Consider the following 59,470-nt stretch of genomic DNA (forward strand, 5'->3'; position numbering starts at 1 on the left):
GGGTCATGGTAAGCGTCAGGCCGGTGAGAGTGGCAGCTGCACACAAATAGCTATTTATTCCTCTGGGTCTTCCCAGGTGCCTGCTGCAAGTACCTTCCTTTTCAATGATTTTCCCTCTTTTGTTCTGCTCCAGCTGTTTGTGGTATGAGCAGTTCAGTCAAGTCTATCTAATATGTCACAGAAGGAAAACATCTCCCAAAGGAGAACACATATCGAAAGTATGATTCTGAGAGATTTTTTTTCCAAGACAGTGTTTCTCTATGCAACATCCCTAGCTGTCCTGGAACTCGCTCTGTAGACCAGGCTGGCCTCGAACTCACAGAGATCTGCCTGCCTCTGCCTCCCAAGTGCTGGGACTAAAGGCGTGTGCCACCATTGCCCGGCTGATTCTGGGAGATTCTTAAGAATTTTTCCCTCCTGCCTAGCCTATGAAAAAAGGAAAATAGGTCTTGTTATGGTTCCCTCCATCAAATACTCTCCTGAAGTTCACCTGTATACTTGTCTAGAGTGAGACCTGGGCAATTTTATCTTCTCCTTTTAGGAAGCCACCGTCTTAGAAAACCCAAGTCGAAGGAGAAGTTCAAATGTAAACAGAAAGAGAGAATGACAGGTATAGTTTAGGGAACATGTAGTTTAAGTTGACGTAGAGTTCAGAAAGTCCAGTTGAGGCAGAATATAAAGAAAAGGAATTGTAAGGGGACAATGGAGGAAAGGACATCTTCTCCAGTCTGGGAAAAGTCTGTCACCATCTGAGAGTTAAGAATTCCAGCACAAAACACAAAATGTCCTGCTAACGTTGTCTATGCAGAGACTATATTTTACATAGAGGTGTTTTCAAATGAGAATGTTTAAATAGGAACGAATCATGGTTAGACCTGAGCACATACTACTCCTGAGTTTGGCCTTACTCCTCCCCCAGACATGAGCCTGCAATTTTCTGTTAACTGTGCAAACAGGACTGTAAACCTTTGTTTACAGTAAAAACCTTTTACCTTCTGTGAAACTCTTGTGACCTAGGGTTTACTCTTATCAGTTGTTTACAAGCAAGTCTTATTTTTCTATTGCTATAGCAAAATACCATGGCCAAAGCAAACTTATAAAAGAGAAAGTTTCATTGGCCCTCATGGTTCCATAGGGTTAGAGTCCTTGTTGGGGGGGGGGGTGGTGGCAGCTGGCAGCCAACTGGAACAAGCTGAGAGCTTGAGGCAGAACAAGAGAGACACTGGGAAAGGTTTGGACTTTGAAACCTCAAATACCATTCATTCCCAGTAGCCTGCAATAAGACCTCAATCTCCTATTCCTTTCCAAACTCATCCACCAACTGGTGACCGAGCATTCAACCACGTGAGTCTATGGGGGAGGGGTCTGGTTCTCATGGAAACTGCCACAAACACCCTAACTTGCGTTGCCACTGGTTCCTTTCTTCATTCTTTTGGGTGTGTGAGTGTGGGCTCGCCTGTGCCATCACACGTGCTTAGGGGTTAGAGGACAGTTTGGGGGAGTGTATTCTCACCTTACACTTTGTTGAGGCAGGTCTCTTGTTCCTGTACTTGCAGTGTGAACTCCAGGTTATCAAGCCCGTGAGCTTCTGGTGCTTTGTCTTTCCTCTTCCCACCTCACTGTGGGAATACCGCTATCATATATGTGTGCCACTGTATTGGACTCCCCCCCCCCTTTATTTAAATATGGTTCTGGGACTGGAACTCATCATCAGGTTTGCATGCAAACACCTTTCCCCCACTGAACCATCATGCATCCCATTCAGTTGTTTTTGAACCACTGACTCACTATGCAGCTTCGGCTCACCTACACCTTGCTATACTGACCAGGCTGGCCTCCAACTCAAAGACATCCACCCGCCTCTGCCTCCCAAGTGTGGGATTAAAGACAGGTCAGTGTGTTTTGAATACAGCTCTATAACCACCGGCAGAACCAACATAGAATACTTCCGTAACCCTAAAAAGTTCCTTTGTAGCAAATCTGTCTTCCCATTCACTGCTCTGATCTGCTTTTCATTGGTATTGTTTTGTTGGGTGTTTTCAAGGGGGAATTACTATTAACAAAATGGGTATGAGCCATTTTGAATATGAGCAACACCATCCCTTGGGCTGGGAGCCCAGACAAAATCAAAGAAAACAGCAAAACAAAACAAAACAAAACAAACAAAACAAAAGCCAAAGCCAACTAAGAGTGCCAGCATTTCCTTTTCTCTGTGTCCTAGCCTGAGATTCAGCGAACTGTTTCTTTCCACCACATTCTCCCTGCCGCACGGGACTGCACACACCTTCTGAAATAAGGGACCAAAATAATCTCGTGTCCTCTGAGGTACTATGTCAGGTAAATGGGAAGAGTGATACATTTTCTCACTGACTACACAGAGCTGGGCAAATTCGAGAACAACCAAACATCAATAGGGATCATACTTAGCATGGTGGTTGTCTTACTTTTCTACTGCTGTGAAGAGACAGCGTGATCAAAGCAACTTATAAAACAAAGCATTTAACTTGAGGCTTGCTCCACTTTGAGAGCAATAGTTCGTTATCACCGTGGCAGGGAGCTTGGCAGAAGGCAGGTGGGCGTGGGACTGGAGAAATAACTGGGAGCTTACATTTGATCCATAAGAAGCGAGAGCAACTAGTAACGAAAAGACTTTAAACCTCTAAACTCACCTCTAGTGACACACCTCCAAGGCCTCACTTTCTAATGATCCCGAAACAGTTCCCGCAAATAGGGACCAGATATTCAAATACATGTGCCTATGGTGGCCATTGTTATTCAGAAGACCACAGTGGTGCATGTCTGTAATTCCAGCACTAGGGATGAAGCTATAGGAAAATCACTTGAAGTTTGAGGCCAGACTTAGGGACATGAGACCCAATTACAAACGAAAGCCCACCACCCTAAAATAACTAACACTACATTTTTGATCTGTATCTTATAGAAGTATGGTTCAGGCTTTTTGAAGGTCTAATGATTCTCTACATTCTGACAAGTGCTGGGATCACAGGCATGCTTCACTATGCCACCTTGAATTTTTTTTATCAGAATTCTGTACATAAACATAAAATCAAGGGCACTTATTTCCTTTCAATATAGTTATTGCTGATTTCTAGCTACTGATGAAAAACAAACGCGTTTGCTAATTATCTAGAACCTTTAACTGTTCTCTTAATTGTTTTTTAAGATGTAGCCTGGGCCTGGAGAGATAGAGATTGCAAGAGAGATGGGGAGAGGGGGAGGGAGGGAGGTTAAGAGCATTTACTGTTCTTCCATAAGAATGGGGGTCAATTCTCCACACCCACATGGTGACTCCAGTCCCAGGGGGTATGGCACCTTTTTCTGCTATATATGCAAAACACCCATACACATAAAATTTTAAAAAATAGCTTATTTCCACCTATGATTGAAATTAAATAGTTGTGTTTGACTGAATGTTAGCGTTTTTACCTTTAAATTTACCCTTTTGTCGAATTGTGCAGTAAATAAAGTTCTACAACAAAATAACATCGGGAGAACTCGGGGAGACTGTCTTGTACCCACGAGCTAGCCCTCTCAAAAGGCAGAAGCTTGAGAGAGTGAGCATCCATGAGTCCTCAAGCACTTGGTTATAACTATGTAAGCAAAGGTGAAGAAACGTTTCTTCCTGATCGCAAGGCCATGGGTGACAGGCACTGGACGTCTGTGTCTGCCTGCAGCAAGGACCAATAAAGAGCAAAAAAACACAACTGTCAGGGTCAGTCGGACCTTTGGGCGCACGCGCACCCCGGGATCGGAATGTGCGCATGCGCGGTCCCCGCGGCCATGGCTGCTGCCGAGCGACAACAGTGAGTCCTCCTGCGCCCCCAGCTTCCCCGAGGAGTGTTGTGCGGGTGGGGATCGAGGGTCGCTGGCGGGGTGGCGTGCAGGGCGTCTGCGTCGGGGATGCTGCTGCCCTGGCGGTGTGCACGCCCCCGGGGCGGAGCGGTCCTTTTCTGGCTGCAGGGAACGCTCCTCCGAGGGGCTTCGGGGTGAGGTTGCCCCGGCCCTTTCCCCTGTCACTCACGGGCCCGGTGCCCCTGTCTCGAGCTCGGTCCTTCAAGGAGCTTTTGCCGGAATCCTTTGGGCGCTCGGGCCCTCCGGATGTGTCGATCTCGATCTAAGTGGGCTGCCAGGTTCCAATGGGCGGGGCTGTTCTCCGTGGAATCTTCTAGGTAGCTTCTCCTTCCCTCTACGGATACTTGAAAAATCGTGTGTGTGTGTGTGTGTGTGTGTGTGTGTGTGTGTGTGTGTGTGTTCAGTTTTATTTACCTTTAAAAACACGCTTTTGTCCATCTCCCTGCAATAACTTCCTCCCTTCTCCCTCTACCCTCTCCCTCCAGTTTTTGTAATTTGAAAGATTTCACACAGCTAAGTTGCAGGCATAGTTTAGTAGATCGTGACTAAACCATCCAAATTGTCGGGTTAACGTTTTGCTACATTAGCTTTTCCTTTCTCTTAAAACACATGCTGCCCATTGTATTTTACTCACAGGAGTGTGACACGGGCAGGTGTGATGCAGGCATATATCAATATAGTGTGTGCCTGTGGCTGGATTACTACAAATACAGTAGATATTTTTAGCTACATTGAAACTTTTTAGTGAAGATTCTCTTTAAAATGTGAACTTTTTTTTCCCCCTCTTCCATGAGCAAAGGAGCATAGGTATCCTACCAACCTCCCAGCGGCTACACCACTTAAAAAAATGTTACTCTTGTGTGCAGTTGTGTGTGTGTGTGTGGGGGGGGTGTTGGAGAAACTTGGTGATTAAGAGCACTTACTGCTCTTTCAGAGATCACGAATTTGGTTTTCAGCACCCAGGTATTGAGACATACAGCCACCTGTAATTACAGCTCCAAGGTACCCAATGATTGTTCTGGCTTCAGAGAGCATCCCAAACATAGATGGCATTGACTCACATGGACACACACACACATAATAAAAATAAATTTTACAAAAAAAGAAGAAACTGTCTCTATCTCTGCCGACAACTCTTAACTGCCCATAATGACATAAAAGTTTTATTTTTTAAAAATAATTTTGTTTCAATATTCATTTCAGAGTCATGTATGACATGTTGTCTTTTCAGTCACCTTCAACTATTGCTGCTATTTCTCTTCTATGATGGTTCTTAAAAGACATAGCTGGTTATCTTGTAAGGTGTGCCCCTGTTCAGTTCATACTGACATTACATCCTTTTCTTGCCTTGCAAATAATAACCTAAGTAAAACATGTCTTTGGAGTCATGTAAAGTTGGTAGTGGTTAGTCTCTGATCATGTAATTAAAGTGCTTGCCGTCATGAGTAAATCATTCTTGGGGATGCTACTTTGAATTCTGCTACCCTTTTGATTTTCAAAAGCCCAAGCAAGATTCATGGTGTATTTCTTGTTTTCACATAGCCAGACATCTCAGTTTTTTTGGGGTATGTGTTGTGCCCTTTGTTATTTAGAGAAACTCTTCTTTATTGTATTAACTTGGATACCTGTTTATTTAGTTTGTGTTAGGTTAAAGCTCGAAGGGGGACCCTTGGGTGGGGGACCATGGTGGGCGAGGGTGACCGATGCAGAGGGACAAACATACCAGGCAGACAGAGCTTAAGTGAGAAGTTCTATTAGAAAGGGGAGGGGGAGGGAAGGAGAGAGAAAAGAGGTAAAGAGAGAGAGAGAGAGAGAGAGAGAGAGGGGGAGGGAGGGAGGGAGGGAGGGAGGGGCCGGAAAGAGAGCAAAAGAGCATAAGTGGGCGGAGGTCTTTCTTTTAAAGGGGTCCTTTGCACCTGCATCAAGACTAGTACTCATGGACCCCTGGGCTGACCAGAATGCTGCCTGAGTGCATTCTGCCAGGTGACAGGGGCAGGGCAGCACAATGCCTGAATCTACAGCTTGTATTTTGCTTAGCTCTGTGTTTTACCGTAAGTGTGTGTGTTTGGCTTTGAACCAAGCACTTGGTATGTGCTAGGCAATCACTGTCATTGAGCTATACCTTTGATGCTTGTTTGAGCCATTCGGAGGTTTATGGAGATCCCTCTTCCGCTCTCCATCATCTTACAAACGTGAGTGAGCACTTGTATGAATTGGGACTTAGAATATTTTCCCATCTGAAAAAGCAGTAAGAGAAATTTGCACTCTTGTCAGGCATGGCGACACAGGCCTGCAGTCCCAGCACTTGACAGCAGTAGTTCTGCACAAGCTAGCGCAGCCTCTGTTAATTCTCTCCTGAGTTTTTAATGTACCATTAATGTGCCAGCTGGTGAGTTGGCCAATAGGTCTGATCCTGGTGGGCTCAACACATTTAAAACCAATAACAGCAAATGGGCTATATGGGCATACCACATAGTTTATCTTAAGCTGCACAGTTGCTGTTTTTGCTTGATACAGGGTCTCTCTATGTAGTCTTAGCTGGCCTGGAATTTGCTATATATACCAGGCTGGTCTTAAACAACCTTTGCCTCCTATGTGATGGGATTAAAGGCTAGTGCCACCTTGCCAGACAGTTTTAGAACCTTTTTATCAGTCCCCCTCCCCCCAAGAAAACTCATACTTAATATCACTTTTATCTCCTTTATCTCTCCTTGCTGTAGCTTTTTTTTTTCATCTGTTTTGGAGATTCCATATAACTAGTCATAGAATCTATGGTCCTTTGTGTCTGGCTTCTTTGATTTAGAAAATGTCTTCAAAATTCATCCATGTTAAAAAAAATAAAAAAAATTCATCCATGTTATAGAATATATATGTACTTTGTTCAGTTTTGCAGTTATATTCTATTTATGGATTTGTATTTATTCAGTGAATTTTGTTTTGAATGTCACAAATAATGCTATGAACCTTTAGAAAAGAGATGTATGTTTTTCTGCCTTGTGGAATAACTACATAGACATGGAAATGATTATAGCATCCTAGTGACTACGAAGTGATATCTCATTGTTGCTTTGATTTGAATTTTTCTCATGTCTAGTGATATTGAGCATCTGTTCTTTTGCTTATTGTTCATTTGCAAGTTGGAAGTGACCCCTTATCCAAACTTCACCACGGTTTTGGATTTCCCAGACTCCAGGAGTTTCTTTTGTTTTTATTTTTTTCAAGACAGGGTTTCTCTGTAGCTTTGGAGACTGTCTTGGCCTCGAACTCACAGAGATCTATCCATGACTGCCTCCTGAGTGCTGGGATTAAAGGTGTATACCACCACTGCCATTGTAGATTCCAGGACTGTGACATATAAATTTCTATCATTTATGCCATGATGCTATTGTATACTTGAGTTCAGAAAGCAATCTAAAGTAAGACAAGATCTTTTCTTTGTTCATTTAAGAAATGTGGGTGGTCATATTTATTTATTTATTGAGGGGCAGGGGTAGGGTCTTCTTTCAAATGCAGGCGTTATATTACGTGCCTGTGTCATTCTTTTATTGACTTCTGAGTTTTATATATTTTAGATACATTACCTCCCCTCTGGAGGGTGTCTTTTGACTTTGTTGGTTGTGTTAAGTCTTAGGCTTTGATAAAATATGTATTATTTATAGTTGAAATAAAATTTATTTTTATTTATTTGCTTAAAAAAATTCTCAAGGTAAGTTACCCACTCTATTCACAAGACAGTCACAATCTGAGCTTAGATAGAATTAGTTAGACCTTAAATTTTTTTCCTTTTAGTTTTATGTGTATGGGTGTTTTATCTATGTGTATACATGTGCACCACATGCATGCAGTACTGAGACCAGAAGAAGGTATTTAATTCTTGTCGGAGCCTGCTCCAACTTGTCAGGTTACCTGGGTAGGGGTGTGAGGACTGAAAAATGGCAGATAAAGAAACAGACAGAAACACCGGATAGGTTAGGGAGGACTGCCTGGTCAATGCCTTACAGCACACCTACAGCCCCAAGTTTAATTTAGGCCCTGCTTATATACAGACCAGAGGTAAAGCAGAACAAAGAGCAGCCTAGTCAGTTAACCAGCTCCCTGCACTGTTCTTGATTCAAGGAGCAGCCAGATTCACTGTCTATCATGTCAGTCCTGTGAGCAGCAAGCAGCTTCCTTCCCTATCTCTATGTGCCACCACTCGGTGGGAATTCATGATTCATGCAAATGAATTTGGGAGCAGTAGATAATTGTGTTTTAGCCAACAGAAAGCTGCAGATGTGGTTTTGTTATTTACATTAGTAGTATATACAATTCATCAATCATGACAGCTTGGAGAAAATCTATAACTAGCCATGGAAGTCCTCGTGACTATTAACCTGCTACAATGTATATTTTAGGATACCCAGGAATTCATCACTGTTACTGTTTTTGATGCTGGGACTGGAATACAGGGTATTACACAGGCTAGGTCAGCACTCTTCCAAGATACACGCCTAGCTCTGTGGTCTTCTTTTTTCACTATAAGTGTTAAAGAATAATACTTAGTCCAAGGACTAAGTTCACTACAGCTTCATTTGTCACGCATTTTGTAATACTAGCATTGTTTACTTTATTTATTTTTCATTTTTCAAGACAAGGTTTCTCTTTCGCGTTGGAGGCTGTTTTGTAACTCACTCAGTAGATCAGGCAGGCCTGTAACTCATAGAGATCCATCTGTCTCTGCCTCGAAAGTGCTAGGATTAAAGGTTTGCGCCACAGTTGCCTAATTTATTCTTACTTACATGTTTCTTCTCCTCCTCCTCTTCCTTCTTCTTTTTCTATCAAGGTTTTAGTTCTATCCATCACTGAAAAATAGGTTATCACATTAACATTTTACCAAAAAAATACAGGTTTGTTTTATGAATTGCTTTATTGTATTTGGTATTTTATTGTTTTGTTGTATTTTCTTGTGTTGATTGGTTGTTAGCTTGACTGCATTGTATCCAATAGACTAGTCTTTTTTATGCTGTTGCCTGGTTTTTGCTCGGTATGTTCTTTGGTCTGGTTTATGGTTATGTTAAACAACTATTTCAGATGTGCTTAGAAAACATTTGGCTTTCAGTGTACATGGCTTTTCATCTAGCTTTAGGCTAGCTACTAAATTTTTTTGCTGCTTGTCTTTGTCCAGCAGTTTTTCTGAATTTACAATTCTGAAAGAAAATAAGTCTTTTGCCATGTTTGGATATGTTGATTTCTTCTTCCATTTGAGGATTCCTTATCTGTGTTTTGTTGCATATTCCTACTGTTGTATTACATTGATTCTTAATCTGGCCAATACTGATTTTTTTCCTCTTTAGCTTTGGATTGGATTTATCCATATATCATTTCCTTTTCTTTCTGTTCCCCCCTTTCTTCAGTCTCCCCTGTTGAAGAATTGTCTTTGCTTTTCTGAATTTTTTTTATTTTACTCTCATTCCCGAATCTTGGTGAAACTGGTAGCTTTTCCCTGCAGTACTTTGAAAGAAACTTTCCATCACTCTTGGTTTTCTACATTGCTATTAAGTAATTGTGACCAATCATATTAAGTTCCATCTTCATTACTAGTCTGTCGTTTTTCCTTCTTTTCTTTTAAGATCATTCTGTGGAGGGCTGGATAGATAGCTCAGTGGTTAAGAACATTAACTGCTTTTCCAGAGGACCTAGGTATAATTCCCAGTCTTTATATGGTGGCTCACAACCATCTAAACTCCAGTTCTGGGATATCCCATATCTTCTTTTGGCCTGTGTAGGCACTAGACATATATGTGGTACATAGATATACTGGCACAGAAAACACCCATGCATGTTAAATAAAATAAAATTAGGAAAAAAGATCATTTCATAAGTGTGTATTGATATTCATTTGTTCATATTTTCTGAGGTAACTATGATTATATTTGCATGATGGAAGGGGAAATAAACAGTTTTTTATGTTTTAATAGCAGATACCAAACTATTCAGCCATGCTGATTGAATAATTTACAATGTTTAATGAACATGTTGTGTGTAATTCTTAGCTTTATGTTATTATAGTTCTATAGGGCTTTACTGTGTGACCCTGGCTGATGTGGGACTTGCTATCTAGAGTAGACTAGCCTCATTCTTGTGGTGGTCCTTCTGGTTTTACCTCCCAAGTGCTGCATTTATAGCTCTGCTTTACAGTTCTAGGTTTTCTTTTTCTTTTTCCCCATCTGATATGTGTTGACTTCTGATGAGGGACATTGGTGATGGGGCCAAGGAGGCAGTGGGCAAGATGGTATTTGAGAATGAGCAGAGATGTCTGGTTTACCATCTCCTATGTACCACCAAGTTACTTATTTTTGTTTTATTTATCCTTACACAGTATTCCTTTGACGTGTTCTGTGAGAGTATTGCAATGTAATGCCATTTCTTTTGCACTTGCTCTTGGCTTCAGCCTTTGGTGTTCATTTGAAATCCCTATTTTACAGATATGAATTTGAAAAAGAAAGCATTGTCATTTTTCATTTTTCTCCCAAATATATCTGTACTTACCTAATATGTCTTTTCCTTTCTTTTCAGTATGGAACATGAGGCTGAGAATAATAGCTCAGAATGTTTCTGAAAAAAAAGTTTCCTTTGAGGTAGAAATGGAAGGATTTAAAATAGAAGGACCCTGCTTCCCCATTTCAGGTGACGCTTGGGACTGTGAGAACAAGGAAAGAAATTTGAGGCAGTCTCCCTTAATTGATGAGAAAACAGGGGCTCAGGAAGCAAATTGTGACCATGTTGGTTTGGGGGAGCATTTGAGTACAAACCCAGCCCTCCTTGCATCCCAGAGAGTTCCTACAACAAATGGCTTTCATGTTCATAACTCAGATATTGAAACTTTTGATTGTGATCAAACCTTACATAGTTGTTCCCAGAGTTATACATCTAAGGGAACTAGTGATGGTGATGCTTGTGGAAAAGCTGTCCGTCCTGCCATGGAAGTCACTCACCTTGTAAGAAACAAAATGAGAGACAAACCCTATAAACATACAGAAAGTATTACATCTTTAAACCACTTGACCACTCCCCTTTGTGACAAAAAAATTAAGAAAAGAAGCAAGAAATTTTATAAAGGTAAGGACTTTGGGGATGTCTTGTCCCTGAGCTCATCTCTTCATGAAAAAAGAAGTCATTCCATTGAGAAACCCTATAAATGTACTGAATGTGGCAAATGCTTCAAACGGAATTCTTCTCTTGTTTTACACCATCGAACTCATACTGGTGAGAAACCTTATACCTGTAATGATTGTGGAAAATCATTCTCCAAGAACTACAACTTGATTGTACATAGAAGGATTCATACAGGAGAGAAACCTTATAAATGCAATAAATGTGGGAAAGCTTTTAGTGATGGATCAGCTCTGACACAACACCAGAGGATTCACACAGGTGAGAAGCCTTATGCGTGTCTAGAATGTGGAAAAACTTTCAACAGAAATTCATCCCTGATTTTGCATCAAAGAACTCATACAGGGGAAAAACCATATAGATGTAATGAATGTGGGAAACCCTTCACTGACATCTCTCACCTTACCGTACATCTCAGAATCCACACTGGTGAGAAGCCTTATGAGTGTAGCAGATGTGGAAAGGCTTTCCGAGATGGTTCCTACCTCACTCAGCATGAGAGGACACACACTGGAGAAAAGCCTTTTGAATGTGTAGAGTGTGGGAAATCCTTCAATCGCAACTCTCATCTCATTGTGCATCAAAAAATTCATTCTGGTGAGAAACCCTATGAATGTAAAGAGTGTGGGAAAACTTTCATTGAGAGTGCATACCTCATCAGGCATCAGAGAATTCACACTGGTGAGAAGCCCTACGGTTGTAACCAGTGTCGTAAACTCTTCAGGAACATCGCTGGACTTATCCGGCATCAAAGGATTCATACTGGTGAAAGACCTTATGAGTGTAATCAGTGTGGTAAAGCTTTTAGGGATAGTTCCTGTCTGACCAAGCACCAGAGGATCCACACTAAGGAGACTCCATACCAGTGTCTGAAATGTGGAAAGTCCTTCAGACAGAACACTCACCTGGTAGTACACCAGCGACTTCATAACAGGGAGGGTCCCAGCCAGTGTCCTCAGTGTGGAAAAATATTTAGAAGGAGCTGGTGTCTAGTCCGACATCAGAGAACACACCTTGAAGAGCAGCCTGTGGAAGCATAATGAACGTGGGCCATACTCTCCTTGAGTGAATAAAGGAGATATGTCTTCGGGTGTGATTTCCTATGTTAACAGAAAAAAAAAAATCTGAATATGAGCTATTCTATAATCCTATTAATTCTGTTAATAGGGCACTCCTGAAGAGAGGATTGGATGGTAATCAGTGTAGAGAAGGCTTCAGGGATGATTCAGCCTATACCAAACATGTAGTGCATACACTGAAATAAAGCACCTGCAAGTGAGGATGATATTTCTCTAAAGATAACCATCTACCTTTACATAAGGATTCTTAAATTGGGAAGAACCTGTGAATGCATTCAGTAGGTAATTGGTAGGAGGCATCTATAATAGTGATTATCACCTTGTTGCATATAAGCAAATGGCTTATTAAACTCAAAGCTTACAAGAAGTGTAATTAGGAAGAGAAGCTTTTATCAGGAGTTTTTACTGTGTTTCCTGTATCACCAAAGGCATAGCCGTAATAGGTCTCACACAATGCCCCTCAACAACCACAGGATTTAGTTGAGTTTGCTGTTTGAGTGCACTTCTGTTTTATGGTGCTGCCAGAACACTTAAGACTGGGAAGAAACTGGATGTAGGAGTTGCTTGTGATTGTAATGAAGTTGTCCCTCTTAAGACTAAAGACCTGTCAATGATGGAAAGGACTGCTTCTAAGAAATAGAATCCATTGCTTTAGTTGTTGACAATAAAATATTGAATTGTATTTCATTTATCACCTGCCTTCATTGTTATCATTTAGGACACTAATTTGTTCAGAGTTCAGTTCCTTTGAAGAAAAATCCAAAGGTTTTGTTACCATACTAAAAATACTTAGATGATTGCAAAAGAAGGCATGAAATAGATTATTATTACAATCATATTAAGTGTGTTCATATTTGGTTGTAGGTTAGCAGTGGATGTTGGAAAACTTTAGTGGCTTTCTTAGGAGACTATAATTGTGTACCTTTTATGTTTTTATATAATATTTTGATAAAGTATATAAATGTGAAGCTAAAAGGAAATGAATTTGTTTTCTTGGACCTCTGCCAGTAGATGTCAAACATTTTATTAGACATCCTATAAGGCTAGATCATTGATACAGGAAGTTGTGAGCATCTACAGAAGCTTCTCCAGAATCAGAGCATCCTGAGCCAAGAATCATTTCTTTTGGAACTTGGATTAAAGCTTATGGCATCATGAAGGGAGAGGCTTAACAGTCAGGATGGGGAGGAGAAAGTTACAGAAAAATCTAGAATTATCCTAGCATGTCCTTTCTCAGTGCAAGGTTGGCTGAATGAAAGCTAGACAGTTTGGTTGACAGCTTCAAAGGCCTGTGAGTAGATCTGGTAATTTACTTAATCCTGTCTTCTATCTTCTGGTTCCTATGGAGGGAGAATCATAAGTCTATTTTGAGATGATTAAGGCTATTCAGTAGATTCATAAGGAAGTCAGACATCTCAGTCTTCTGTATAGATGCCCTTCTTTGACAGGAAGAACTATCATATGATGGAGATGGAGAGATAGTGGTTAAGAGCACTTGTTATTCTTGCAGAGGACCTGGGTTTGGTTCCCTGCACCCACATGGTGGAAAAGCTATCAGTGCCTAAAAATAGAGGCCAAAGATATTGTTAGATTCTTATAAAGATAGCTTTTGGGAGAGTTATTCATCTCAGATTATTAAGAGTGCTGAGATTATATATATATATATATATATATATATATTCAGCCTCATCATTAAAAAGATTAGTCTCATGCTCCCATGATATACACAATTATACCATAACTTATAGATTATCTCTATAGCTGTGGTTCTCAACCTTCCTAATGCTGTGACTCTTTAATACAGGAATTCCTGTTGTGTTGACCCCCCAACCATAAAATTATTTTTGGTGCTACCTCATAACTATAATTTTGCTAGTTATGAATTGTAATGTAAATGTCTGTGTTTTCTAGTGGTCTTAGGTAAGCCTTGTGAAAGCATCATTAACCCCAAAGGGGTCACAGCATACATGTTGTGAATTGCTGTTGTTTCATGTTATATGCATTAGTAAGACATATGTAAACCCCTAGTGGACTGTCACTTAAGGGCTGGACACTTTGTGTCTGTTATTCTCCAGTAAAGCATGATTGTACCACAGTGTTAATGTTAGCAGTATCCCTGCTTCTTGGTTCTATATTCTAGATCTCGGAACAGGAAATTAGTATCAGACCAGTGGTCGAGGGTAAACACCCCAAGGAAGAGTGTCAGCTACGGAATTGGAATTCCGAGTCCACATGGGGTTTGTACGATGTGTGAATTGTTTTCCTTTATTCTTTTCTAAAATTAGTTTTCTCAAATGAGCAAGAATAGTTGTTATAATGAAATAACTACTCTATAGAAGATGGATACTTCTGACTAAAGAGTGTTAGGCCTGAGTGACTGGGGCGTAGGACAGAGGAGACTATCCTGGACTATCAAGATGAGTCCCATTTAATCATACAAACCCTTAGTAGGCAAAGTTGGCTGGAATCAGATGCAGAAAGTGAAGTAGAGTATTTCAAGGAATGGACATTTAGTTTATTTTCCCTGTCTTTGATGAGCATTTAATTTACCCGTTCCTGGCTTTAAGGCTGGAGTGTCCACAATGTGAATGGTTTCTGAAAGTCAGAGGCAAGAAAATGGATTCTCCCCCATGTCTCCCTAGAACAAACTGTTCCAATTATTAGTCCAGTGTAAGTGAATCAATGCCAGTCTTAAATGGAGAGAACTGATGTGTGGTTTTAAGGCACAGATTTTGTGATAATTTGTTGTATTATCTATAGTTGATATCCTTCAATAGCTCTTTTAGACTGTTGACTGAATTATTTTGTGTGTGTTCTCTTACCCAGCAAGTTAGTAAAGCAACCCTTTCCATGCCCATTTAAAAAAATAAATAAATAAATAAATAAAAAGGAAAAAAATTCTATTGGCTCTGACTTCTGTCCTTTCAGCATTTTAACAGTCCTGGATTTTAGTACTAGTTTAGAGAATTAAACCCTATGAATGTATCTGGGTGTGATGGCACATACCTTTTATCCTAGTACTTGGGAAGCAGAGACAGGCAGATATCTTGTGAATTAGAGGTCAGCCCGGTATACCTATTGAGTTCCAGAACAGTCAAATCTACATAGTGAGAACCTGACTCAAACAACTGAAATTAATAATACATGAGTAGTTATTAGTGAAAAGAAATCTCTGAAAAGATAGTATTTCCCTTAAGTTTGCTCCCAACCCCTCTCACTTGGGTAGCCAGGAAGGCACAGTTTGGCATCTTAACACATGTCTAGTGCCCAGGAATGCGATGTCCAGAGCAGGGTTTCACATCCAACAAGGAAACTGTGGGAACTTTTATAATTATGGCCACTGTCTTCATAGTTTCTAAATCCACATCCTTTTGTTATCAGTGCTCATCAGTGCTCAAGTATGGCTGAAGAGTGTTCATTAGATGGGTCCAACTTCATGTCTCTTATAATTCAGCAACTGTGTAGAGTCCCTGCAGTGCTCTGAGAGTTGGTACTATAGCAGAAAGTAGAAGAAGGTGTCTACAATTCATCAGGGGAGAAAATCAGGTACACACCATGTATCAGATGGTGGTTGATGCCTGGGAGAAATAAAGCTGAGAAAGGGGCATGGAGTGTGTGTGTTGGATAGAATCGATTACAACTTTAAAACAGGTTAGGGAATTCTTCACCAAGATGATTCATAATGACATATGAAATAGGAGGGAAGGAGCCAGTAGTTACTTAGGGAAAAATATTCCTACACAGGCAAGAAAATACTGTATTTGAGGAATAGCCAGGAGACCACTGTGACTTGAATGGGATGATGTGACATGGGGCCAGGTAGGTAACAGGACCATTAATGAAAATACTGCTGCCATGTGCACACACACACACACATGTAAAATTGCAAAGCCAACTATGGTAACTTGTATAATGGTTGAAGATACTCTCCCCAAGGATGTATTGCATATCTCCACCCTGTGAATTTAGGCTGCTTCATTCACTTTCTTTTACAATGAAAGGCAATTACATGGATGACATTCGAGGGGTGTGATGTCATGCAGCAAGAGGTTAGGATTTAGGGAGGACAAACCTCCCAGCATGTCAGTTACAGGGAGGAGCAATTAAGCCATAGATCGAATTTCTTCATGAGCACTAGTTAAAGAAGTGTTTTGTTGCAGAAACAGATGTGGAGAACAAAACTTTGTGAAAAAAAAAAAATCCCATGTACAGGAAACCGTTTATGACTCTGAAAAGATAAATGGTTTCAGAGTATGAACAATCAAATACGAGCAGAAGAAAATAATATATATGTATCTAGGCTTGATAACCTCAGGCACTCAGCATTAACGGTCATTTCTGATAAACTAATATTCAAGTTTTAAAACTTAAGTGTCCTCTTCAGTAGCCCTTAGTATTCGCTCATAAAGTTGTTCAATCACTTCTGTAATTTCAGGACATTTTTCACTATCCATGAAAAAGACCTTTGTACCTGTTAGCATTCTTCTACTCCTCTGAGACTCTGGCAACCATTAATCTATTGTCAGTGTGTATTTGGAACTCTATATATTGAAATAATTACATTCATAGAAAAATAAACATGTGGCCCTTTTGTTATCACTATTTCATTTAGCATATATTTTCAAGGTTCATGTTGCACTAGGATCCTTTTTGTGGCTGAAAAATATTTCGCCATATGATTAAAACCATATTTTGCATATTGATTGATGGACATTTCAGCTTTTGCTTTTTGACTATTTAGCATAATGTTTTTAGCTGGGCTCTGGGCATTGGTGGCACACACTCCAAAGCAATACAGAAAAGCCCTCTCGAAAAAAAAAATTGTTTTGAACACATATACAAACTCATGTGCCAAAATATTTCCTGTGCTCTTGCTGGGTCTTTGTTTGCTTTATGAGGAACTCATGTCCCTATCACTTGAACCACTTTATATTTCTACCAGTGATGTATGACTGCTCCAACTTCTTCATGCCCTTACCAACATCTATTATTTTTTGACCTAGTTGAGTAAAGTGTTGTCACCCTGTGGTTTGGGGAATTATTTTTTATTTTTTTATTTTTATAAAGTTCAAGTTAATACCTTATCCCACAGGTCAGCATTTTTTTTTCCTGCAAAAGGAGGATAGTATTTTATACTTTGTATCATATCATTTCTGTTGCAGCTACTCAGCCACAAGCCATTGTAATGTGGAACTAGTTATTGATGATTTGTAAGCAAGTAAGTGTGGATGTGTCCAATAAAATTTTATTTATAGACTCTGAAATTTGAAGTTCCTGTAATTTTTGTGAATACAGTTAAATCAATTAGCAAAATAAGCCAGGTCTTGTGGTGCTCTCCTCTAAATCTCAGCACTTACAGGCAGAGACGGATTGCCACAAGTTTCAGGCCAGCAAGGACTATGTCGTAAGACTCAGTCTCCAAAATGCAAAACAAAATATAAAAATTATTCTTTGCCCAAATACACAAGACTTGGACTAGCTTTTATCCAGGGGCTATAGTTTGATAACCCTTGCTCTAGACAAATTATTTAAATGGAAAGGCAAATTGATGAAGCTTCTAGTTGAGACTATCAAACATTTTTTTTTTTTGCTATTTTGATATAGGCATATATTTTTAAGTGAAATGATTATTTGAGAAACAGATACAGTAAATTTTATGAATTCATTTGCATGAGAAATTCCATATTATGTAAGTGAAAAGGCAAGCAATAGAGAACAGACCATTGCAGGTCATAGAGCCACAAAATATGTAGAGGGTCCAACGTGTCTAAGAGAAAATCCATTGAAAATGTGGGAAAATGCTTTGGATCTGTGCTGTCCTGAATGAGGAAATCCAAATGGACAATGAATTTATGGCAGTTTCATTGCATGTTACAAAATCCCAGGATACTTTATCTGGATGGCTAATATGAAAACAAGTGTTGGCAGGTAACTTGCATTTTGCTTATCACTCAGTAGGAAGTATATATATTTCCATGAACAGTTGCAGTCCTAGACCCTGGCCAAGATGTTCACATCAGTTTCTACTTTAAAAGAGGGAGGGGTCTTACTATACAGCCCAGGCTGGCAGAGAACTCAGAGAGACTTTCCTGGCTCTTCATAGTCCTGGGTTTGAGAGTGCTGATGTTGCAAGTGTGAACCAAACAGTACACCCATGCTCCATGTCAAATTATACCACCACATAAAAGTGAAGCTGGCGACTGTCAGAGCAAAGAGCCACAAAACCCTGCTGTACTCCGGGCATTGGTAAATCAGATTTCAAGGGCGGACCAGAAGACATTGTTTCAAAATGCCAAGTGCTGTGAATGTAGCTGAGCGAGGGAGTAGAAGTTAGAGGCCCACGGCCAGGGAACACGGGCTTTTCCACCTGTTAGGGCTGGCTCAATAAGTTCAAGGTCGGATCAGGGCATGTTTACATAACAGATGTGGGCCAGTCAGCTGCCCCGTCTATCTTTAAACTGGCCAATCCTAATAAATCAGGGAAAGAAGAGAAGCTGGGCTCTTGACGGGCTGATTTCTGTCCGCATTTCAGGGTTCCCTGCTGCGTTCGTTTTTTTTCTAGAGCTTCTTGCTTCTTCTCCTCTTCCTTCTTCTCTCTCCTCCCTTTTTCATTCTTCACTGGCCGGTAACGAAGGGCCCTGGCCTCCCTGGCTTCTCTGGGTCCCATCCCGCAGGAGGATGGGTGGGGAGACGACGGCGGAAGCAGCCGTCGCAGGAGGGCGACCTCACAGGGGCGGTTTGCTCACTCTGGGGCAGCTGGCTGCAATTTGTTGGTTCGTTAAGCCTCAGAGCTCGAGACCGGAAGGACAAAGGGAGCCGGTCGCCCCGGATTTCCGCACCCAGGCTTTAGTGACGTCCGGCGGCTCAGGACAACCCCATCCGGGAACCTAGTGCCCTGGAAGCTGGGTGGGCGGCTCCTGGTCCCGGGGCCCCGCCCCTTCCCGGGTGAATGTACGTCCCGGAGTGTGAAGCTGAGGCGGGGCTGTAGCTGAGTCGCGCCCCTTGCCATCCCGTTTGCCTTCTCCCTCCGCAGGACGCAGATAACAGTTTTTCTTTCTTGGGGTCGGACACATTGAAGTTCTCCGGTCTCCATCAGTGCGGACCTCGCGGCCTCCTCCCCTCTCCCTTCTCTTCTCAGGGTTAGGGACTGGAATACCCGTGTGCTGTGGCCACGCCCATGCTTTCTCTGTTCTTTCCTGCACGCCATCCCTTCCTGTCTCTCCTCCACCCCTGCCCTCATTTGCTTTCCGCGTTCTAGAGGCTGTGAAATCTTCCTTTCTCCCCCGCTGTCGCAGCCTTTCCCTCATCCACCACAACTGGTGCGGACTGGATTGCCTTTACCCACAAGGCCCCTAAGTCCACTCTTCCGGGTCGGGTATCACAGACTTGACTGCGTTTTCAACTCAGCACCTAGTGTAGTCATTCTGTAAATGACCCCTTCCTCTCCAATTTCCCAGCGTTTACCTTGATCTCCCCCCCCCCATTATCCACACCCTCCCCCATTGTGTCTTCAAAATCCAATGCATTGGCTTTCAAGGAATTCCCAGAATTCAACCACTTCCTCATTTATGTTTTCACTCCCTGCTCCCCTGTCTCTGACTCTCCCTATCGGTCTGTTTACCAGACACCAGGGGAAGCTTGTCAAAATCACGACCCTTCACCACTTTCGCCACTGACCCCTTCAGCTCAGGAACGTGTCCTCCTCACTGACCTAGGCATAGGGTCGTTGGCCCAGGCAGTATTTATTGCCTGCCTTAAAGTGGAAGTCAGAGCTCCAGCCTGCTATCCTGGGCAGTGCATTCTCTGAGTTTTCTTGCCATTGTGGCCAGCGGTAAGAAACTGGTACCGTTATCCCTAACCCAGAAAACAAATTAAGGTCTGAGTATATCCTAAGTTTGTAGAGTGTTTGATGGCAACAGTGGTGTGCTTTGTTCTTTGCCTTGTTTTCCATTACACTGTGACAGTTAGATCCACTGCTTAAATATCATTGCCTAGAAGAGAGTCTGGCACGTACTAAGTGTTGAGTAAACTTGTGCTGAGTGAATGAAAAAAGGCTGAATAAAAAAAATCACAGCATTGTAGATCTTTCCCATTTAGAACACACATTGCCTCAAGCAGTATGGAGTATGGTGTGTGAATGTGTGGAGTTGATATGCTTGATGTAGTTTGAACTTGGCCACTTGCTTTTCTCACCAATTGTGTGGTACTCAGAGCTTTTAGCACTGCTGTTTTTCCTGCAGGTAAATAGTCACCTTATGAAGATGCTGAGTTGACATGTTTCTTTGTCTTCCTTGTTGTGAACATGCAAGTTTTCAGGTTTGGTTTTGTTTTGAGATGGGCTTGCTGCATAGCACAGGCTAGCCTACAACTGTGTAGCTCAGGCTGGCCTTGAGCACACAGTCCTCCTGCTTTAGCCTTCCAAGTACCACCATAACAGACATGTTCCTTCCTTCCTTCCTTTCTTCCTTCCTTCCCAAATCATTAATGTCTTTTGCTTAGCATAAAGAATGGGGACTTCTCTCAGGCAGTGGTGGCACATACCTTTAACACATCACTCAAGAGGCAGAGGCAGGTGGATCTCTGTGAGTTTGAGGCCAGCATGGTCTACGGAGCTGGTTCTAGGATAGCTAGGGCTACACAGAGAAACGCTGTCTCAAAAAACAAAACAAAAGGATGGGGACTTCTCTTTAGAAACTGATTTGGGAACTACCCATTGTTGTTTTGCTGCAGCTTCGGGCAAAGAAACACAAACTACAAAATTCAATAAAACTATGTGGAGTCTATCAGGGAAAGGGAGCAAAGGGAGGGGTAGATGCTGGCTAACTGGGAACAGGGATGGAAGGGGAAGAGATGGAATGGGGAAGAAGGGGTGAAAAGGTGGGAGTTGCTCGCATAAAAGGGAAAGCTTGGACATGTGTACAGTCATTACGCAGCCCCATAACTGCATGATGTAGCCACACAACACAGGGCCCTTTGAGCTAAGTATCTGCCTAAATGCCAGTTGTCAGGGGGCAGGGTCAGCATAATGCCTGAATCCTCACACCCATAATATAATGTTAAGTGTGGTGCATATCCAACGTAAATAAGCCACCTGACTTATTTAGATAGATAGGGGATCAGAACAAAATGGATTTAAGACATGATAGTGAGATTATGGATGATTTGTATGCTTTTTATTTTATTTTTTAACCTTTTGCACATTTTCCAGGTTTTCTGCAATAAGTATGTATCATATTATTTTGCAGTGAGGTGTTGTTTATTCTTACTTTTTGTAATACTGTGGATTGAGCCCTGGGCCTCACATTTGTTAAGCAAGTGCTTTTTACCATTGATTTACTATAAGACCAAAACAGGAACAATACGTCTCTAAAATTAATGGGAGAACAAAACAGGAAAAATGCACCTTGTGGAGTTAAGAGTTCTGTTTGCTACAGTTAAGACAGTTGAAAAGAAGTTCCTGATTGTCCCACGTTAAGTCCTAGGAAAAATGAGGTTTCTAATTGTAATTAAGAAGAGGTTCCTGTTTGTTCTGTTCTAAATCCTAGTTAAAGAATAAATTCTTGTTCATCTTGTATTAAGTCCTTCCATGTTAAGGGTTGTTTACACCACTGTAGAAGTTAGACTAGGACAAAGAATACTGTACATTTCAAAGAAATGCTCTCCATTGGTGTGTTCAACCTAATTAGTGTGACAAGCTACTGGGGCAGATGTTCACTTGCATAGCATCATTGTCTATGTTAGGATTAAAAGTAATCCTGGAGATCCTGACTGCATTAGTTCACTTTGATGGTTGTCTGTGGGAGCCCACAAATGACTCAGTTTCCCTCTGGAACCTATTCTGACTTATAAGACATTAGAGTTCAAGCTTGCTTGTTTCGGTCTCCTTGAGAGCTGTGAGAAAGTTCTGATTAAGCCCATGGAAAATAGCATATCATCTAACTAACAAGCTTCTGATGCCAGCCAAAAGGCACATAGAGATAGGGAGGAAGCTGCTTGCTGCTAGCAGGACTCACATTTTAGAGAGTGAGCCTGGCTGCTCCTAGATTCAAGGACAGTGCAAGGTGCTGGTTAAATGACTATCCTGCTCTTTGTTTGGCTTTGCCTCTAGTATATAAGCAGGGCCTACATTAACTTGGGGCTTTCTGGTGTACTGAAAGGCATGGACCGGACAGTCCTCCCAAATCTCTGTTTCTGTCTCTGTTTCTCTATCTGATTTTTCTCAATCCTCATGCCCCTGTTCATGAAACCCTGTTGACTTGTTGGAGCAGGCTCCGACAGTTGTTTAAATACTATATGCATGACATCCTATGTTGGTGAGGTATTGGTGAAAGACATATTTCTCTCACTTGTTCCAAGGAGCTCCTGGGACTGTCCTTTCTAGAAGACAGTTTCTGTTGTGTGAGATGTAACAGAGCTTCTAGGAGGAAATCAGAAACCATCAGTGATGATGAGAAGATATGGCTGCATTTACTTTATTCTAGGATCCAGCAGTAGTAGCACCAAAGAGAAAATACTTTAGGGATATGATTTGCTTTGAGATGCTGGAGCTACTTTCCCCTGGGGAGCTGGAGGCCTCTGGAAAATACTTTGAGAAATAGACAGTCACTCTAGTATGTTTATATTACTGGCATCTCATCATTGTTGAATTGGATAGGTTAAAGGTAAAAGCGACATTTTCAGATTTTTGTTTTCTTGAATAATGCCTGATTGTGGAAAGGTGTTATGAGAGGCATTTGTTCTCTTGATTAAAGCAGTGTGTCAGGGCAGGAATAGTTAATGTTGGAGGTGCTGCTTCCAAGCCCACCCACCAATAACATGGCAAAATAATACAGCTCTGCAGACCCTGGTTTTCTCAGAAGAGCAGGTGTGTTTTTTAAAAGTAAGAATAATGAAGTCAGCAGAAGACAAAGAAAGACATTTGGTGGGGAACAGAACTTCTCTTAAACCTCTGATGTGATTGACACACACAAGATAAAAAAATGTAGCAGTGACTAAGAGATGAAAGCCCTAAAAGGGACCAGGGGTGGAATGTAGACCTACAGGCAAGATCACACAATTTCCACGTGTTACTCTCATCAAAAGTCTATTTCACTTTGAAGTAGTCAGAGTCTGTAAGGGATTGAGGAGGTGTTGAAGAAAGGCATAACTGTGGATGTTGGAGGAAGTAGGTGTAGTTATAAAAAGGGATACATGCAGGATAACTGCTTTTGTGTTGGAAGTGTTCCTTTTGATGTTAACTTCTACATTTTGCAGATGTTGCCATTGGGGTTGTGTAATACAGTACCTTGCAGTAGTGTTTATTCTTTGCTACAAATGTGTGGGAATCTATCTTTTCTTTTTTGTTTTTTTTTTCCAGACAGTTTCTTTTCTTTAAGTAAAAGCAGTAAGTTTAATTAGTTAATACAAAGTTTTGGGTGGGGGTTAGGGTCAGCATAACTTCTAGGAGTCAAGAACAATTCATGTAGGAGAAGTAACCAGATGCTCCCTGTACACATCCCATTGTGCCTTCAAGACACTGAGCACAGAGTCCTCTGCCCAGCACCAGGCCAACTTCTAGCCAGCATTTGTATCTCAGAGATCCACAGGGCAAGGAGTCCCCATCCATACCTGCTCCACAGGCAGCTCCAGATCACAGCCACCTGAGAAGCTGCACTGGAGCCCAGGAGAGGCATTTGAAGGGACAAGGGTCTTTAGAAGAACCAATTGTGATGTGAAGTAAGCACCAGAGGCACAAAGGAGGCCAGGAAGGCCACAGTTGCTGTTCCCAGGAAGGTAAAAGGCTCAGGGCACAGACAGCGCAACCTCACAGAAGCAGATCATCTGAAGTCCAGGGCTGAGCCCTGCAGCAAGGACTATTAAACTGGAAACTTGTGGAACCAGCAGAGAAGTAGATACATAACATCTTCACTGAGGAAACAAGGGGAAGGGGCATGAAGGGCTCCCAATACCGAGTTGGTTCTCCATCTCTAGGACCAGGTATTTTGTAATGATAATCTTGAAATGGTCCACTAATTTCCAGAACCTTGAGTCTGTCCTACTGTATAACACCAGAGAATATTTCTGCCAGAGAATGGGGACAGGGGCTGCTGGCAGCATTCGCTCACCTGGCATAACTTGACAATCATAGAGGCTGCAGCCTTGTTATGAGTTGGATGGTCAGGAGTAAATCCCAGACTTATAACCATCCAGAGACTCTTGTTCTCATCCTATAGTAACCAGGTCTTACACAGGTCAGACTGACTGGGGCTAGCCCCAGGGGAGTAGGAGCCATAGTGAGGAGCCAGGCAGAGTTTCCTGTGTAGCCTTGGCCATCCTGGAACTTGCTCTGTTGACCAGGCTGGCCTCAAACTCACAGAAATCTGCCTGCCTCTGCCTCCTGAGTACTGGGATTAATGGCATGTACCACCACTGTCTGGCAAATCTATAATATCTTAATAAACATTACATGCTAAAATAAGCTCAGCACCCTGGCTGGTGTACTGTCTGTTGGGTTAGATGTTCTGTCGCTTGAAAAATACCTGAGAAAATAACTGTAAGGAAGGAAAGATTTATTTTGACTGGCGGCTGTAGAAGTTATAGTTCTTGACTGGCTGGTGCCATTGTTTCTGAGTCTCAATTGGGTCAGAACATCATGATGTAAGTGCCCATCTTTTGTCATCCAAGAAGAGAGAGGGGGAAGAGGGAAGTGAAGAGAGGGAAGGAAAACAGGAGATGAAGGAGAAGAAAAGGAGGGTGAAGGAGAGATGGAAGGGCTAGGGACAAGATAGTCTTCAAAAGCACATCCCCAATATCCATTTCCAACCAGCCTCCCAACCCAGCTCCCAAAGTTTCCACCAAACAAACCTTCAACACGAGACATTTCACTTCCAAACCTTAACAGCTGCGTAGTGTGAACATCTTATTTGGGGACCCATGGTCTAAGGGGAAGACAGATGCTTATGCAATAAATGCAAAGTCAAAATGAGCTTTAATTCAAGGCCAGGACATAATTGGTGTGATGGGAAAAGATGTCAATGCCTGGTCCGTTAATCATTTGTTTTGTTTTGTGTTTGTTTGTTTTGGTGAACTTAGATAAACTGACTTTACAGCTTTTATCACAAAGTATAAGGCTTTATAAAGCTATTTTGATCAAGTAGGAAGATGAATGCTTCCTAGTGTTCTTATTCTGTAGCTGTAACAATCAGAAAAGTGATGGAAGATGTCATTCTGTAAATATGTTTCTCTTATTGGTTAATGAATAAAGCACTGTTGGCAAACAGGAAGGCAAGATAGGCAGGACTAGGAGACAAGGAGGATTTTGGGAGATGTAGGAGAGGAGATTCAAGATGTAGAGACTTGAAAGAAGAGGTCTGGACCCTCTCGCCGGTAAGATAAGACCACATGGAAAGACTTAGATTGATGGAAATGGTTAATATTTAAGACAGACCTAGCCAATAAGAAACCCTAGTAATTGGCAGCGTTATATCTAATATAGTGTCTCTTTGTGTTATTTTGGGTTGACGCAGCTGTGGGACCAGGCTGGTGGGAAAACTACACTTAACAAAATGGCGCCTAACGTGGGGATAAAATCTTCCACTTAAAACTTAACAAAAGTTAAAAAAGGATTTTAAAAACAAAATAACTGCTCATAACAGAAAAGTGGGGCAATGGGACAGAACGGAGGCAGGAACAGACCACAAAGGTACTTCCAACAGATTTTTTGTTTAGATGCAAAAAGCTATTCAATAGAGACAGGCTAAACTTCTCAACAAATGGTGCTAGAGCAGTTTACACCTGAAGTATACAATACATTTAGTTTTTGTCCCTGGTTGCTGGTACAGAGCTAAATCTTAGAGTTTCTTGGCAAGAGTGCCATTTGTTCATCAGGAACCCCTTTCAAACACTTTATGTTGACAGAAGACTAGACTCAGGACTGAGCCCCCAGATTGCATCCGTATAGGGCATGGTCACTGGAGTATTACCAGATGAAAACTTGAAGCCCCTTCAGCTTAAAAACAGAAACAAATAAGAAAAACCCCCATTGATTTGGCAAGTGTGTGTGTGTGTGTGTGTGTGTGTGTGTGTGTGTGTGTGTGTGTATGTGCGCGCGCATGCGCGCGCACTCGCTGGTAGGGTGGTCTACCATCTTCACTCTCCCACTCAAATCTTTGCCACCATATTGATTTCATTGGATTGTTCCTGATTTTTTATTCTTCACAGTAAACCAGTCAACAGAGGCAAAGTGTGTTCCCTCCCGTGTTCTGTGAACTGTAATAGGAAATTGAGGGTCACACTAGTGAAGTGTGAGTATTGGTGTTTAAGGTGAAATCAAGTCCTTGGCTTGTTCAATTGCATTAGTTCTGAGTAGTATCAGAACTGGATTGAAAAATGGATACCTAGTTAGCTTTGGAAAACTGGTTGGTGTTGGGAAGGTGTGCAGTCTGAAGAAAAGATTCCAGCACCAGTGGTTGGGGGATGGGGATGAACTTCAATATAAATATATAAAAATAACTCAAAATTGATGATGAGATTAATTAAATAAATATAACAGATAAAACTATAAGACTTAAGGAAAAATATAGCAGCAAACTTTCAGGGCTTAGGACTCAGCATAAAGTTGCTAAACTTGACACTAAGAACATGGTCCATAAAAGGACATACTCATGAATTACACATCTAATTTAAAATCCTTTGTGAAGGACATAGGACACAATATACTGGAGAAAGGGTTTGCAAACTGTATCTGACAGCTTATAGGTAAATATACATAACATCTCTTGAAACTCAACATTCATTTAAAAACTAGAAAATTGGTACTTAAGAACAGATACTTAAGAGGACACATAGATGGCAAATCACCTTGAAAATATACATGCTCAATATTATTGGCTAGTAGGGAAATGGAAAGAAACTAAACTACAGTGTTATCAGCATATTTAGAACAGCTAAACGGCTGATAACCACCAAATGCTGGCAAGATTGTAGAAAAACGGATTCATATTTATACACTGCTGGTGGGAGTATATACTTGCAAAGCTCTAGAAAAGGTATGGCAGTTTTTCATTGGTGTAGTTTTTAACATTAAGCTTATGTGTACCTTATGACATAACAACTGCACTGTAGGCATCTATCTTCATTCAAAAGTGAATAATGTTCACACAAAAACCTGAACATGAATTTTATAGTGTTTAAAAAATATCAGAAGTTTGGAGGGAAAAAAAAAAGCCTAAAGCCCAACTGGTAAATGTTTAAACTTGGAATATTTTTTGAATTCTAAGCAATTAACGAGGAACAAACTATTCACACATATTAATGGATCTCAAAGTGAAAGAGTATGTCAAAAGGCCTTGCACTATAGGTTTACATTTATATGAAATCTCTAGGGACAAATATGCACCGAGGAACCACACATCAGGGGTAGCAGGTGGTCGAGGATGTAATTTTTAAAATGGAGGAGTGAAACAGTTTGGATTGTGGTATCCAGAATGGAACAAAAAGTGTTTTTATGTCTAAATAAGGAATGAAACCTACTCTGTGATACGCTGTTAAGCTGCACATTAAAAAAAATCAATCCAGATAATCAAGGATTTGGCAAGGTGTTTGAATTCGGTTTGTGTCTCCGACCTCCGTGCCTTCGCGCCAGTTTCTCCATCCCTGAATCTCTGCCCAGGGAGTTTCTCTTACAGTAGGTATTTAGCTCCGTCTGCCAGTACTGGGTCTGTGTACTTGTTTGTCTCTTGACTGTTCAGTATCTCGAGTCTCCATTTGTGCTTGGTCTCCATTTTTGTGTCTGTAGGTCTCATCTAAGTTTCTGTGTATCATCTCTGGACTTCTAGCCTCTGTCTTGTGTTTCTGTTTCTTAAGCCTGTATTTTCCGATCTTTGTCTCCGCCTCTCAGGTTCTGGTGGTCCTAGGCTCTTTTTCTTTTTTAGTTTTCCGTTTACTCCGTTGTCATGGCATCGGAAGTGACGTAAGCGCACGTGGCGCAAACATAGCCAGCCTTCCCTCTGATTGACTATCGATGCTGTCCAGCAGCTTCGCCCCTCCCAGGTCTGGCGAATGACCCGGCTGCATATTGGGGGTCGCGGTTTCCGGCGCTGTAGAACGCTCACGCGTGCCGCAGTGGGTCGTCATCGCCGTTCGGTGTTCGAGACTGCGGGAGCCCGTGGGGCAGCGCTGCGCAGCAGGTGGGTCGGGCGGCCCGGCGCTCTCCTACGGGGGCGGTAGGCATTCGGCTGGTGTAGAGGATCGGGCGCAGGGATGCCTGTCTTTTGTCGGCTGGGCCAGGAACGACCTTGGGGGGTCTCACATTGGGAGTGTGGTCCCAGGTGCTGTGTCCTAGAGGGGACTGAAGAGCCAAGGCCCTTGCTTGGGGATGTGGCCTCGAGCTGTGGTGCTTGAATTTGGGGCTGGGGTGGTAAGACTGGTGGCTCCCACGTGTGGAGCTGAGAAGGAGGCCTTAAGGCTTTGGATGGGAGTGTGGCCCCGGAACGCTGTAGGCGAAGGTAATGTCGCTAGGTGCTTTGTGGGACTGGCAGTGTGAGTGTGGCCTGGGATGGAGCAGCATCGGGGGTGTGGTTCTGATGTGTGGCTTTGGGAGTGCCACGTGTGGGGCTGTGGCTCTGGAATGCAATACGCTAGTGTTGTGTCAGGAAGGGCCGCCTGGGGGACACGTGGGATGGGCTGGACTTTTGGGGTGTGACAGAGGTGGCGGACAGAGGGCGCAGTACCACTGATTCTTAGATGTAGATTGGGGTAGAGTCCACACGACCCTTCAGGGAGGGAGACTGCAGCCGAGGAAGAGAGCAGGGGATTAGGAGAGAGTGGGTGCAGGTTCTGATGGGGGTGGGAAGTTCACGGAGGGGTAAGATGACTGTATAAAGGCCAGGGAAGGGCTTGGGCGCCCGTTTTTGTGTCCTCCTGAGAGGCAGGGCAGGAGGAGTATGGCAAAGTGTGTGTGCAGGGGAGGGCTCTGGGAGAGAGTCCGCTGGACGGAGGGGTAGCTAGGGACTTTACAGTGCAGGGGTCCTCTTTGTTAAGGGGGCGGAGGGTCCTTTTGGCCCTCTGTCTAGGGACCCCATTCGCAGTAAAGAGGTGCCTCTTAGGTGCTGTCCTGACTTGGAGGGTTTCGAGAGGAATAGAGAACACTATTTTCCTAGTGCTACCTGTGAAGGGGCAGAGGGTTGGCTTTTCAGAGAACAATTCCAAGGTCACAGAAATACTTCTTGTCTCCTGTCCAGAAGTCTACCCGTTAGTGTTTTGTCCCCTTTCCTTGCCTCTCCCTTCCTTGCCCATCACTTCCATGCCCAATCCTCTCCTCTTAGACCGGTCGCTCTTACATTGGTTTTAATTGCTTTTTGGAGGCCACATTCATTGAATGTTGTAAGATCATCCTTCCATATTCTAGTAAGGTCCTATGGAAGTTCCCTTTCCTGCTCTGTATTTCAGGGAGCCCTTCTTTCTCCTCATGTTTGGGTCTATGGTCCTGAGATTTTTTTTTTTTTTTTTTTGAAACCCAGGCTGGTTTGCTTAGGACATTTGTTTGGCTCTGTGTGACCTTATATGAACATATATAGACTATATTCTTGGCAGGGGCCACAGAAAGCAACTCTTAATAATGATCCCTTATGTATTCTTTTGCACACTTTTAAGGGTACACTTGTACCTTGTGACTAGTTCCTGCTGTCCCTGTGAGATTAGTGTTCATGGATTAGCATCAGATCGTAGTGGTTAGAAAAGATGGTATTTTGTTGACAGGGCCTGAGAAGGATTTCTTTTCAGCTAAGGCAAGAGCCTGCAATGAGGATTCCTTAGGTGCTTAAAGTCAGCCTTGGGATTCCCCTAGCTCAGCCATCCATCCACTAGTTTTCTTTTTTCTCAGTTTCAGCATTTCATGCCCAGAATAATAAGTCCTTGTAGCAGTGTAACCCGGTCTAGGGTCAGGTGAAAGTATGCTTAGGATTAAGTCTCTTGAGATCCCCAAGATGGCCTTATCCTCCTGGTCCTGACTATTGAGGCTGTCTGCCAGGTGAGGCTGTTGCCTCTTGTTGCCATAGGAGTCTTGTTTTCAGGCAAAGGCAATGGGGACAGATAGTTCTTGCCTATTCCCAGGGGTTGGCAGGGTCCTCCACTGATTAGGCTGTCGGTTTATCTTACTTTTACTTGATCCCTTTTGTTGCAGGGCCCCATACCTCTTCTGTGTTCAGAGCAGGCCAGGTGGGGGAAATGGGTCCCAAATAGTTAGCTGAGGGCTGATGGGCTGCCCTAAAAGAAGCAGAGGTGATGGTAATGTGATTACCACTGTGGTGAAGCAGATGTGGGGAGGACCGGTCAGAGGCTCTAGGTAGGGATCTGGAGCAAGAAGGATGGAGCAGCGGTGTCAGTTTACAGGTAGAACCCTGACCCCTAGCACTCACCCAGTCTGTGATTGGTTTCCCTGCCTACTCCTTGGGTTTGTTTGCTTTTTGTCTCTACCCTTAGAGGCTTGTGAAGGTGACAGTTTCTGACAATCTGAAGATGACATGAGCCCCCAGCAACAAGAAATGCATTTTACAAAAGGTATAGTGAACAAATACAGAAGCCAAAGGTGTTGGGCCCATAGTGACCTGTCTATAAATAACTGTTCTCCTGGGGCTCAGATTTCAATGTGGGAGACAGGCAGTGCAGATATAAAGTAGTATTGAGGTGTGTGTAAGAGGACATGCAGGAAATGAGGACCTTGAGAGATTGAAGAGATTGAAGAGTCCAGCCCTGTAAGAAGTGAGAAATGTACTGTAGGTACATGGATTAGGTAGGGAGACAGTGGTGGTGTTAGCTGTGGCCACAGACAGATTTTTTTTTTTTATTTACTCAAATTTGTTTTAGAAGAAAAACTGTTTTTTTTTTTTTTTTTTTATGGTTTTGCCAAGGACTTTGCTAGTACTGGGTTTGGGTGGTATTTTTAGGTTTATTTATTTTATGTATGGCAGTGTTTTGTCTTCATGTATGTGGCACATGCATGCCTGGTGCCCTCAGGTCAGGAGAGGGCATCAGATGCCCTGAAACTGTGATAAAGGATGGTTGTGAGTCACTGTGTAGGTGCTGGGAGTCCAATCTGGGTACTGTACAGGAGCAACAAATGCTCTTAAATACTGAGCCTTCTCTCCAGTCCTGAGTTTTAGTTGTTTTAATGGGAAGAACAATGCTCCACCTAGGTCTTTCTTGTTTTGGGGAACTAAAGTCCCAATAATACATCTTAGATGATAAATTGACATTGTATTTTGGGGATAAATCCAATTGTGATGTGACCTATATCATATATACAATATACATAGTAAGAATGAATTTACTGATATTATATGGTATATTCATCCAGGTTTATAATTGAAATTGTTCTGAAATTTTTCATATTCATCTTATCTATGACTTAAAAAATCCCCTATTATTTACCATCTTATATAAAGTTTCCCTTCCTGATTTTTTAGTTTTAATGTATATAGGTAAAAGTCTAGAATTCTATTAACAGTGGAGAGCAGATTGCTTAGAAATAATTCTGCATGAGACGTGGGTATTGTGGGTACATGGTTGTATTCAGAAACCCTCTTTTATTCTCCTGTGCCTGAGTGTTCCATGGATGGGGTCTCACTATGTGGGCATCTGTTTTGTTAATGTCCTCTGCTTTTCCTTAGGTTCTGGTAATACTGACCTCTTCTGGGTACCTTGTTATCCTTCCCATCTCTGCTGAGTTCTTGGCTAGACACAGTTGCATTTCTGTGGAAGCCTGGGAAATGCTGCCATTGGAGAGGGCACTGGTCTCCCCTAGAAGCTCCCCACCCAACCCAGAACCACCTACTTTGCAGTCAGAAGATAGATTCCAATGGGAAAAGCCTGGCCAGCAGGAGGAATCCAACCAGGAGGAAGTACTCATTAAGCAACAGGAACCTGGCCAGCAGGATAAATCCATCCAGGAAGAAGAACCCATCCAGTTGCTAAAACTCAGTCAGAGGGATGATCCCAATCAGGGAGAAGAATCCAGTCAGCAGGATAATCTTCCCAACCAGAGGGAAGAACTCAGTGAGAAGCAAGAACCCAGCCAGTGGGAAGGACCTGGCCAGGAGGATGTACCCATGCAGCAGGAAGAACCTATGAAGCAAGATGGGCCTTGCCAGTGGGAAGAATTAATGCAGCAAGATGAACTCATGCAGCAGGAGGAGCCCATGCAACAAGACAAACCCATCCAGCAGGAGGAGCTCATTTACCAGGAGGAACCTATCCAGCAGGAAGAACTCATCCAGCAAAAGCCAATTCAGCAGGATAAATTTATCCAACAGGAAGAACTCATCCACCAGGAGGAACCTGTCCAACAAGAAGAACTCATCCAGCAGGAGGAACTTATCTTCCAGGAGGAAACTATCCAACAAGAAGACCTCATCCACCAGGAGAAGCCCACTCAGCTGGAACTCAACTGCCAGGAGGAGCACATCCATCAGGATGCTTCCCAACAAGAACTCATCCATCAGGAGGAGCACATCCATCAGGATGCTTCCCAACAAGAACTCATCCATCAGGAGGAGCACATCCAGCAGGATGCTTCCCAACAAGAACTCATCCATCAGGATGGTTCCATCCAGCAGCCCGAAGAGTTGATTCAGCAGGATAAGTCCATTCTAAAGGAAGAATTCATCCAGCAGGAGGAGCCCATTCAGCAGGATATGTCCATCCAAAAGATAGATTTTATTCAGCAAGAGAAGCCCAGACAACAGGAAGAGCCTAGCCAGCAGGAAGAACCCAGCCTACAGGAAGAGCCTAGCCAGCAGGAAGAACCCAGCCATCAGGAAGAGCCTCGTCAGCAGGAAGAGCCTAGCCAGCAGGAAGAACCCAGCCAACAGGAAGAGTCTAGCCAAAAGGATCAACCCAAACAACAGGATGAATCTAGTCACCAGGAAGAACCTAGCCAGCAGAAGGAAACAGAAACCATCATTGAGAAATCTGCTGCTGACCTTGAGTTTTCCCGCTTGCGCTTTCGGGAGTTTGTCTACCAGGAGGCAGCTGGGCCTCACCAGACTCTGGCCAGGCTTCATGAGCTATGTCGCCAGTGGCTGCGGCCCGAGGCCTGCTCTAAAGAGCAGATCCTGGAGCTCCTGGTTCTGGAGCAGTTCCTGGGCATCTTGCCAGACAGGGTTCGTCCCTGGGTGGTAGCCCAGTATCCTGAAAACTGCAAGAAGGCTGCCTCCCTGGTAGAGGGTCTCTCTGACATCCTGGAGGAGCCAGGTGAGGCTGCCACCCCAGAAGAAAGCATGCCTTAGAGGATACGGGCAGGAGGTCCTGGAAGGATTGGAAATCTGCAACATAGAGTTCAGACCCCAGCCGTGGCTTTCCTGAGAGTGTAGTTACACCATGTGTTAAGGGGCACAGAAACAACCATCCCCGAGCTGGTAAGGGAGCTCCTCAGTCACCAGGGATTGGAACCCCACCTCTCTGCCCAGTGGCTTCTCCATCAGGCTTGCCTCATGGACTAGGACAGCTGCCTTGGGTTCCTGCCCTCACATTTGTTTTCCAGATGTTAGAAAGGAAGAGAAATGGAGGGCAATCAAAGGCAGGTACCAGGCTCCTAAAAAATAGGTAAATATTCTGGGTGCATTGGTAGCTGGAGGTTTCCTCCATGTCTAAGGGTGGGGCCTGAGAGATGGGTGGTGATGGTGTCTGGGAGCCTAGGGGCATGGGTCATACCTTGGGTTCATACCAGGCCCATTGTGGATTTGCTGTGTGGCTGTTATCATGTGTCTCAACTTATTGGAGTCACTATTGCCTCGATTATACACAGGGATAATGTTATGTTCCCCAGTTGGGTCATCATCTTCATTCAGCGAGGGAGTCTATGAGAGGTGTCCTGAGTCCCTGCTGCTACCACGTGGGTTGTTGAGTCCCAGCAGAAACCTAAGACCTAGGAACATCCTTGTACGCCATGATACTTGTAAGTAGCAGCAGTTCTCTAGCCTCAGCTGGCCTTCATTGAGGAGATGGATAGTAGTCTGTGGTTGGGAAAGGGAGGATGTGGGAGAAGCAGCCTGAAAGCCAGGGGGAGGTCAGGTAGAAGGCAATGATATGTTTACTGTACTTGGGGCTTGTTTCTGTAGATCATTGTGTATGCTAGATGTGTTGTTATTTTTTGTGCTCAATTTGTCTTGCAAATTTTGTCAGCTTCATATGGCTATCAACCAAGAAATAATTTAATTGTAGATATAATTCAATACCAGCATAGGAGGTGCCCATTAGCAGCATGAGTTAAAATCTCAATACTACCCCCAATTTTGTTTATCTCCTTATTCCATCCTGGAGAATGTCCTTTCATGTCTTTCTCCACATCACCCATGTGTACAGGTCTGTAGGACCATGGTGTACTTGTGCCCTCTCATTTGCTACTTAAATAGGGCAGCTGTGGTCAAAGTTTTGGTGCCTCAGCTGCTCAGCATTCCATATACTCAGCCTTTCCAATTTGCTTTCTAAAAATGGGCTACAGTATCATGGCCTTATTGTGGGTATTCTAGCGTACATGGCATGGTATTCTAACAACCACTGAATGGAGGGCATGTACACTTTAACATTCATGTGATTATCCAAAACCTTTGTGATACATTAATGCTAGTGTAGGAGGGTGCCTACTTGCCTTGTGTGTTGTTTAACTTTTCTGTCAATCTAGTTGGCACAAAAAAGGAGTCCTTCCTTCGTGATCTGAATTGCATTTCTAGGGTCACTGATTAACTTCAACATCTTTTTTTTTCTCTTCAAATCAGGGTTTCTCTGTGTAGCCCTGGACACCCTGGCATTCACTTTGTAGACAGGGCTGGCCTCAAACTCAAGAGATCTTCCTGCCTTTGCCTCCTGACTGCTGGGATTAAAGGCATGCACCACCACCACCACCCAGCTGTCTTCATGTTTTTTTATTGTGTCCACCGTGCTTTGTCAATTGGGAATAAATGCAGTGTTCATTAAGCTTTGGGACCTGTGACATGTGCAGGAGGAAGCCTTTCTATATTTGTCCTGAGGTGTGTGTGGGAGGCAGTGGGATATGTGTATTCTGGAGATACACAGCCACTGAAAACTTGTCTCCTCAGCTCCCCTTCTTCCAGCCTGGCCTACTCTGGAATCTGTGCATCTGGATGAAGAACATCCAGGAGAAAAGAATGAAGAGGCTAATTCTACCACAGCTGAGCCAAAGGTGGGTAAAGGAGCCACTGCTAGCCCTGGGAGGCTGATTTTGCCCAGCCACTCACATGGTCTTTCCCTTCTGAGTGTTGTTCTTCTCTCAGTATTAATACTCTGTCATAGCAAAGGATTATGGACCCAAACATCTTTAATGTTGTGGCTAAGAATGTTGCCCTTGTGGAAACTCAAGGCTAAGGAAGGACATTGCTTCAGTGTAACTTGGGGTAAGTCAGAGCTGCTGTTTCAGGAACCATTATCATTTTCACAGGAGCCTCTACAGTCAGAATGTGAACACCTGGACTCCATAGAGGATAGTCTGGCCAGTTACAGCAAGCTGCTCCTGTGGGGTGAGACCCAACTCCCATTGGCTCACGATCCACCCTGCGTCCTCTTCCAGAACTGTTAGCATGGAAGATTCTGACCCTGTCTCAGGACCTGTAGTTGGGACACCAAGGGTGATTTAAGTTTTTGAAGCTGAGCATGTTTTCAGAGTCTTCGAACTAGCATTTGTTTGCTAAGTTCCCCACTTGTCTAAGCCCTGGGGCTTTGTTTGAAGCCTTGGCCTGTGAGAACTGAAGTGTCTGGATTTGGAAAGGCCTCCTGGTTCCAACCCTCTAGCACCCCCACCTTGCTTCAGAGCTGAGCCTGGGAATGATCTTTCACTGAAGTTCTTTGTAGTGAGTCTCTTATCTAGACTCCTGAGGTCTTTTCTGAGTTCTAACTCTAAATTTTAGTTTTATTGGTACTGGAGATTGATCCAAGATCTCATAAATGCTTGGCTACTGAGCCCATTTTATGCTTTATCTTCAGCTTTGCCCTCCTCTGTGGACATTCCCCATTTCCTACCTGGTCATAGGCAGCCTCCAGCCCCACATAAGATCTTTGCTTCTGCTGCCTTCATTAGAAACCTCAGCTTTCTAGGGGCTCTGACTAGAGGTCAGCTTTGGTGGTGGTGAGGGACAGACAGGAATTGCTCTTGTGCAGAGAAAAAAGTAGTTGCAGTGTTGGTCCCAGAGACCCAACAGGACATGAAGCCTCTTAGCTTTCTTTGTGCTTCCTTTGCTTTCTTTCTTTCTAAAACTCAGGGTGTCAGTTTTTCCAGGCTGGTACATCCTCCATGCTGGACACAGAGAAACCAGAGGAACCCTGTGTGGTGGAAGAACTGCCAGGAGGCAGCCTCTCAGGTGAGATTGAGTTAGGTGGTGATAGACAGGGGCCTGGTTGGGTCATAAAGGGAACACAGAATTTGTGATGGCACTCCTCATACTTCTGTTAGCCTCAGCGGAGACTCTAGCTTTGGCTTCATTTTCCTATCCACTGTGTGGGGACAAAATACCTTTTCGTTATTTCTTGCTGCATAATGAATACCTCTAAAACATCTCCCAAAAGACTACACATTTGTATTCTGTCAACTGACTGAATTAAACTCTGTAGTCCTTCTACTTCTTTTTGTGTGAGGGCCACACACAAAATCACCATTATCCAGAGGCCTATCTAGGGCTCAGATGTCTGAATGGTCTCCTACACACTTCCTGGATGACACTGGCTCTCAGTGGAGCTGAGTTGAGGCTGTGGACATTTTCTTGTCACCTCTCCAAAGGGCTGTCTTTGGCTTTCTCACAGATGCTGGTAGGTTTCATGGGGAGAATCCCAGAGGATAAGCACATACCATACCTCTGCATGTTTCATGTAGATGGTATTCTGTTCCAGTGGCCACAGTTGACTCCAGGGTCAAGCCAGAGACTATGGTAGCTCATTGAGGGTCGTGGGTATAACTGAATGATTTGCCAAGGCTCCTTTGGTCCTTACTGGTGACAGATATGTCCCCTGAATCCTCATAGTTCTTTGCACCTTGCACCCTCCACGGCCAGGTTACCTCAGTCAGAAAGGCTGCTTCATATCTGAATGTACCACAGCAGGAAGAAGGCTCCTCCTCACCATTGGAATTTCTGACCAGGATAGAGTCACATGGTCATCTGAACCTCCAAACACCCTGGGAGTGATGGTCAGCAGTGAGCTCAGCAGGCATGCAGATTGGAAGGGGCAGGAATAGATAATGGGGATTGTGAGGCTTGAGATGCTGCACTCAGGCACTATGTGATGTCTGAGTTGTAGAGAGGGTTAGGATGTGCATGTCACTGTTCTTATCTGATGCCCCCCCCCCCCCAATGCTCAGTCCTGTGAGCCTAACAGTTTATATTCTTGATTTCTGCTAAAGTCAGTTTCTGTCTTGGCCTGGGAAGTAGGACTGACATCTTGACTTTGTTTCAGACAGCACTAGGCAGCAGGAAAGCAAAGGAAATGTGTGTAAGGAAGTCTCCATGGGGGAGACACTGATGGAGAGTCTTTCAGGGGATGTTCCTTCAGTAGATACTGCCAAAGAGGAGGAACAGCAACCTCAGAAGGCTCTGGAAGCTGAGGATGAGGATTCAAATCCTGCCAGTCCCCAGAGACAATCAGTTATCCAGCAGTCAGTCCAGGACAAGGATACCCCACATCAAGGCACTGGGACAAAGAGGCCTCATCCAGATGATGAGGAGGAAGAGGACCCCGAGTGTCCATCCAGCACCAGCAGCTACAGGCTGCCATTTGCTGCAGGGAAGGAGCTTCATGTGGATGGCCATGATTCCAGGCAGGACCCAGGAACTTCTGCTGCAGGATGCCCTGCCTCTGATGAGTGTGATGCATCCCAGGGGAAGCCCTACACATGTAGCGAATGTGGGGAGGCTTTTGCATGGATCTCAAACCTTATGGAACATCACAAGAGGCACAACACTGAGATGTGCCATGTAAGCCAGGACTCCTAAGAACCCTTTCAGTTAAGCTTGGCTGTGGGTCAAGCACAAGAGTCACATACAAAAAAAAAAAAAAAAAGTATGCCCAGAGCCCCTCTGCCATAAGCAAAGTTCACTGGTGAGAGAATTCACAGCTCCTAGTGTGTGGGTGGTTTTCCCTGTACAACCTTAAGTGTAAGGACGAGCAACTAACTCTGCTGTGAGTATCCCATGACATGACAGTTGCAGCATGAGTAATCTTAAGGCTCATGTGTGGTGTCCTCCTGTGGTATCCATGGGCACATCTGTGCTTACTTTCTGGATGCTAATGTGCTGAAAGCAACTGAAAATGGGCGTGGCCCACAGGAAGCCCTCATTTTAGGAACACACCTTGGGTTAATGTCCTATCCTGTAAGTTATTGGATGTGAGGGAAAACTCATTTCTGTGTGTTTTATTACCACATGTACTCTGGTCATTTGACATTGTACAAAGTGTTGAGTTGTCTTAAGTATGCGATCTGTTGGCGCTTTCTTGAGCTTTCCTTGCCTCAGTTGCTTCTCCTTGAGCTCCCTGTTCACACATAATTCCTGCCATCTGGCCTTTTTGTAAATATGTGATGTCAGGTTTATTTCTGAATCCTCAAGAGCAAAAACTTTCTGAGTTCAAGTCACATGTCTTTTAATATATGGAGTTGTTTGCAAAGATCACAAACAGTGCTAATTTCAGACTGTGAGTTTCAGCCCATTAGTTGAAATCCAGTTAGTGGATGGTCACTGGCATTACAAAGCAATGAAGTAGAATAAAGTAGGTTAGAATGCAGTATGTCTTAAGGCAAGTATTTTTTTGTCAAACTTCTCAGCTGTGTATCTAATATGAGAGCTGGCTACCATGTTAAATGTATTTATTAAGGGTTATGATCAAACCAGGTTTAAAATACTAACAAAGGTTAAAGAAATGATCTGTATCTAAGCTAAGGGAACCAAATGTGGCCTACATAGGTGATCTTGTGGTTTTGCTTTAACTTGAGATTACAACATGTGTCTCTTTCTGTGTCTGAGGAGGCAATTTATGTGACCCCCAAATCAGAGGCTTACCCTAATAAAGTATTTCTTCATTCATATTATAGCTTATTGTTTTGTGATTGTGCAGCTGCTTCTTGGAGTGTTAGTGACAAGGACAGTCTCCTCCCTGCAGTGAGTCTAAGATCTAGATCACCCCTGCTGTGGCTTTCTTTCTATGGGACTCTTAGAACATGTGGTTCTGTTCCCTTTACCTGGGAGAAAACTCAAATGTCTTTTACCAAGCCTTAGGACAGTGGTTCTCAATCCCCTATCCATCTATTTATATTACAGTTCATGACATTAGGAAAATTACAGTTATGAACTAGCAACAAAATAATTTTATGGTTGGGGGTCAGCACAAATGAGGAACTACACAAAAGGGTCACAGTGTTAGGAAGGTTGAAAACCAGTGCCTCAGAGAGAAGTGTATGAATGGCCTCATCACCTGGAAAGATCCTGGTACTGCTTGTTTAGGTGATTCCCTCTGCTAAGCTGAGCTAAACTTTGTTCTGATGAAAAAGTCTACACCTGTTTTCCTAACTCAACTGCAAGTACAGACCTGTCAGCCTGTTCTCTCCTTCTTTGTCACTGAGATTTTCAGTCTCTTCAGTTTCTTCTGTGTAAGTGAGCCAGTGGGAGGTCTGTGTCTTCCTGTTCTGAAGTTGAACTTCCAGGAAAGGCACACAAATAAAAAGAGTGTAAAGGGTATCTCTGCACTCCTTACCAGATCTGCTATGCCTAACATTTTACTCAATGTGCCCATGCTTTACATGTGTACATACTTCCTCTTCTGTCTTGGGAGTGTGTAATGCCCATGTGTCTCTTGTGATACCTGATTTCCTCACCTGTTTGGAGTGTTTAAGCAATATGTGAGGAGATACTTTGTGATAAGTATCCTACTCGTAATCAAAGTTCTAGCCTGATCTAGGCATTGATAATTGCCTAGATCAAGTCCTTACCATGAAATGTACATGATTCTCCCTCCATGTTTATCTGGGGTTCCCAGCATTCTACAAACTCACTCTTTTGTTCCCTGCTTTGTTACTGGAATGGACCATAGATTTCTGAAGCCGTATGTATTTTTCAAGTAGATTTAGGTCCAAAAGCCCATTGAGCCATGTAAACTAATCTTTCCTGTAGCCACCTAAGGAAAAAGCAGGGAAAGGATGAGTCATGTAACAAAGTGGGTCAGAGGAGCTGAACAAAGGACCAGCAATCAACTGCTTGTCTTGTAAGGTGGGTACATGTGTCCAGTTAGTACCTGAAATGTAGCTTCAATGAACTGATATGCTGCAAGTGACCAGCACATTAGGTTTCAAAGGTAGCCTATACATAAGTTTTGTATGTCCGAATGGCAACATGGAGTGTACAGGGGTAAATACAGGGGCATATATTAAACTAATTGCACCTGTCTTTTGTGGGGTTTTGTAGTTATGTAGGTTTGGATTTTGCTTATTTTTTGTGGTCTTTTTTTGAGATAGGATCTCACAGCTCAGCCTTGCCTCAAATTTGCCAAGTAACTGAGGATGAGCCTTCTGTCTCTGATCCTCCTGTCTTGATCTCCCAAGTGCTGGGATTATAGGCCACTAACTAGGCTAGTTGTGATATTTAAATTTTATTTTTTTTTAGGTAGTCTCTCTCTTTCTCCCCCTTCCCTCCCCCTCTCTATCTATATATATCCATCCCATGCTGGCCTTGAGTTTGTGATCCTGCTTCTCTGCTTGCACAGTGCTGGGATTATATTTATCAAATGCAAACCCTTGAGGTGTGTGTGTGTGTGTGTGTATTTATGTATGTATGTATAGTTACATTTAGAACAATTAGGCTACCATACAACATGTATCATACATGTGTAGCTCAGTTTTGTTTTGTCCCATTTGGGGCTCAAATCCTGGGTTATGTGGTGCTCACTAGGCAAGCACTCATGCATATATGATACATTTCCAACCTTTACAGTGTTTGAGGCAGGGTCTCAGTATATAACCCAAGCTGGCCTTGAACTTGGCAATACTCTATCTCAGCTTTCCTAATGCTGGGATTACAGGTATTTGCCACCACATCCCACATTTAAAACTTTCAATTCCAAAAAGGCATCTCACAGGTATACCAAAGAACAGTGTTGGAAGATTCAAACATGTCCCATTCCAAGAGAAACTAAAGAATAGTTAATTTGTATCTTAGCACTATGATTATTAAATAAAATTGTTTGATGTAAACACTACTGATGAGAAACTTCAGAATAGTAAGAAATTTATATCCTAGCACCATGATTAACAAAATAATATCATCTGATTTAAACATTACTGATAGTTTAGGACAAGTCACCATTTATAGGTTGTGGATTTTAGAAAACAAGTTGTGGCCTTGTTTAACAAAATATCGTGGACTTTCAAGTTAAATATAAAGACAAAGTGTTGGGGGCTAGAGAGGTGGCTCAGTGGTTAAGAGTACCAGCTGTTCTTTCCTGAGTTCAATTCCCAGCAACCACGTGGTGGCTCACAACTATCAGTAGTCAGATCTGGTGCCCTCTTCTGTCATGCAGGCAGAACACTGTATCCTTAACAACAACAAAAAACTCCCAAAATCAAAGTGTTGAAGCTAAATATTAAAATGAGCTTTCAGCTGGTGGTGGTGGCACAGTCATTTAAACCTAGCACTGGAGGCAGAGCCGGTGGATCTTAGTAAGTTCAAGAGTGAGTTGCAGGACAGGCTCTAAAGCTATACAGAGAAACCCTGTCTCGACGAATCAAAACAACAGCAAAAAAGCAAAATCACAAAACCAAAACAAAACAAAGAACCAATCCCCCCCCCCAATAAACCCAGGAGTTTCAAGTTGAATGAATATAAAAGCAAAAGTTTACCACACCTAAGAATCTGTGAGGCTCCATGTAAGTAGTCTGAAATTTTCTCAGACAAAGCTTTTAAGTTTTATTGCATCTTAGCTGATTTATTGTAATATTATTAAGATACCTAGATTGATTTCTGTTTTTACTAGGCTGATACTTTGGAATATGGAACTGAAATCTGGTACTGCCTGATAAGGGTATACTTTTTAGCAATTTATTAAAAAATTCAGCTATGTGCTAAGACAGTCAAGTATTAACAGAAATTCCATGAAAATGCTATTTACTTTAGAGACACTTTGCTGTTGTATTTTCTAGGATAAGCAGAGTCAACATGAACTATTCCTAAGCAACACTTCAAGAGTAGGATGTGCAATAATAAAAGTCTGACTTCATTTAGTTCTTTCAAGTTTCTCATCATTTTGAATAGTTCTATTTGAAATATAATGACTCTGTGAACGCAAATGAAAAAAAGAACTACTTGTTCAATTTCTTCTTTGTAGATACTAGAATACATTGAACATTCAAGGTTGATGAACCTCAGTGTGGATGGTGTCCACATTTTCTTACTGTTTAGATGTAGAGAGCTGCGAAGTGCCACGCCTTAAAAGATGGCGCTGGCTTCCGCCTTCCACTTTCCCGATAGTGAGTGCTCTCTGTATTAAACAATTCCATATTTGGCTAAGGCTGAGAATCTGGCTTGCTTCCGTGTATGTGGACCTGTCTGTTTTTGTTTTTCACCGCATGGCATTCTGGGGTTGACTGCCCAAGGGCTTTTAAGCTGTGGGCTGGGCTGCCCTGGAGTCAGAAGATTGTACAAGGTTCCTGAATAAACTGCTTAAAGAAGAGTCTGAGCGTTGCATTTTCCTTGCTGGTCAAGGTAGAAGTGACATTTAGATCCAGGGATGACTTTGAACTTTATGGTCACTGTCATTTCTGAGACCTCTGAGGATGGTGTGGTACCTGACAGCTTATGTATATTTGTGTTCTCATGATAATGATAATGGTGAGTCTAGTACTGGGTGGGCTGGCTTAAGGCTTGCCATGTGGAGTAGGTATGAGTTCTATTGGTGTCCTGTGGATCCTCTGGTGCTGACTAAGATGGATGCTCTGACACTCACAGGGCATTTCCCAAGTGTTTATACTGGCCGAGTGATGAGCTGTGCCTGAAGATTTCCCATACTGATTGCACCCATAAGGCTTTTCCTTGGTGTGAATCCTCTGATATTGTATAAGGGCACTCTGGCTGACGGCTCTACACTCACTACTTTCATAGAGCTTTTCTCGTGTTTCCTCTGATGCAGAATGAAGGGAGCAAGCTGGGTGTAAGTGTGCTCCATTCATTGCATTCATAAGGTTTCCCCCCTTAGGAATTTGTTGTTTTGAGCTGTGGCTGAAGGCCTTGCCCCAGTCACTGCATTCATAGTGTTTCTCCCCTGTGTGGATTCTCTGATGCCGAGTAAGGTAAGTGTTCTGCCTAAACGCCTTCTCACAGTGGCTACACTCACAGTTTCCCTCCTGTGTGTTTCTGTTCATGTTGGCTGAGAGAAGAGCCTATGACTGAAAGGTTTTCCATACTCTTTGCATTTGTAGACTTTCTCTCCAGAATGAATCCTCCAGTGCTCTGTCTGGAGTGTGCTTTAACAGAAGGCCTTCCCATACTTACCGCACTCTTTTCTTTGTGGGGGTCTCTGATGCTGAATCAATGGTGCGATCTGGGTGAAGGCTTTGCCCCATTCATAGCATACATAGGGCTTCTTTCCATTGTGATTTTGATGGTGTTTGGTCAGCGCTATGGTTCAGGGCACTGCCACATTCCTAATGATAGGGCTTCTCTTCATTGCAGATTCATAGGTGCTATACCTATGTGGATAATTGCTGAAAAGCCTTCCTGAATTCACTACACTCAGGACTTCTGAGTCTGCTTATGCTGGTTGAAGGGGATCTGAAGCTGAAGGATTTCCCACATTGACTATACTCATATGGCTTCTCATCTTTGTCAGTTCTCTGGTGCTGTATTAGTGGGGCAATCCGGTTGAAGGTCCTTCCACATTGAGAAGAATATTTATATGGTTTCTCACTGGTGTGGATTATTTAATGTTTGGTTAGTGCAGAACTGTTTGGGAAACATTTCACATTCATGACATGAAAGAGGGCTTCCTTCTCCTGTTATTTGGTGATGTCCATTGAGTGTTGAACTGTGACTGAAGGCCTTTAGACATTTCTGGCATTTGTAGAGTTCCTTTCTGTTTTCTTTTATTAGTTTTTGATTGATCATTTGAGTTCAGTTTCTCCCTTCCCAAGTGTACCCACATGTGTGTTTGTGTAGGGGTCTTGGCTAAGAGATCAGTGCCCAGACTTAAGTTTTCCTCAGCCTTATTCTTTTCTTTTGTCTAAGTGGGTATTTTCTCAGGAATGAAAATCACCTGCCTCACTTAACCTCTCCTACCTGCTTTGTCAGGAACCGAAGTGTTCTTATCTTTGATGTGCCACACACAACCCCCAGTTTTCCCAACAGAAAAAATACTACTGGATAATTTTCTAGAGATGCTTTGTTTTGGATCTGAAAATATGTTTTCTTGTCTGATTTCTAAATCGGAAAGAAAAATAGAAATACCCTTAAAACCCTTTCTAAGAGAAAAGAGTTTGTGTGGCATGTAGTTTGGGTGAGTTTGTATGTGTGTGTGAAACATGGAATGGCTTGGTGTTTAAAAATACTTGCTCTTGCAGAGGACCTAGGTTTAATTTCTATCACCCACATGTTAGCCCGCAACTATGTATAACTATAGTTCTAGGGAATCCAATGCCCTTTTCTGGTCTGTTAGCACCATGCATGCACACAGGACACCTACATGCTTGCAAGCAAAACACTAATATACATAAAATTTAAGTTTACATATTTATAAAGGTTTTAGCCAGAATGGAGGCACATACTTGTCCTCCCACTATGCAAGAAGCTGAAATAGTAGGATTGAAAGTATTAAAAGTCTTTGGGTGGTGGCATACCCCTTTAATCTCAATGTCCAGGAGGCAGAGGCAGTTAAATCTCTGAGTTTGAGGCTATAGAGTTCCAGGATGTCCAGGACTACAAGAGAAACCCCGTCTCAAAACAACAACAACAAGAACAAGTTTTGAAAGTCTGAGGCCTGCTTAACTACATAGAAGACACCTCAAAATAACAGAAAAGTTGAACTGTTTTGTGAATTAAGAAACAGGATTTCTACAGGGCAGAGATTCTGTCCACTTTGTCAACAACTGTACCCTAGTCATAGCAAGTGCTTGGCAGACATACTATGTGAACTGATAAGGGATCACTGATCAAACAATAAAACTACTCATTAGTATTTACCACAGTCTATTCATTTTCTTCGCACTTATCAAAATCTATAATTTACATTATTATTTATGTAATTGTATGACCTCTCTGACTAATCATTAATTCTGCAAAGATGGTAACTCATATCAAAATGGGTATATGGTGGTTTGGATACAGCTCAGTGGTAGAGGACTTGCCAAGGATGCGCATGGCCCAGCCCCATGTAACTCTAGTTTCAGAGGATCTGATACCCTGTTTTTTACTCAGCCAGCATCTGTCACTATGGCATATATTCAAACAGATACACATACTTAAATAAAACTGAAACACAATCCAGGTTTTCTTCAAGAACAGTTAAGTGCTGTTAACCACTGAGCCATTTCATGAGTCCCTCCTTTGCCCTTTCTGCCATATGGTGCAGCAATGTGCCCTCACAACCATGGGGCCAATGTATCTCATTCACCTTGTGTTTCTCTGTTTCTGGTATTTTCAGGTCTGGTCTGTGACTTACTCAAATTTATTTTATTTGGTATCCCTACAATTAAATGAAGTTCCCGAAGCCCAAGATATAGTGCAGTGCAGGCATTTGCTTTTAAATGTAAGCCATGCACCTGTAGTGATACATTACTTACGATTTATTAAAGCTTCACTGAGGATTCAGAAAAAGCAAAGTCAGCCATAAGCTATAGAAGCCAGCACACCTTTTATGCCAGCAGCCAGAAGCTAGGAGGTGGTGGTACATACCTTTAATCCTAGGACTCAGGATTAAGAAGGATCTCTTAGAATTCAAGGCCACTCAGATTTCCACAAGATTGAATCAGTCTAAATGAGAATTATAGCTCACACTTTTCGTCCCAGCACTAGATGGGTATAAAAGATAGAAGCAGAGTCTTCAGTATAGGACTTTCCTTCTCTAGTCACACTGAGGAGAGGCTACAGTCTGAGGCTTGGTGAGAGTTCTTGGAGACAGGATCAGCCCAGTCAGCTTCAGGTACAGGTAAGAAGCTAGTGGCCAGCTGCTTTGTTTTTCTGACTTCAGCTTTAAGTTTGAACCCCAATATCAGTCTCTGGATCTCTTATTTTTCGTGTTACACACACCTGTTTTTAATTCAAAGTCCACAGTGGGAGCCAAGCATCAGGGATAGGGAAGCAGTCTTATTAAGAGACCAATAGCCCCAAAAGATCTGCAGCTTCAGTGTGGTACAGCTGGTTAATAGAAACATTAAACAGGGTAGAAGGGTTGAGGTGAAAGCCAAATTTTCCTATGGAGTCTAGGTGGCCTCCTGGAATATAAATAGGGAACAGTACTGTAGGCTATAAGGTCATTCCCAACAATTTAGATGAAGAAAAATCTTTAAACATTTTATTTTTAATTATGTATATGAGAGTGAATTTGTGTGTGTGTGTTGTGACTTAAATTGATATGGGGGATAGGAGGGGATGATAGATGAATACAGGGAGCGTTAACTAACACTAAAGACATTATTCCAAAAAATCATGTGGAAACCTCTAATGTAGAAGCCCGTCGGTGCAGTTCATTGCTGGAAATCAGGGATTTCCTGGTCTCGCCGTGCAAAAACTGGGACTAGGGACACAAGTTAGCGCGCACTCTCGGGCTGGCGTTACACGGGGGTGAGAATGAGAATTCGAACTCGGTTCTTCATGCTTGCACTTTCTGTGCTCAGCACCTCCCCAGCTCCACATGCGCAGTGTTAAGTGAGAGCGGCAGCCGGGTCGTTGGGACAGAAGCCCTTCCTCGGGGCAGGGCAGACTTTCCAGTCGCTGCATCGATTTGCCCCAAGCTAGGGGACCCCGAGATCCCTAGAGGCCGACCCAGCCTCCGGCGTCCGGGCCTCCTGACCCCCGAAGTGACCCCGCGGGCGGCTGTGAGGTCGCCTGCCCGCTCTGACTGCGGCCTCAGACCCCTTCCCTCCCCTCCGCCCGCCCAGGCCGCCCGGTCCCCATGCAGACGCCCTCACCTGACCCTGGAACCCCCAGACGGAGGCCGCCGCCGCTAGTCGGGGAGTGCGCCTGCGCACCTCTACCCCTCCCAGAGGCCCCTGCGGGCGCTTCCGGTCCCGCCCCTTCGGTTGTTCCGTCAGCGCTCGGGGGCCTGAGCGTAGCAGCTTCTAGATCCTGGCCAGGCTGGAGCCCGGCTCGCCGCGTCGTCACCAACCGCAGGAGGAAAGTTGGGGGCGACCCGAGAGCGCCACGCTGCTGCTCCCAGGAGGCCGCGCGCGGGGCCTGCGTGTCTCTGCTCGCCCCGCCTCCCCTAGGGCTCGTGCGAAGTGGGCCTCGCGCCTGGAACTGCAATTCCCAGAGGGCCACGCGCCCCTGCCGCACCCGCACCCGCACGCGCTTGGCCGCAACCGGTGCTCCGTGCTGGCGGGTGGGTCTTCCGCCTTTTACCTCCGTGCTGGAGAGTTCTTTTCTTTTTAACCGACTGAAGGGCTAGTTTAGGACCCGAGGAAGTTGGGAGTAGTAGTGAGAAGGGTCCTCGTTACGTTTTCCCAGACGTGAAATTCCTGGCGCGTTTGGTGAAGAGAGGAGGTTGCTGGAGCACCGACTTTGCTTTCCTACTGGAAACGCAGCCGTTAACGGCTGTTGAGACGAAGCCGTGAATAAAACACGCGTTTTAACCCCGAACGCCAAAGACATGCCGGGAAGATCAGCCATAGGCGGTAACCAGGCCGTAGTTACTACCTCAGTATAAAAATCAGCATCTGCACGAACTTAGTTATGCAATTATTGACATTGTGCTGATGAACAGGAGCACAATGTTCAAAGATGATATGCTTCCGTTCACTGAATTGTTGTTTTAGGAAAATTCATCGTGGACACCAGGCACTGGGCCCGCAGTATAACAGAATAGGTGTGGCATTCATTGTCATCCGACTCAGTTCACACCTTGATGAGTGCCGAGTCTTTTGGTACAGCCAAGAAAAAATGTGAACAAAGACTTATTACCCATAGCAGGTAAGCAGAGCAAAGGCGAGATGATGTTTGGAGGTGCAAGGAAAGGTTCATTTTTTTTTTTTTTTTTCTGTCAAAAGGTGAAGCAGGGTGTGGTTGCACAGCACCTGTAATCCTAGCAGTGCCATATTACAGGTGGTTCTGTGAGTTGGAGGCCAGCGTGGTTTACATAGTGTTCAAGGACGCCAGGGCTACGCAGCTAACCCCCCTCCCCCCAAAGGCGAAAGAAGTTAACTAGACATCTAGGTTAGCTCAGCAGAGCCATCTTATGCCTGGGAAATCAGGGTACCCTCCCAAGGCTCTTCGTTTGATTAGTAAGAAAATTTAAGAATAGTCACAAATGGAAGCTTGAGGACAAAGAACAGACTCAAGCAGAAGCTTGCAGACAAGTTATTAGAGTTTAAAAGGAGAACCCAAGGGCAGAATAGCTAGGTATCTCCCAGCTGCCTGGAAAGGAGGAGAACGGAGAAGAAAAAAGCCAAAACTGTTTGAGCAAAGGCTGCAAGAGGTCAAATGGCAGGCAGCAGCCATCCACGGGCAGGGGAGAGGAACTTTTGAAAGAGAGCAAGCCTTTAATTCCAGCGTTTGGGAGGCAGAGGCAGGTGGATCTCTATGAGGTTGAAGCCAGCCTGGTCTACAGAGTGAGTTCCAGGACAACCAAGGCTACACAGAGAAACCCTGTATTGAAAAAAAAAAAAAAAAAAAAAACACAAAGAGGAGGGAATTTTAGTGTTAGGGAGTTTTGGTCTTTGGTAAAAGTTTCTTATTTTCATTTTATGTGTGTGTATGATTGTTTTGTCTACATGTATGTATACACTGTATGTTTAGTAGTGTGGAAGGCATTGGATCCCCTATTGCCTAGGGTTAACAGGTGTGAGCCATCAGGGGGCTGCTTCGAACAGAACTCTGTGCTCTACTAATTGATTGATTGATTGATTTCCTGATATCGGGTTTCTCTGTGAATTGGCTTTCCTGGAATCTTGGAACTCATGGTATAGACCAGGCTGCTCTCAGACTCATAGAGATCCTCCTGCATCTGACTTCCAGATGCTGGGATTAAAGGTGTGGGGCACTAATTCTGTGCTCTTAACTGCCGAGCCACCCCTCCACCTCCAGTTAGGAAGTTTAAAAGCATTCTTAGGCTCTGGCCTGCATCTAAAAGAAAAAAAGCTATACTTGGAAGGTGGGGAGACTAAATTGCAGCTTGTGTTGCATGCAGTGCCTAGGGCCTTCTCTGGAGGTGGGGATTCTGGAAAGAAAAAGCACATTATCATAAGTGAACCCCACCTTCATTGGGGCAGTCCAAGCCAGGTGCCTGACCTGCTGCACTGGATTAACTCTTAAGGGAGCAGACTATGTTAAGTTTCTGCTCTTTACAAGGAGATATTTCCAAACCAATACTTTACAGAAACAAAGAAAGCATGGAAATTTTATTATGGGCATCGATTTCTATTTGTCAGCAAGGATGGGACAAAGACACTCCTCACTGCCACTCTCAGTAGACTGAGCAGTTTACCTGAATCTATAGGAATCTCCAGTTAGGTCAAACTAGGTTTCATGTCTTCCATAAAAGATTTAGGGCATAGCAGATTAATGAAACAGATGTGGCCCTTTCTTTAGATAATTTTATTTTATGTACATTGGCTTTTGTCATTGGTGTCAGGTCTCCAGAATCAGAGCCACATACAGTTCTGAACTATCATGTGGGTGCTGGGAATTGAACCTGGGTCCTGAGGAAGATCAGTAAGCTCTATCAACCACTGAGCCATCTCTCTAGCCCTGAAGTTGGAGATTTTTAGGAAAGATAAATTAAAAAATGTGTGGGAGTGTTTTGCCTTCATATATGCAAGTGCACCATCAAGTGTGTGCCCGTGCAGACCAGAAGATGGTGCCAGTTCCCTGGAACTGGAGTTAAAGATGGTTTCAAGGTGTCATGTGGTTATTGGAACTGAATCTGGATCCTCTGCAAGATCAACATGTGCTTTTCATTGATGAACCATGTCTCCATCCCTGACAGATATTTTAACAAAGGCTAAAGTATGAGAGTTCAGAGAAAAGAGCAGTCAGAATAAAGACACAGTCAACTGTGGGTGTGTGCTTCCCAAGGAAGAGAAGGGAAAAGATCCACCTAGGTGGAACAGGCAGTTGTCTTAGTATTAGTTATGTATGCCATTTTGGTAGTTCTCGTATTACACTCAAAAGACTGCTAAGAAATGCCCCATCCTTCCTCTCTCTGTTTTTAGATGAGAGTGAATAGAGATGGCTGCAGAGATGCTGTGCATGGAATTGTAATCTGATAAGGTAAAACTAGAAGCTTCTAGGGTCTTACAAGAAGTTTGTCCTTTCCCTATAAATGGGATTTCTGGTGAAATTCTGAGAAAACTGCAGGTTTGTAGTTTGAGGAGGGTCTTAAACAGTTTGTGCTTGTTCTGGAATCTTCTTCTCTGCTGGCAAAAGGCTCTAGCCAGATTCTGGAGTGCGGGGCTCCCTTCTCATGTCCCCAAGGTTTTCTTTGACTTTCAGCCCTACTTCAATATAGAAAACTCTCTGTTCATACCTCCTCAATAACAGTGTCACAACACAAAGGGGGGGAGATGAGGAAGGCAATGAGGACTTTCCTCCTGGGGTTGGAACTGTCACTATATAACCGTTGGCTGCATGGTTAACAAATGCCTCTGTCCCATGCACTAAGGATGGGTGCTTCCCCAGGGTAGCTGTGCTTCAAACCACTAGCAGCCAGAGACTGAGGAAGTCTGTTCCCCTAGAAAATGGCTGTGATTCTGCCACTAAATGCAGCTTTAACCAAATCTCTATTCTAAAAAAGCTTGAGACTCACAGGCTAGGGTGAAAACTTGCAAGCTCAGAGAGAGTAGCGCCTGGCTAGCTTCCTCTCTTAGCTGGTCTCCTGGAAGCCACTCCCATTTCACACCACCAGGGTTAAGCTCCTCCCTGCTACTTCCTGTCAACTAGTTGCTAACCCCACCTCTCTCAGCCCAGGTTAATTTTATTTAGTTAATGCAAATGCAACACATCTTTACATAGTTAAACAAATACAGCATAGACAAATGTAACCCAGCTTTGCCTAGTTAAACAAATATTCCACAATGGCTGGGAATAATTGTGAGGGGACTGACTTACTTGGCTTTGGCTCATGTGGGTGTACACCAGCAAACAGAACAGAAGCTCGGGGAACTGTAAGCACATAAAAAGCCTGGAAATGAAAGCCCCTGGAAGATAGGAAGGGCCACCTTAGTAGGATAGTCAAGGCTGTGTTCTACGGGTTGCTGGTCTCAATGGGAGTGCTGCAGTAAGTACTTGCTGTGCAGAGTGGCTCAGGAGGGAGAACAAAATGACAGTGCAGAGGGCTTGTTTTTCTCTTTACTGTAAATTAGGGCTCAGGCAAGGCCCTGGGTCGTCATCTTAATTCTCTTGGTAGTTAAAATGTATCTGGCCCTTTAGGGCAGTGATGGCTCATGCATGCATTTATCACTGCTTGGGAAATGTCTCTTTCCAGAAAATTGACTTTGTAGAGTCAGAATGATCACTCACACACATTGCTGGACACCTCAAATCTAGATCCATCGGGAGGCAGCTTGGAGCCAGGAAGAGGTTTCCAATATATATTATAAATAAATAATATATATAATTAAATATAGATTATACACATAAAATATGCATATATTACAAATATCTATATTCATGTATGTGACAGAATCTTGCTATATAATCCTGGCTGTCCTGGAACTCTGTGGAGATCAGGTTGGCCTCAAATGCACAGAGATCAGATTTTCAGTATGTCCCAAGTGCTCCTCTTTGGTCTGAGCTGAAGTAGAGGTAATAGCTAGGGTCTGATCTTCAGCTTGAAGTTTGAACTCCAACATCTGTGTCTGTGTCTTTTATTAATTATGTTACAGTATTAACTTCTATAAGGTTTCCCACAAGTGTAAGGTAAGAACATAGGGGTGTTATTGAGGTAAAATATACCTGCCATTTAATTATTAAATTTTGCCTTTTATTTTTTAATTAAAAATTGTGTGTGTACAGCTCAGAAGACAACTTTTAGGAATCAGTTCTCTTTCTACTATGTGAGTTTGAGGATTGCATACAGGTTGTCAAGCAAGCACCTTTATCCACTGGGCCATCTTGGTGACCCCAGTTAATGCTTGTGCAATATACAGTTCAGTGTTTTGGTATGTGGTTGGCCTTTGAGCAACATGTGTTTGCACAGTGTTTATTAAATAATAAATTGATAATTGTCAAAGTGTACCATGTGGCACATGACTGTAATAAAAAGAAGGCATTTCAAAGTGAGATTTTAAGGCCTAGGTGATAGCAGGAAAGTTCAGCCTCTCTGAAGGAGTGAACCCTGACTAGCTATACAAAAGCATATTTATTTATTGTTACACAAAGTATTTCCTTATACCAAGGTCCCTAATCTAATTTATATGTCTTACTAAAGGAGAGCATCACATGACCTCATGATTTTAGTTCTTTATTATGTATTTTCAATACACAATAATACAAGACATTCAGGAGTGCCTGAAACTTCTTGTGACCAAAGTCATGGGATGGCTACAATGCCCATTCTGTAAAAGAATTCTATAAATCACAGAAAACAATCACTGTTTTCCACCAGGTTTCTTCAAGATCAAAGTCCTTCTAAAAAACAGCTGTTCATTTTAATATGTACCTTGATACTAGATTCCTACAGATGTTATGAGTAGGTTTTTCCCTCCGGCCTGGGCCCACTACTGCGCCAGCCCCAAATAACACAGAGACTTTGTGTTTGATATAACGCTGTTGGCCAGTTACTTGTTTTTTATCAGCTCGCTCTGTCTTAAGTATTAACCCATTTCTATTAATCTAAGTATTTCCACGTGGTCTCATCTTTCTGGAGAGTGGGGTCGGCATCTGCTCTCTCCAATCTCTACATGCTGACTCCTCCCTACTACTTCCTCCTTTCATATTGTCCAACAGTGCTTTATTCATTAATCAATAAGAGAAACATATTTACAGAATGACATCTCCTATCATCTCCTCTTTTCTGTCTAAAAAAGAAGGGTTTTAACCTTAGCATAGCAAAATATATCACACAACAGTTATCAAATAAGAATCCCAGTTAGCAATATTTAGTTCATTAACATTAGCAAGATTAAAAAAAATATAATCTATCCTATCTTTGTGAGTCTAAAGTCTTATATGTAACTTATCTATAATCCTAACTAAGGAAAATTATAACGTAACTATCTGTCTTGAACTCCATCAAAGACCACAGAAGGATAATATATAAACTCTAGAAATGACAGAGACAACTTGCCTGGTCAGTCACCGAAGTTCTTCTGTAATATTCCATCTTCAGCCCATAGGCCATAGTGTGTCTGGCAGACGCCTCAGCAAAGTAGGAAACTTTAAACTGTCCATCTTTAGTGGCAGTTTGTCAGTCATTTTTCTCTGTGTCCTGCATACTGTCTGGCAGACTCATGAAACAGGAACTCTGTAGCAATGTCCATTTTGTATCAGCAGTCACTTTCTTGGGGTCCTGCATGTCTTTTTATACAGCATGAAGTCCTAATGTCCAGGTAGCTCTGAGAAAAAGTATGTCATAAGGAGTTTTCTCCCCTCTGACATCTCAGGATTTGGGTTAGTATACTGTAAGAAAGGCTTGTGTAAGGTGTTCCTTCAACAGACTCTCCAATTTTAACCAAGTCTTTAGCATAATATTATTTAAAAATGTATATATAGGTTTGTGCATGTTTTCATGTGTGTGGGTACACATGTGTGAATGCATGCATTCATGCATAGACCCAAAGCCACCAAAGGTGTGTCCCACAGTAGCTTTCTGTTTTAATTATTAGGTCACTTGGGCATCTCTGTTTGACTCTCAGACTTTTGAAACAATGGACCCCAAGCAATTACAGTTTCCCCAGAAACATTCATGTTGAGAGAATAGATGGAAGAAGAAATGAATAAATCCCCTAAAGAAATCCAAGAAAACACAAACTAACAGTGGAAGGAAATGAATACAACTGTTCAAGATCTGAAAATGAAATAGAAAAAAAAAAAAACCTGATACCCAGAGAAATCTGAGAATTAAATGGTTAGGTTTTCAAACGGGTCTCAGAGGCAAGCTTCACCAACACAATGCAAGAGATGGAAAAATCAATCTTAGGCTTTGAAGACATGATAGGAGAATAAATAGATAAAATGCAAACCTAAAAAAATCCCAACATAAAACATCCAAAAAATATGAGACACTATTAAAAGACCAAATATAAGAATAATAGGAATAGAGGAAGATGAAGAGGCCCAGGTCAAAGGCACAAAAATATTTTCAAAAAATCATAGCAGAAAATTTCCTCACCAAAAGATATGTACAAATGTGCAAGTAGCAGATAGAATACCAACTATACTGGCCAGAAAAGAAAGTCCCGTTGACACATAATAATCAAAACATTAAACATATAGGACAAAGAAAGAATATTAAAAGCTGCAAAGGTATAAGACCAAATAAAATATAAAGGCAAACATATCGGAATTACACCTAACTTCTCAATGGAATCTCTAAAAGCAAGGAGGCCCTGGAGAGATGTACTGCAGACCCTAAGAGACCACAGATGCCAGCCCAAACTGCAATATCCAGCAAAACATTCAATCATAGATGGAAAAATTAGATACTATGTGAGAAAGCAAAATTCAAGCAATCTTTATCTACAAATCAAGCCTTACAGAAGGTGCTAGAAGGAAACGACAACTGAAGGCAGTTACCTGCAACATAGAAAACACAGGAAATAAACAAGTATTTTAAAACAGTGAGATACAAAAGATATATGGAATCTGAAATTTTTAATGTCCCTTTTGCTAGTTACTAACTTCTGGAATATCCCAAGACATTAGGTGTTGAAGAAAAGTTGTCAGGTCTCTCTGAATCCCGACAGGGCCATTTAACTGCCTTCTGCCCCCACCCCCACTCCCGGCATGATGGGACTTGTGTGGCTCTCCCTGTGACACCCTGTGTACTCTAAAGGCTCACAGAAAAGTTTTTTTCCCAAGTCAATGCTTCTGTGGATTTGGTGTCTTAATCTGGACCTTTTCACTCACAGGTAAGTGGAGCAAGGCTGTCAGAAAGGTATTCTTAATCCCCCATGCAGATGCTGTTATTTATGTGGAGCTGAAAGTCACAGGTCCTGTGGGGAAGACCAGGGAATTATAAGCCTCTAAGTGAGGGACCAGAGTCTCTCCTTAACAAGACAGACTCAGTCAGTCACTTCAGTACTCTTCCACTGTGGTGTTACAGAGCGCCTTGTAAGTACATTTTTCTCTTTACACCACATCTCAGATGGCCAGAGAATGCATAGTTAGAAGGGAATAAAGGAAAGTCAGTACTGCTAAGTATTGCAGTGAGATCCTGAAAAGGTTTTCACATGAAATGGAAGCTATTTCCTTGTGGCAAAGGATGAACTGTCTCCTCCCTTTCCCACTCTGAAAATTGATGCCTCCCACATAAACACCACTCCTTTTTATATATAATATAAATGTACATGCAAATGAAAACATTCAGATAGATAGATGAGTGATAGAGAGATATGGAGAGCTAGATAGATGATCTATAGATGGCAGATTGATAGATAGGTATATGATTGATGATAAATAGAGAGACCAGAGAGAGTATAGTGTATATGAGTATGACTATGTGTATACATGCTGGCCAAAGGAGTTGTTGGATGTCCTGTATCCTTCCCTACCCGATGTCTGTCTGAATCTTGAGCTTTTTTTTTTTGTCCCTATGCCAGTAGCCAACAGTCCCTGGCAATATCATGCAGGCTGTGTTATCTGGACTCAGATACTGACACTTGAAATAAACTCTTTTGTGCCATCTATCCCACCCCATGTCATCTATTTTGGAGGTTGAATTGTGCTCTTTTCCATATCTCCTGTTGGATAACAGCTATTAATCCTTATAAGATTTATTTTTATTATTTTAAAGTGTGTGTGTGTGTGTGTGTGTGTGTGTGTGTGTTTTCTTTGTGGGCTTGTGCACATGTGTATGTGGGAGCTGGCAGAGCCCAGAGGTATCACATTTTCAATGCTTCTGGAGTTCCTGGTAACTGTGAGCCATCCAATGTTGGTGCTACAAGAAGAATCCAGATCTTCTGTAAGACCCATATCTCCACTTCCCAATATTAATAATCCTAAAATCACAGGCATGTATGTATGTTAATAATGACTTATTAAAAGGCATATGTTTCTCATAAATAATGACATACTTTAAAAGCTTTCTTGTGATTGAATGGACAAAGGTGCATGTTGTGCAGCATGACTCACAAACAGTGTGATTGGCTGTTCCTTCTCTTTGCAGGTCAATTAGAATTCCAGTGTAAAATAACATAGCAACAGAGAACTCTTTCAGTTACTTTTGCAGAAGTTTGAAACAATCTGTCTAGTTTCTATATTTTCATTTTCTCTTTAAATGTTCCATTTCCCATTTTTGAATTAATTGCTTATTATTATAGACTGGTGAAATGCCTGAACCCAAAATGGTATTTCTCACAAAATCTGACTTATTGGAGCTGTTTTGTTTGAATACACTGTCTATTACTTTACCTGACAGTTTTTACCATGTGAACCAGTATATATTGTATTATTCCATTTTCCTAGTCTAATTTCATCCTGGTGTACTGTATTAAGTAACTCTAGTCCTACACAATGTATTTGACTGCACTCTTGCTACCTCATAACAGCTCTTTACCACAGAAGTTCTATTGAGCAAGTGTGTGACAATATAAACTTCTGTGAGGAGAAGAAAGATAGCATGAGAATGACCAGGAGTGTCTTCTTATACTGGGACCTTCAGGACCATCTTCCTGTACTGAAGTCTTCATGATAGGCGATGCTTTTGAGATATCCTGCCAAACCCTTGTACAACTTTGCTTGATCAACTTTGTGCTGACTCTGTTCCATTTCTCCCCTGAAATTAACATATAAGATGCTGAACTTTTTAATAAGCTTTCTTGGCATAAGACAGAGCTTGCACAAGACCTCCTAAGCCCACCTCTTCTATCTTCTATATCTCTGATCTGCTGGACTTTCCTCCTCAGGACCCAGTCAAGGAGCCGGCTCAGGTCAGAGATGTTCCTTAGTTGATTTGGGAGATGGTCTTGGATTGGCCTTTCAAAGATATTAACTTAACACAAACTGACTCTCATAGTGTTGATGTAGCCCTCTCCCTGCACCTCTTTATTCCCCTCTTTCTCTGCTGTATTTTTCAGATGGCCGCTGAAAGAGTTGTACAGGCATTGACACAGTTTCAAACCCTATTCTTTGTGGGACAGTTACTGACTTTGTCTCTTTAACTGACTGTTACCTCAGTCTTGCTAACCTTTCATGTTGTTTCTTCCAACATTATAATGTGTATCCGCAGGTCATTGTCATAAGTCTTCATGCTGGAGGCTCTGAATTCAGATGGACACTTGGTATCTGCTGACACTATCTGGAATATGATTAACGTTGTCAGGTTAGGTTACCCCAATTTCCTTTTAAACATCAAATTGTGGGTATGCTGCAAAGCATCAGAGATATGGGAAGCAAAATATTATTTAATATATATATTTTATTTAAATTTAAAACAAACTTGTTTTACATATCAATCCCAGTTCCCACACCCTTCTGTCCTCCTCTGTTCCCCCCACCAAATCCCATCCTATTCCCTTTCTGCTCCCCAGGGAGGTTGAAGCCTTCTATGGGGAGTCTTCAAAGTCTGTCATTCATTTGGAACAGGGCCCAGGCCCTCCCTCATATATCTAGGCTGAGGGTGTATCCCTCTATGTGAAATGGGCTCCCAAAGTACATTTGTATACTAGGGATAAATACTGATCCACTACCAGAGGCCCTATAGACTGCCCAGTCCTCCCATCTAACACCACATTCAGAGAATCTGGGTCAGTCCTATGTTGGTTTCCCAGCTATCAGATTGGAGTCCATGATCTCCTCCTTGTTCAGGTTGGCAGTTTCTATGGGTTTCTCCAGCGTGGTGTTGACCCCTTTGCTCATCACTTCTCCTTGTCTACAACTGGATTCTAAGAGTTTGGCTCAGTGTTTAGCTGTGGGTGTCTGGGGAAGCAAAATCTTTTGCACCATTATTATACTAGTGAAATATAAACATAAAGTACAATATCTTTTTTCTAAAAAGGCAACATAATTAAGCATTTTTAAGAGATTCAAATTTTTCTTCACTCACAGATGGGAAACCACAACATGTTGGGACATGGTACTGTATCTTGATGCATCAGGTAGCTTGCGATAAGACAGACATTTGGTCTTATTGATTTCTTTTTCTAGGAAATATTCCATCTAGGTTCATACAGATATATATGTTTGCTTGTCATGTGTGAGACACACCAATAGTCACTGTGGATGAATACTTTTGAGAAAGATACAGGAGTATGTTTGGAATTCTCCATCCATATTGTCATTGTCATAATATAGGTTTCAGCCACTCTCAAAGAAAGCTGATATTACTGTGATAGGTCCAGACTACACATATAACAACATACTAAGCTGTATCCTGATCTTTATGGTTTTACATCAAGAGGAAGAAAACTAGTTGATTGTTGGGATCTCTCTATCATTCACCACTAACTACCATAAGCCTGTATCATTTCCACATGGTCATCACCACTGTATCACTCCACTGATGCAGCAGAGAAAGCTTCCTTCAAGTACTAAATAGTGTGAACTTGCCATGTTTGAATGATTGTAGTTAGGTTTTCGTGGTTCACCTCTCCCTCTCTGTATGCCCCTCTCATAATGTTCTACCTCCAGCAACTTCTTTTCTCCTTAGACTGTGCATGTGTGTTCTATTGTCCCACCTACATGTCTGCAACATTCTTTTCCCTCTCCTGAGATTATCTTTCTGGTTTTAAACTTTATTTCTACACTCTCACAAATATAAACACTAATTATATAATATATTAAATATAAATATTTTATGTATTGTTATATTATGTTTTACCATTATATAATTACATACATTATGAATAATATTAATGTAATATATAATATATAACATTAATATAGTATATTGTATAATTATATGTAATATACAATCATAATTAAATATATACCATGTACTTTAGCATATTATATATTTATGTATATTATAAACATACATTATATATTATATCTATATGATATATAGATATATCACATGACATGTAATTAATATATATGTATGTAATA

At 42.5% G+C, this 59,470-nt stretch overlaps 2 protein-coding genes across 2 annotated transcripts; both read left to right on the forward strand.

The window, feature by feature from the left end:
* The first annotated feature begins 10,436 nt into the window (after positions 1 to 10,436).
* On the forward strand, positions 10,437 to 12,791 carry Znf329 (zinc finger protein 329). Its single transcript, XM_051207775.1, has one exon. The coding sequence runs from the start codon at positions 10,437 to 10,439 to the stop codon at positions 12,063 to 12,065; it is 1,629 nt and encodes a 542-aa protein (XP_051063732.1). The 3' UTR covers positions 12,066 to 12,791.
* A 19,058-nt stretch (positions 12,792 to 31,849) lies between these two features.
* On the forward strand, positions 31,850 to 38,135 carry Zscan18 (zinc finger and SCAN domain containing 18). Its single transcript, XM_051207766.1, has 6 exons — positions 31,850 to 33,332; positions 33,886 to 34,035; positions 35,177 to 35,280; positions 35,536 to 35,614; positions 36,353 to 36,451; positions 37,539 to 38,135. Exons 1-6 carry the CDS (start codon positions 31,850 to 31,852, stop codon positions 38,072 to 38,074), a joined length of 2,451 nt encoding a protein of 816 aa, XP_051063723.1. The 3' UTR covers positions 38,075 to 38,135.
* The last annotated feature ends 21,335 nt before the right edge of the window (positions 38,136 to 59,470 follow it).

This window comes from Phodopus roborovskii, unplaced genomic scaffold, assembly GCF_943737965.1.
Source record: "Phodopus roborovskii unplaced genomic scaffold, PHOROB, whole genome shotgun sequence".
Lineage (NCBI taxonomy): Eukaryota > Metazoa > Chordata > Mammalia > Rodentia > Cricetidae > Phodopus > Phodopus roborovskii.

What these genes read in the sequence shown, in the direction of transcription:
- Znf329 (XM_051207775.1), top strand. Translation starts at nt 10,437, where the DNA reads ATGAGGCTGAGAATAATAGCTCAGAATGTTTCTGAAAAAAAAGTTTCC.
- Zscan18 (XM_051207766.1), top strand. Translation starts at nt 31,850, where the DNA reads ATGCTGCCATTGGAGAGGGCACTGGTCTCCCCTAGAAGCTCCCCACCC. An exon ending in TGACATCCTGGAGGAGCCAG is followed by an intron (nt 33,333 to 33,885) that starts GTGAGGCTGCCA and finishes GATTATACACAG; the next exon opens with GGATAATGTTATGTTCCCCA. An exon ending in CCTTGTACGCCATGATACTT is followed by an intron (nt 34,036 to 35,176) that starts GTAAGTAGCAGC and finishes TTGTCTCCTCAG; the next exon opens with CTCCCCTTCTTCCAGCCTGG.